Source organism: Ictidomys tridecemlineatus, chromosome 1 (assembly GCF_052094955.1).
Source record: "Ictidomys tridecemlineatus isolate mIctTri1 chromosome 1, mIctTri1.hap1, whole genome shotgun sequence".
In the NCBI taxonomy this organism is placed as follows: Eukaryota; Metazoa; Chordata; class Mammalia; order Rodentia; family Sciuridae; genus Ictidomys; species Ictidomys tridecemlineatus.
Window position 1 is genome coordinate 39,789,413 of NC_135477.1, and position 72,089 is coordinate 39,861,501.

The 72,089-nt window shown below is 36.0% G+C and overlaps 1 long non-coding RNA gene across 2 annotated transcripts; it reads right to left on the reverse strand.

Annotated features, from left to right (window-relative positions):
* Positions 1-13,012: 13,012 nt before the first annotated feature.
* LOC144375182 (uncharacterized) lies at positions 13,013-58,835 on the reverse strand. Of its 2 annotated transcripts, none has more exons than XR_013434668.1 (3): positions 58,774-58,835; positions 56,644-56,768; positions 13,013-14,671 (listed from the first exon to the last, which is right to left on the reverse strand). It is a non-coding gene; the product is annotated as an uncharacterized LOC144375182 (long non-coding RNA). The 2 variants fall into 2 exon arrangements; XR_013434669.1 differs by lacking the exon at positions 13,013-14,671 and adding an exon at positions 19,016-21,306.
* Between the last annotated feature and the right edge of the window lie 13,254 nt (positions 58,836-72,089).

The following is a 72,089-nucleotide window of genomic DNA, read 5'->3' on the forward strand; positions in this document are numbered from 1 at the left end:
GGAGGTAGGAGGTGAAGATACAGAGTTATTATTATCTTATGAAGTGTGAAGAAGAATCTAAAGAAGAAGTTTAGTAGCAGGAGAAGAAGTAATTTTGGGTAGACAAGTAAGATGGAAGAGAATAGAGTACATAAAACAAACACACATATATATTATGACAAATTTAAAAAAAAATTAAAATAGTAAAAATGGGAGGAAAATAAAGAATTTTACAACACAACTATAATATACTATTCAGACATCCAAGTCCTCAGTTCCTAATTCAAGAAAAGTTTCACATAGGTTGGGGATGTGAGGGCAGGAGAATAGAGAGGGAGAAGAAGGAAAAAATATCTCAAAGGAAGAAACAAGGATTGTTTTGGTTGGAGATGGGTATCTTTCCTTCTTCCCTTCTCATTCAATAGGTGTGGCTGTCTATTGTTATCTGGTATCTCCCCACTCTGGATGGTGAATGTTACCAGAGTGAGAGGATGGCCTTGGGTGAAGAGAGCCTGGAGGTGGAGAGTGGCACCCATTGGTCATGGAAGAGAGACTGGAAGAATCTCCTTTGGGGCCTGCTCCAGTGACATGGGTGCCTGGTCTTATCTCCTTATCTCGCCTATAGACCTCACAGTTCCTGTCTGTATGTTAGACCCTAAAGTGTCTCTCACTCACCTTCTCCCTTTCTACTTCCTAATAAAGGTCTTTTATCTTCAGAGGTCTTGTGTATTGCCCTTTGGTGGCTGCACACCTGTCAAAGAGAGCTGTTTTCTTTATTGGAAAGTCATTGTTCCAGGTTAGCGGCTGCTGGGTAGAGAAGAGAGTTAGAAATTATGGATACTTGATCGGCCTGAGTTCAAAACTGGCAGTTGCCTCAACTAAAGATGGTGAAGAAGGTGACCCAAGATGAAGGCGGCTGATTTTAGGAATGGGGTGTCGGGCCGGGTAATGGGAGCTGGCGTTGGGCAGTGTGTTTAGAGGTGAGCTCTATGGCATGCAGTTTTGTGGCTGTTGCTTCAGAGCCTGTGTGATGTGCCCTGGAACAGGCAAGCTACCATGCATAGGGGAATATCTCAATTGCTACAGAGTCCCAGGATGGATGCAACAGGGGGATCCCCACATTGGTAGATGGGAGTCCACATGGGAGAGGCAGCTGGAGATGCTGCACATGGGTAGCAGCTGGATGTTCTATGTGGGAATGGTGTCCGGGATTTCAGCTCAGGTGGGTGGTTGAAAGTTCTGCGAGGGTGCTGATGCCGGTGGTCCTGCTCGGGTACCTGATAGTCCTGTGGGGTAAGTAGTTGGGAATTCTACTCTGACAAGGTTTATGACATTTTCGAGGATAGTATTCCAATAAACTCATGATGTACCACTATTTTACACTTCTCTTTAATGCCACCCTGAAGACCAAGGCTTACTATATGAACCTTTGGGGCCTTTCAACATCTAAACTAGTAAGATTTTTTTCCTACTATGCAGGGCTGATTCAATGTTAGAAAATCAGTAAATGTTATGTATTTTATTAATGGGATAATAAAGAAAAATTCAACTCACATAAATAGGTGCAGAAAAAGCATTTACAAAATCCAAAATCGATTTGTGATAAAAACTATCAGTAAACTAGGAACAGAGGGGAACTTCCTCCACTTGTTTAACAATTCTGATGAAAAATTAATAAGTAATACCATATTTAATGTTGTGAAACTGATTCTTGTCTGCCAACATCAGGTGGAAGACTTTAGGATGTTCTCCTTCACCATCGCTTTTTAAACATGATACTGAAAGTATGACAGTATTATGTGCATATTACCTTCATCTTTTAAAATGATATTTATTATTAAATCACATGAATGTATCATAGTCTTTCAAATAATAAATATTCTTTGTGTTCCACACATTCTTCATTGTTTTATGACAAATGATATCACAGCAAACAATATGGAAATATAATTTATTTCTTTGAGAAGGTAACATGGTTTCAAGGAAATATAGGGAAAATATATAAATATTGAATAACAAAATAATTAAATATGCTGGAACATATATTGAATTCTCTTTGTGGAAGATGTCCATATATCCACCAAAGAATCTTTTTCCATTTCTAGTGTGGAGTGATAGTTGGTCATCCACTTTCCAGCAAGGGGTTGCATTTTCTAATCTGTCTGGCTGCTTGATAATACTTGATGCCAGCGTAACGGCTACTTGCTGCCCATAAAATGTGAATGGACATGAAGTGGAACATTTCTAGAAGTATGTAAAAATCCCTGGAAAGTTTTCCGACCTTGATTTTAACTTTCTTGGTAATCTTGGAATCCAAGTGCTGAAGTCAGAATCACAAAGTTCAAAGACACTGAATTCTTGGATCACCTACTAAATATCCACAATTACTTTCTATTTATAAGAAATACCCTTTATTGTGTTAACACTGGGATTTGAGGGTTATATCTAACAATCATCATTACTTAATAGAAAAAATAGAAGACAGCAGGGAATCTAGTAGGGAAGGAAGATTATTATGATTTATATAGAGTGATCAAGGAAGTATTCCTGAGACTGATGTATAAGGAAGAAGGAATGAATTGTGAATCTCTTGAGAAAGAATTTTGTATACTCAGAAAACAGACAGATAAAGGTACTAAGACAGAGACAACTAGTATATTTTTGTAAAAAAATAAAAATGTCATTCAAAGGCCTAATGTGACTAGAAAGAGTAAAAAAGTTGAAATGGTCTTGAGAACTGAGCTTTATTTTTCTTTTATAAAAATGCTATAATGGACAAATCTTTGAAATACTTTTAAACTTGTCTGTTTTTAGAAAAAAAGTACATCAATAGAAGTGAGATTCTTGGTTTGGGGGTTACATGCATTTAAAATTCAGATCCATATCTGCAAAGTGGCTCTCCAGAAGGATGCAATGCTTTCACACGCTCACCATCACTGTTTCGCCATCCGTGTCATCACAGAGTCATGTACATTCTCTCACCTTTGCCAAAATTAGGAACCATAATGATAACAATAGTTGACATTTTCTGAGAACTGGTCATATGTCAGATAAGTCAATAGTACATTATGAATATTATTGAAGATCCTTGATAATAATGCTATCAGCATTATTTTCACAGGATATATAATATATAGTATATTTATATATTATTTTCACAGTCTATATAATATACAGTATATATAAGAAACTGAGTCATGAAAAACATATGATTCCAGAGTCTGGACCAGGGACTACTAAGCTGTAATCAACTGAATAATTAAAATGCTTTCCTATTTGAATTTGTTCCTTTGATTACTGGTGAGATTATACTAATAAAATTTTCATAATTAATTGGGTGATTATTCTTTATTATAAACAGTATTTTAAGGTAATTTCTCACTAATTTGTTAGACTATTTGAAACTGATGTCTAAGTTCTATTCTAATTTGGCAAAATTACATAGTATGAATATGTTATCCTAGTTATTTATTTGCCTTTTATTTTTATTTATTTTTTTAAGAGAGTGAGAGAGGGGGGAGAGAGAGAGAGAGAGAGAGAGAGAGAGAGAGAGAGAGAGAGAGAGAGAGAGAGAATTTTTAATATTTATTTTTCAGTTCTCGGCAGACACAACATCTTTGTTGGTATGTGGTGCTGAGGATCGAACCCGGGCTGCACGCATGCCAGGTGAGCGCGCTACCGCTTGAGCCACATCCCCAGCCCCTTTATTTGCCTTTTATGTTGGTTACAATATTCTTTCTTGGAGAAAGATATTGTTTTATATCTTAAAGTATACATTTTCAATCAAAACTCATTTCATAATTAATATTAACTAGATATAGAACTTTCAAATAGAAACAAAAGGTAATGTTTTTAAAATTCTGGCAATTAGAATTAAAGATTTAAATAAAGTTTAAAAAAGGTATAAATAAAATTAGAGAAAATAATGCAGAGCATTATTATCTAATACTAATAAAATTTAAGAGATGAAAAAATAACTTCTTAGCATCAAGATATTTTTGTTGAAATAAAAACACATAAAATCCATAAAATTACTACATACAGCTTGGTGAATTATAACTTATGTTGACATATATTTATGTCTCAGATCAAGAATATTTGCACCAACCCAGAAGTTTCCCAAATGCCCTACCCTGGTCATTATCACCCTATTCCATTAGATTAATTTTCTTTGTTGTGTGCATGTGTATTTTAATAAGTTATAATTTGCATATAGCAAAATAGATACAAAGGCATAGCTTCTATATATACACCTATGAAACCACTATCCATATCAAGATACAGTATATTTCCTTCACCCACAAGTTGTCTCTTGTCTCTTGTCTTCCAGTCAATATCTCTTTAAAAAGAACATTATTTTGATTTTTATCAACCTATATTATTTTGCCAGTTCCTCAATTTCATGTGAGTAGACTCATACAACATTTGCTATTTTAATCTGGCATCTTCACCTCTGATGTATTTGAATGGACCTCTGCTTACTTCTCTTTTTTAATTGTAGTATTCCAATGTGTGAATAGATATTTGATTTGTTTCCAGTTTTGACCTATTATGAATACTGATGCTATGAAAATTCTTGTAAACAGTAAAAGATTAATAAAAAAAGCCAAAGTAACATTAGCTATATCAAAGGTAAAATTATCCAATTAAGGCATTAGCAATAATGGAGACTCTATTCAAAATAGAACTAAATTATCTATAAAAACTAGGGATAGACACAAGAAGTGGTATGTTAAATCTCTGTAGAGAGAGCTGTAACATCTTGGTGGGATAAATAAAGAAAAGTAATTTATTGAAATGAATCATGTATCCAGATACTTCAGCTAAATGTTATAAAAAATTTTACTATTTCTGGTGTACCATATGAAATTAGCACAATTACATCAAATTGGAACATAATTTTTAATTCAATAATTCTAAAGTTAGTTTGGAGAAAAATGCAAAGAAGAATGTTTTTAAAATAATAGTATAATGGAGTGCTGGTATTTACTCAATCTTAGATATATAGAGGAATGGGAGAAAGCTGAGAGATGAAAAAATGATATATGACATATGATTAAATAATTCTTTCTAAAAATTGGTTAAGAAATATTTATGTTACCTTCAAAAGTTAACAATGTAGGGCCAGACTTTTAGCTGATAATTGATCTCTCTACCTGATAATTAAATGCAATTAATAAAGAATCCCAAAGATGGTGAAGACAAAGAAATTTTACAATGAAATTATGTATTTTTACTCCCCTATTCTGACATGCTAACGGATACATTGGATAAACTTATTAGAATAAGAATAATCCTGATAAATGTAGCACTTTGGAAGTGCCAGGTTTATTTATTAGGATAGATTAGGTTGTACAGCAGAAACAAAAATCAATATCTTGATTCAGTAATTGGATTCAATAACAGTTTGCTTCTCATTCACTCAAAGTCTGCTGCAGATCTGTGAGGCAATACAGAATTTCTGTCCTCCATATGGTACACATGTTCCAGGATGCTTTGGTCTTATAGGGTTTCCCTCTAAACATAAACTTCTGTGACCAGTGTAGCAGAGAAAGAGAAGATGGATAACGGTAGAAGAGATAGTACATGATTTGACTCATAGTTCCCCGGCCAGAAGTAGGCATGTGACCATGCTTAACGCTTAGTGTATTTGGCCAGACGAAGATAATAATGAGTGTTAATGAAAATTCCAGCACACTGGCTGACCTATGTGAAGGGAGGATGGACTAAGTACCAACTTCTTGATTTTGTTATTCCAAAACTTTTCTCCACAATTGGTGAAGCACAGCAGTTAAAATGGGAGGATCTTTGGTTTGTATCTATGCCTCAACAAAGAGTCTCTTGGGACTTTGTAGAATTATTTTGCTGAATGAGAAAAACAGATGCCTTCATGGTGCATGAGAATCTTCTCATGATCTTTTGATGCTCCTGTAGACAAAAGTTCAGCTCACATTCTGTGAGCACTTCATACTTTCACAGAGTGACCACCTTGATGTCCATTTGGAGAAGCTTAGAAAAGATCAGCCACAAAAGATGGATTGACATATATTTCCATTGAACCCGAGACACAAAGTTTTACAGTGTTTAACATGCATTTTTAAAATGTATCATAAATATACAATCCAAAAGTCTGCACGGGGGAATGTGCCCAACTCAAAAGCAGTATACCTTCTATGGAGTCTTCTATGCTTCCAAATATTACATATTTACATATGTTACCTGTTGTGTTAGGCAACTTTTTGCCACTGTGATAACATATCTGAGAAAATCCACTTAAAGGAGTAAAATTTTATTTTGGCTCACCATATCAGAGGTCTTGGTCCATGGTCTGCTGACTCCTTGCAGTAGACTGTGGTGAGGCAGACCTCACCACCTAGTGGAAGGGCAAGGCAGAGCAAACCTGCTTACCTCATGGCAGCTGGAAATCAGAGAAAGAGGAAGAGGCCAAGATTCACCCTTCAAGGACACACAACCAGTGACACCCCTCCTCCTCCAACTAGCCCCACCTCCTTAAGTCTCTATCACCTCCCAATAGTGCCATTGGCTAGGGACCAAACCTTCAACACAAGAGCCTTTGGAGACATTCCAGTACAAACTATAGAACAATTCTCTTTTTCTGTATCTCAATAAAGATAGATACATATACATCTTATTCATTTGCTGAAATTTTTGACTGACATGAATTCTGAAGAAAACTGACAAATAAAATCTAAAAATAATATCTAAATTTTTAAGGCCTTAATGAAATAAAAATGTTTTCAGTTATTTAAAATATGTATTAATAAATTGCGGCTGAAAGTTAAGCCAGTGTAGAGATGAGAAGAGGGTGCAGAAGAGAGAGCTATTTTAATTCCAGTCATGCTTTGCTACAATTCTAATGAACTCTCGGCATTTCTAGCTCTTCTTCTATAGAATTGGCAGAGAAGGTGGAAAAACAGACTTTAGACATTTCTATGAAGTTATTTTATTTAATGAATAACTAATAAATAATAAAATAATTTTTGAAAACATCAACTTTAGACTTTGGTATTTTGAATTGGGTTTGAATCTAAGCTCTGGCTATGTCTAATCATGGAGTCTTGAGAAAATTGTTTGACCTCTCTAATCCAAGTTTGATTAAGGGTAAAAATGGGGATAATATCTCCTTCATAAGATTCTTATGAAGATAAATGAATAATGTATGTAATGCTACCATAGAGATCTCATAATACACCAGGGTTTCAATATTTGCTCTCTTCCCTAGAATAAGATATTTTTTTAATGAGGATTTTTTGTAAATTGATGTTGTACTCATGTTTGCTCTTTGATCTTCTATGCTTAGTTGACAAAGTCATCATTAAAATTCTGATGAAGCTCGCTTTGTGTCTGTGTTTATACACATACATACAACACACACACAAGCATATATGCATATGTACTTTTTTTGTTTTTTCTTTTCCTCTTAATTTTGCAAATTCAGCTTTGTACAATTTATTTAACTGATCATATTGATTTTTAGTGGCCCAAAATAGGGAATAGCAAACTATTTCTTATAAGACAAACGTAGTCCACATCCTATTCTTATGCAGCTAATAAAAGAGAAAATTTCTGAAAATTATTATTTTTAAACTATATATATATTTTTTTTAAAAAAAAGGAACACGGAATAAAGACCACTGTGGCCTTCATAGCTTAAAATGTTTAAATGTTTGCTATTTTGTTCTTTACAAAAAAAGTTTGATGATTGGCTTAAAAAATAATCAACTTATATTTTGCTCATAAATCTATAATATGGACTTGACTTGATGAGGAAAGCTCATTGATTTTCTACCCAATTATCAGTTACAGGCTTGATTGAAGTTGTTGAGTCTGTTTCCAGAAGGAATATGTCACATGACTGGCTGGCAAGTTGGAGCTGTCTTCTAACTGGGCTCTCAGTTGGTCCAGAGGACCTAGAACTTCAGTTTATTTTCATATTGTCTGGGCTTCCTTATGTCATGAAATCTGGGTTTATGAGGACAAGTGGATTAAGAATGATTTAGGCAAGAGCTGTGTTGCATTCATAATCTCATTGCAGTGGTCATATAGGTTCAGATTCTCTGAGAGCTCTTAGCTTAGCAACACAGAGCCATCCAGTACCAGATGCCCAGGTGCAGATGCATAGAGGCTGTAGTTAACCTAGGAATTCAGAGCTTCCTATAAAGTTCCTTATACATCATCCACTCATGCTTTTTTGTTTGTTTGTTTGTTTGTTTGTTTCAAACTCTGACTTAACTCTTCACACCAATATTTCAAAAAATATTTCTGGACTTTGATTTCCCCACCTCCTCTCAAAACTATATGAGGCCAATTCCTATTCTCTTATCTCATAGCACCTATAGTCTGCTTCTGTGACTGACTTCTGGTTGATTGAATGACTAATATCAGAAGTGGGTTGTGGCCCACAGAAACTTAGAGATACAGATCTGGACTGGTTCTCATATTGGACTAGATTTGGAGACATGCATGACTTTAAGACTAGTAGCAAATGCACTGATAGCCTATAAAATGTTGTTACTTGAACTGTCACTGGTGGTCACCTGGAATTAAGTGTCAATAAAGCTTTTTAATGCCAAATGGCACTTGATGGAAATGGAATATTGGAACTGTGAGATTGTTAGGTGAGATTGTTAGATTCTGTGTTACTGAAAAAAAAAATGTGCAGAAAGAAAATTTTAAACTCAAGATTTTAAATACTTGCCTTAAATTGTGGGAATAAGCCTGCAATCTCTGATAGCTATAGGATTGAAGTTTCTGAAAAACAGGCCAAGTAGGAAGCTTGTGAGTGGCCAGATTACAATATGAATTAATTTATAACCTTAGAAAGTCTCTATTGTTAACGTTAAGGTTTTGATTGGGAAATAGTGGGGCCTTGATAATTGAGAAAGTGACAACTGGTCAAATTCTTATCACTGAATCTCCTTTTCAAATAGAAGCAGTCCCTTTTCCCTTGAATTTAGAAGAAGCTAAATAGTATTTTTTAAGATGTCTTGAAATACAATACTGCTCCTTCATGTGACCCACTCACAACAACTCTTAGGGGTCTTGCTCTTGTACACAAAGTCGGCTTAATTTCTAGCAGGTTCTATGGATTAGGTCCAAATATGTCCCATGAATACATACCAGAATCCCCCCAATTTTTTCAAAATTTTCCTGATTTGTATCTGTAGAAATCTATGGGATATATTTGGAAAATAATTCTAAGGATATTGAAAAAGGGTGGAAGAAACAGAACTATTTTGGCTAAATTTTTTTACATGGGTACCTTAAAGAGAGATCCCTGATTACTTGTATAAGCTGGAGTAGGATTATGCATGTCCTTTGTTGATTGATTGAAATATGAACCTAAATGTAGCCCACAATTATAGAAGTTGAGATGACAACATTTACTTGGTATTATGCAGAGAAATATCCAGGGGTTAAGGGAAATTGAAATGCTAGGGTGAAATACCATGTACGACCTGCTCATCCACTCCCTAATGGTATCACAAGAAGGTGCAGAGGAACTTTTTCTATAAAGCTTTTGAAAGCACATTCATGAGATAAGTAGTCATTCCTGAAGTAGTCTAGGGTGTCACTATTTAGACAGCGGGAAATGTTGCTGTTGAACTTAGTTCCCTGAATCCCCGAGGAGGAAGATTATTCATAGTGGTGGGGTCAAATGATTTCATCTAAGCACCACAGTCTTCACCTGTAAAAATATTAAAACAACAAATAGCAAAATGGTGGACCTAAAATAGTCATATATATAATTACCTGTAAATAGACTAACATGCAAATAAAATTTGTCAAATTAAATAAAAAACAAGTTCTTCAACTACATGATTTTGAAAGGAGGCTGTTTAATGAACAAGGATAGAAAAATTTGAAAGCAAATATAAGAAAAATATGCATCATAAGGGATAAGTATTAATTGTAAAATTATAATGGCTAGATTAATATTAAACTAGATTTCAAGAAGAAATATGATTTTAAACTTAAAAATGTCATGTAATGATAAAATATCTAAGCTTCAAATGACTGAAGTAAAAATAGCAAGAGAGAAGTAGACAAGTCTACAATTACCATTGATGATGTGAACTTTCCTCTTTCAATAACTAATATATATATTAAATAAAAATCATTAGGAATATATAAGAATTGTTCATAAGACACTATGAACAATGTTAAACTAATTGATATTTACAGACATTGAACAATTTCAGAATAACATCCCTTCCAAGTGCACATAAAAACCTTCAAAAAGAAAAATCTTATAATGGTTTTTAGAGTATAAAGTCTTAGTTTTTTCTCTAATCAGAATAGAATAAAATTAGAATTTTCAGTAATAAATCTAGGAAATATTATATTTTTGATGATTAACATTACTCTTCTAAATGACATGCAGGTTAAAAAGGAAATAAGAAGGAATTTTAAAACATTGTTACCTAAAAGTGAAAATACAACATAAGAATGTTTGGTGGATGCAGCCAAAACAAGGTTTGGAAGATAATTTACAGATGTATATGCTTATATTAGAAAAGAAGGAAGTTTTAAGAATCAATGATCTAAGATTCCACCAGAAACATCTAGAAAAAAGGATCAAATTAAATAACTAAATAATAGATAAAAATGAAGTAAGCAATAAAGAAGAAGAAATCAAGAAATAGAAAACATACAATAAAGCAAATTAAGAAAGGCCACAGTCTTTGGAAAAAATGATGCAATTGATATGACATTAATAAGACTAATCAGAAAAGATATATGTATGTGAATATATGCAAACACACCACCCATCCTCCCAATCCCCAGTGAAAGGGAGAACAGAGAAAGATAAGAACACTATTCAAAATAATTAGGGAATGTAGCAAAATGATAGAGTGAATGCTTAGCGTGCAGAAGGCACAGAATTCCTTCCTCAGCATGTACACATACTCACACACACCAAAAAAAAAAGAAAGAAAGAAAAAAGAAAAAATAGGCAGTCATTACAAGTCATATAGATATTAAAAGGATAATAAATGAACATTGCAATCAACCGTGGGCTAGGACATTTACAGTTTAGGTAAAATAACCAAGTTCTGAAAGCTAAAGCAAGAGTCCAACTTATCAGGCAAAGTTCAAATCTGGGAAGTTCAATTCAGTACTTGCACATCAATCCATCAATCAATGATTGTCCCCATTGCAAATATTACAATAGTAATAATAGAAAAGAAACACACTGCTCCTTCAGACCATATTTATGTAAAGCAAAAATTATGGTCTAGCAGCAGAAAAAGGAGAAAGAGTATGAAGGAAAAAGATACTTTCAGCATAGACTCCTAGCATCATTCTTACTCACATGAAGGTATGTTTCAGTACTGGACTGAAACACTGAAGTTTATGCAGTGAAACTTGGCTTAAGGAGAATTCTCTAAACTTTTTAGCAGTCTTTTATACCTCCCTGCCCATGTGGCCAAAGAAGGCTATATCACTCATCATGCCAAAGGAACATCAATAACAAATAATCTTCAGGTGCTGCCAGGGAAATTTGAAATATCAAACACTACACAATGAAGCATTTTTTTCAAACTGTCTTTATTTTGGTCAAGTCTTTCCCAAACTCCCATGCATCCCTGTACATTATTATACTACCCTAATTCAGCTGTAAGTAACTCTATTATTTATACCCATATTAACAAAAAGAAGGAAAACAGCATAGTATCTTATCAATGGAGGCAGACAAAGCATTTGGAGAAGGACTTTTATTCAAAATATATAAAAAATTTCTATGAATCAATAATACAAAACATGCAAAAACTTTCAGGGGACTTGAACATTAACTTCTACAAGAGATGAATATATGCCAGAAAAACACATAAAAAAACTTCAATATTATTAATTATCAGAGAAAAGCAATATAAAACCACCTCAAGTTATACTTCAAGCCACAGTAATCACTAAAATTTTAAAAGCTGATGACCCCCAATAATGAGTGAGATGTAGAGCATGTTGAAATGCATGTATTAATAGTAGTTCACTAAAGTGATTCAATCACTTAGGAAATTTTAAAAAACTATATTGCAGTTTCTTACAAGAGTAAACATACATCTATCCTATGATCCAGTAGTTCTAGGGATTTATTACAGAGAAATGAAAAAAATGTATCCACAAATAAACTTGCATAAAAATGTTTAAAGCAGCCATATTCATAATGAGCAATAACTCGGGGATTGGAAGGGGAATCAATGGGTCCATTAACAGGAGATAAACAATATACATAATTTCACAAAACAATTTATAGTATATTGTTATAGTGGAATATTTCTCAGCACCGTGAGAGATTGCATCGTTGATATATGCTACAACAGTGATGCATCTACAAAACATTAAAATAAAGAAACTGAATACAAGAAAAACATACTATATAATTCCATTATAAATTTAACAAAAAAGCAAAGTAATTTACATGATACAAATCAGAGTAGTGGTTGCCAAGTGTTGCATTAGGGGCCTTCCTCAGATGATAGATCATTCTATATCTTAATTGAGAAGATGGTTACACATTTGTCAAGAGTCATTTAATTGGGCATTTAAGATTTGTGTTTTTACTGTTTACAAATTTTATTTCTATTTTAAAGAGCAAACATTTTAAAGATAATAAATGCAACACTTTGAAAGAAAGAATAAATGCACAAATGGTATATAGTCTATAGTTTTACTTATCTAGAATTGGAACAAGCAAAACTTATGGAGTTAAAAATCAGGATAGTAGTTGTCTCTCAGAGTTGAAGAAATGCAAAAAAAGAACCTATGAGAACTTTCTGGTGTTCTATATCTTGATTGTGACGATAGCTATGCAAGTAGAACCATCTATCAATATGCATCAAGAAATATCTCTGACTTTTGTTTATGTCAATTTTACCACAATAAAAGAAAAAAGTCTTTATGTTAAGTGTATATTAGATAAGATAAAGTCTTAAAAGTAATGTTCTATTTATTAATTTCAAGAAGTAGAAGAACAGCAAATTACATTCATATAATATAGAAGGGAGAAAGGAAAACAGATAGGACCAGAAATTAATGATGTAGAAAATAACCTATTGTAGAGATGATGAATAAAATCAATATTTCTTGAATGGAAAGAACTCTGAAATACAAACTCATGATAAAATTGATCAAGATATAGCAAGAAGAGAAAAATTGTCAGGAATAAAGACACACATCAGTATTGATCAGATATTTTAAAAAGATTAAAACAGCATTAGTAAAATACATTTAAAATCCAGATACAGAAAAATATCTGAGGGAACATAGTTTATAAAAAATGACCCAAGAATAAAAAGATGCTATAATAATTTATAATTAAGGCATAAAATAGAATCTGTAATATGTAAACATCCCTAGAAACCAGTCTCTAATTAGAATTACTTGTGAAATCCTTCCAATATAGAAGGAAAAACATAATACCTAAATAACACTTACCAATGAACAAAAAAAAAAAGAGAATCCACTTGTTAACTTATTTTATTTACTTGATAATCATGATATAAAATATGACAAGGATATTATAATAAAGGAAAATGACAGTTCAGTCTTTCTCAAGTACCAACATCCAAAATCCTAATAAAAATAAAAGAAGTATTTTGTCTTTCTTCTTTTTTTAAGGATGAAATATATTCCATTGTATAAATGCCTTAAGTTTTTAATTCATGTATCCATTGAAGGTGGGTTAAAAACTATTTTCATACTTTGGCTCTCATGAATATAAGGCAATGCACATAGGAGTGCAGAGATTTCTCTGAGATTCTAAGTTCAATTTCTTTGCATGTAATGTCAGCCCTCCATAACCTTGAGGTCTGCATCTGGGGATTCAACCCAGATTGAAAATATTCAAAAAATGAGAGGAAGTTCCTAAAACCAAAACTTGAATCTGCCCGATATTATGCATGATTCTAGTGAAAGAAATCATTAATGAGCAGGCATACTTGACGCTTCACAGATTTTAGTCTGTCACTCCCGCACTTGTTGGAGCATTGCTCACCTCACATCTCATTTGTGTACTTGTAGATGGGCCTATCATGTTTGCATCTGTACTGATGGCATACACCATTTTTTTTCTTTTTTGCTAAAAAATAAAGTATAACAACAATTTACATAGCATTTACATTATATTAGGGATTGTAAGTAACCTAGAGATGATTTAAAGTATACAAGAAGATGTTCATATATTATATGTAAATATTATGCCATTTTTTATAGGGCCCTTCACCATCTGCAGATTTTGATATCTGAGGGGTATCCTGGAACCACTCGTGCATGGATACTGAGGCACAACTGTACGCAAGTATTTGAATTGCTGGATCATATGGTAATTTAATTTTTAATTTTAAGACACCTCCAAAGTATTATTTATAACTGCTGTAATAATTAGCATTCCCACTTACAGTGTATATGGATTCCCTTTTCACCACATCCTTGCCAACACTTCTGTTTTATTGTTGCTATTAACAATAACCATCCTAACAGGTATGAAGTGACATCTCATTATGATTTTGATTTGCATTACCCTGATGATTACTGATGTTGAGCACCTTTTCATATTCCTGCTGGTCGTTTGTGTGTCTTCTTCAGCATGGAAAAATGTAACAGAACCAGACAAAACAGCATCTTCCATTTTATCCTCCTCCGTCTGGAAAAACGCAGATCCTTCAGTCTAGGAAACAAAATTCAATTTTCTTCTCAAATAATTTGTTTGCTTGTTTTCTCCTGCTGAGTTCAATACAAAACACTTTGTACATGCTCAATTTCCCAAATGATAGTAATAACTATTATTATAGTTTTTTTTTTTTGGTAGAATATGACAGAGTCTTATAGGAAGCTTCAATGTAGGAAGACAGAACACCAGAAAATCCCTAAGGAAGGTATTCCTTTTTGTGGGTACAGGGGCATGGCCTTGACAGGTAATGTCCCAGAACTAGCATGACTGGAACTTGGCCTTTAGAAAGAGCTAAATCTCCCCAGTTAGAGGAGTTGCATAGGAATTCCAGGTGCTTGCAAGGGTTGGAGGTAAATGAAAGCTCAGTGCCCACAGGGTGTGGTGGTTGCCAGAAATACAGTAGGGTAGAGCTGGAGGGTTAAAAAAGTAACAGGACGTAGAGGTTTGCTTGGGTTTGGTTTGCAGAGGACATAAATTCCTTTTTGAATTACTTAGACTTTATTTATTTAGGTTTTGGCAATCAGAGAAGGGGTGTGGTCATAGAATACATTTGAGAACCAAGCAGACATAAGAAAATGTTTCTAATTGATTTTCTGGTAGTACCGATTAAAGGAGCTCTATATTGAAAACACTATCTCTACCTCCTGAAAAAAGAGCCAATCCAGTATTTTGTAGGTTTCTTTTATTTATTTACTTATTTTAGGTAGATAGCAAGTAGGATTTATTGGTGGACATAATTAAGGACAAAGCAGCACCGTGGAAGCCCTCCCAAGTGCAAAGCCTGCCATGCGTCCATGGGACTTGGATTGAGGTTGTATTTGACATTTCAACGGTTCAGCCACTCTCTCTTCAAACTCAACAGAAATAAACTTGGGAAGGTCCTACTTCTTTTAGATGTAGATCTGGTAGCAGCTATAGAACTCAAATTTATCCCTGCCTAGGGACCCCATCCCATGCTCCTAGTTCTGCAGCTTGGTGCAGAAGGACATAATAACTTTGTCAATGTGAATCCCGGTTACCATGCCTTGCAGTTTTCCAAAGGCATCCTAAATAACTGTCTGGAGCCTAGATTGGGAGCAGTAGGAGGCCAGAGATGTTCTCTGGAAAGGGCTGTCCCAGGTGCCTTAGGCACGTGCAAGAAACAGGCTGCTTACTCTGATTGCAGCCATGCATACCACCACACCACAAGGGATCCGGCCCAGTTGACTTAATGGAGTGCAGATATTTTGGAGTTTCAAATCACAGTGACTAACCACATCACTGAATAAATGGTTTTGAAGACACAGAACATTAAGATATTTGGAAATAACACAAAGGAGTATTTTTAAATGACTTTAGTAGTTTACGATAAATCCTTGTTAACCAAATTAAGTTTTTAGGTTAGTATTTCTCCTTCTAGGCCATTTTCACAGTTATTCTGGTATAATGTAGAATTTACACCACTTATACTCTGAGTACATAAAATGAACTCCAGGTTATAATTTTGAAATGAATGGATACCACTTATTAAATCAGAGTTTTCAAAGATTTTGAAAGCAAATGTACTCATCTTTTTGTTTTGACGTTTCTTTAACCAAAATGTATAGCTGTATTCAAGAGAAAAGGAGTTGCTCCATAATATTTCAGCATACAACTTGTAAGCACTAATTATGTACTACACATGTGCTAGTTGATGAAGATATAATAATAAATAAATTATGAATATTAACCTCCTGTTCCTAGTATATTATTTAAAATCTGACCCTATCACACTGATAGTTTCTTGCCCCAATAGTCTCCAGGTTCAAATTTTAGTATTCCTCTCTTATTCCAGTAAATCATATACTCCATCTATTCTAAATAAATACAGCTTTCTGGTACCTTCTTTTTCCTGTGCAATTGAAGAAAATTAGCTGAACCTATGTTCACGATCATTGCCTTCTAATCAAGTGCCTCTGTCAAGATTAATCTCAAATCTCACCCATGTTGGTGCCTGCCGCAGTGGAATTTGGCTTTCCTCTGCATGGAGTGAGCAGACTGTGACATTAAGCTAAGAAAAGAAGACAGTAAAAAAAACCACACTACAGGGGCTGAGGTTGTGGCTCAGTGGTAGAGAGCTTGCTTCGCACAGGCAGGACCTTGGTTGGATCCTCAGCACCACATAAAAATAAAGGCATTGTGTTGTGTCCATCTACACCTAAAAAATAAATATTAAAAAAAAAGAAAAGAAACCACACTACACAGAAAGTAGTTTTAGAAAGCGGGGGGTGGGACGGCTGCTGGACCTTAGGGGTCAAGCTTCCACACTGAGAAGACAGAGTGAGAGGCTGCATATAGTTTATTTATATGGGGGAAACATTAAAAGTTTTCTACAGAATGGTCTTTTGCCAAATAAGGTAGGAGTTGGGCTGTCCAGACCCAATGGGTTATGCCCAATTCCAGAGCTGCAAGGGCAGTCTCCCTATCCAAGGGAAGACTGAGGCCATGTGCATTGTTTAATCCATTAAGTGGGAGGAGCCACAAAATAACTTGCACTGCCAAACCAAAATCTCCTTGGCTCAAGTCTGAGTGAAGATGCTAAATAGTTCAGGAGTGGCTTCCCACACTCAAGTCTTTATTTCCCTCAAAATTCTGAGGAAATATTCTCTTTACTTCTCTAGGCTTGAGGCTAGAATTCTGTAGATGGGATCTTTATTAATTGCAAGCCATTTATGAACCAATCTCTATCTGTAATCCTTATCAATTCTTTCTCTTTCCTTTGAAATACCCATCCTTCTCCCTTTGGTTAGTTACTTGTTCATCTCTCTTCTGAGTCCTACTTTCTTCCTACCCGGGAAATGTATACCCACATTATCCCTTATTTTTCTTTTTTGCTCATTCTTTCACATGACATTGGATTGTAACATAAACCAAAGCATGCATATTTAGACTCCAAACCCTCTTTAGCTCAAGGAGGACTCCTATCTCTCTCCTCTATCTACTTATAAATTTCTTGAAGGAGACAAATATACACATTCTCATTTTTTCCTTACACTTGAACACTTTTTACTCAGATACATGTTTGCATTTTATTAGTTTTTTACTTAGTTAAGGTCATCAGTGACCACTGTGCCCCAATTCCCACAGTTAATGTTTCAGTTCTCATCTTATTCAACCGCTCATAGAATTCTGTATATTCAGTTTGAACCTGCTATTTGAACTTGTTTCCCTTGAGTATTCATCCTCTTGGTCTTTTTTAAATGACTCTGGACTTTCCTCAGAAACTTTAACCAACTAGGTATCACCTACACAAGTTTTAAGAATGAAATTTCTCCTTGGTTAGTTTTTAGGTTCTAGTTCTTGTCACTCAGTCTCCTTTCCCCTAGATTCAAGGGTGCAAGTAGTAATTTGTATGCTGTAACTTCCAAAACTTACCACTAACTTGAACTTTTGCCCCGAACCGTTAACTCATATATTCAAATACTTCTCTGAAATTTCCACTTAGAGATCTAGCAAGAATCTCAAAATTATCATGGTCAAAACTGAAACAATCCTCTCTCCCCATCCTCATCCATCTCCACCTCTCCCTTTCTTAGTGAATGTCCTTATTGAATCCACCTTCCCCTTACTCTCAATACCCCAGATCTGGACTACCTTGTAATCAGTGAGCAAATAATTCCAATCATACTTGAAGTGACACTCCAATGACCTGAAAGAGTCTGTAAAATGCTTGGGGCTGAGACAAGGAGATGAAATGCAGTAAAATATAGATTTTAAGTAAGTAAATATTATTATTTTTAGCTTCGTTTTTAAAATCAGCCTTGGAGATGCTTATATTTATTCCGTTTTTTGGTTTTTCTTTTCTCTTTTACAATGAAGTGGTCCAATTCTGACACTGTAATCTTATCTTCTATAATGCTCAGAGGCCCTGAAGATCACTTTGTAGTGTTGTTCCTTGATTGCACTGACTGATGTTTTAGATCCCCTCATCCTGTAGAAATAAATGGTATTTAATCCTCCCATAGAATTCTGCATCGTAAGCATCATTAGCTGAAAGGTAGGCATAGAGGAGTGGTTTCCAGGCAACCACAGCCTATGCTTATTTTACAAAGTGGTAGCTCAATGACAGTTTGAACCATCTGACAATTGAGTAGCTTATAGAGTTCTAAGCTCTGTACTTCTAAAAATTTTCTCAAAAGGACTATGTTCTTTGATCAAAATGATTATACAGGTGAATCCTGTTTAATAGTGTTTTCATGAACATAAAAATTGCTCTTATATTTAAGTTTTAAAATAGAAATCAATTATAATGGTTTATCGAATATGCACACCATGGTATTGTTATTCCTACTTTAATTAATGTTTGAAAGACATGATGCTTGAACAATATTTTATATATGATTTCTGGTGAGAGGAACTAGAATTACATTTAACATTATGTAAACTTATAACTCCCTCTTCTGTGCTTCTCTTCACAGTAAAATGATTCAAAAGTTTATTAATGTTAATGGCTTTAATAGAAATAGCAACAGTTAACGTATTGAAGGCTTACTGTCTACAAGGTACTTTACTAAAGGGTTCACACATGTTACTTCATTTAATTTTCACAGAACACATATGAAGTAGGTACTAGTGAAAACTTCATTATCTAGATGAGAAAACTGAGACTCAGCAAGAAGAAATAATATGTATACAAAGCTATAAATGGGACCATGATTTCAATTCAGTTATAGCATACTAATTTCACAGTTTATAGTTCTTACTTTGAGCCTATCTTGTCTGCAAATAATTGTCCATTCAAGGTGGCACTTGCTTATCTTCCTTTCTTTCTTTCTCTTCTATTGGCTCATAATATATAGCTCCATTAAATCTGCTGCCTTTAACATGGACCATGAGTTCCCTGTTGTTAGATGCAATATCTTCCTAATTTTTAATAAGCAGTATCCTTGCTTAACTTCCATGATATAGTAATCTCTTTTGTTGTCCTCTCTCCTTTGCTCATGTCTCCTTTTCTCCCCAAATTCTGAAAGTTGGAATTTTCCAGGAGATTTTTTTCTTCTCTTCAATGGACACTCTCTTTTTTTTTATTGGTTGTTCAAAACATTACAAAGCTCTTGACATATCATACTTCATACATTAGATTCAAGTGGGTTATGAACTCCCATTTTTACCCCAAATACAGATTGCAGAATCACATCAGTTACACATACACATTTTTACATAATGCCCTATTAGTAACTGTTGTATTCTGCTACCATTCCTATCCCCTACTATCCCCCCTCCCCTCCCCTCCCATCTTCTCTCTCTACCCCATCTACTGTAATTCATTTCTCTCCTTGTTTATTTTCCCATTCCCCTCACCACCTCTTATATGTAATTTTGTATAACAATGAGGGTCTCCCTCCATTACCATGCAATTTCCTTTTTCTCTCCCTTTCCCTCCCACCTCATGTCTCTTTTTAATGTTAATCTTTTCTTCCTGCTCTTCCTCCCTGCTCTGTTCTTAGTTTCTCTCATTATATCAAAGAAGACATTTGGTATTTGTTTTTTAGGGATTGGCTAGCTTCACTAAGCATAATCTGCTCTAGTGCCATACATTTCCCTGCAAATTCCATTATTTTGTCATTTTTTAGTGCATGTGTAATACTCCATGGTGTATAAATGCCACATTTTTTTTTTATCCATTCATCTATTGAAGGGCATCTAGGTTGGTTCCACAGTCTAGCTATTGTGAATTGTGCTGCTATGAACATCGATGTGGCAGTAGTACGCTCTTTTAAGGTCTTCAGGGAATAGTCCGAGAAGGGCAATAGCAGGGTCAAATGGTGGTTCCATTCCCAGCTTTCCCAGGAATCTCCATACTGCTTTCCAAATTGGCCGCACCAATTTGCAGTCCCACCAGCAGTGTACAAGTGTACCCTTTTCTCCACATCCTTCCCAGCACTTGTTGTTGTTTGACTTCATACTGGCTGCCAATCTTACTGGAGTGAGATGGTATCTTAGGGTGATTTTGATTTGCATTTCCCTGACTGCTAGAGATCGTGAGCATTTTTTCATGTACTTGTTGATTGATTGTATGTCCTCCTCTGAGAAGTGTCTGTTCAGGTCCTTGGCCCATTTGTTGATTGGGTTATTTGTTAACTTATTGTCTAGTTTTTTGAGTTCTTTGTATACTCTGGATATTAGGGCTCTATCTGAAGTGTGAGGAGTAAAAATTTGTTCCCAGGATGTAGGCTCCCTATTTACCTCTCTTATTGTTTCTCTTGCTGAGAAAAAACTTTTTAGTTTGAGTAGGTCCCATTTGTTGATTCTTGTCATTAACTCTTGTGCTATGGGTGTCCTATTAAGGAATTTGGAGCCCAACCCCACAATATGTAGATTGGAGCCAACTTTTTCTTCTATCAGACACAGAGTCTCTGATTTGATATCAAGCTCCTTGATCCATTTTGAGTTAACTTTTGTGCATGGCGAGAGGAGGGGATTCAGTTTCATTTTGTTGCATATGGATTTCCAGTTTTCCCAACACCATTTGTTGAAGATGCTATCCTTTTTTTTTTGTAGAACCTTTTGGGTCTTCTAGATATAGAATAATGTCATCCACAAATAGTGATAATTTAAGTTCTTCTTTTCCTATTTTTATGCCTTTAATTTCTTTCGACAGACCCTTAGCCATGCTAACGAAGAGAAGAAAAGAGAGAACTCAAATTACTAACATATGGGATGAAAAAGGCAATATCACAACAGATGCTACAGAAATTAAGAAGACAATTAGAAAGTATTTTGAAAACCTATATTCCAATAAAATAGAAGATTGTGAAGACATCGATAAATTTCTTAAGTCATATGATTTGCCCAGACTGAGTCAGGAGGATACACACAATTTGAACAGACCAATATCAATAGATGAAATAGAAGAAGCAATCAAAAGACTACCACCCAAGAAAAGCCCAGGACCAGATAGGTATACAGTGGAGTTTTACAAAACCTTTAAAGAAAAATTAATACCAATACTTTTCAAGTTATTTCAGGAAATAGAAAAAGAGGGAGTTCTTCCAAATTCATTCTATGAGGCCAACATCACCCTGATTCCGAAACCAGACAAAGACACCTCAAAGAAAGAAAACTACAGACCAATATCTCTGATGAACCTAGATGCAAAAATCCTCAATAAAATTCTGGTGAATCGGATACAAAGGCACATCAAAAAAGTTGTGCACCATGATCAAGTAGGATTCATTCCTGGGATGCAAGGATGGTTCAATATACGGAAATCAATAAATGTTATTCACCACATCAATAGACTTAAAGATAAGAACCATATGATCATCTCGATAGATGCAGGAAAAGCATTCAACAAAGTAAAGCATCCCTTTATGTTCAAAATATTAGAAAAACTAGGGATAACAGGAACTTACCTCGACATTGTAAAAGCTATCTATGCTAATCCTCAGGCTAGCATCATTCTGAATGGAGAAAAATTGAAGGCATTCCCTCTAAAATCTGGAACAAGACAGGGATGCCCTCTATCACCACTTCTATTCAATATAGTTCTCGAAACACTGGCCAGAGCAATTAGATTGACACTCTCTTTTGGAGATTTGATCAATTCGTAGATAGTTTACAACATCTGTATTCTGATAAATTTCAAATCTATGCTGCTAGCCTTTATCTCATCAGTTGAAGTCCAGACACATATCACCAAATGCTTCTGTGGGCTTTCAACTTAGAAATTCTATTAGATATCTCACGCTCCATATGCCTAAGCAGAACTTTCAATTCTGCTCTCAATCCCACTCCCAGATTCGCTTCACCTGCAGCCTCTTCACCTTAGTGGAGTGATAACTTTTTATTTTAAGTTGCTCAAGTTAAAACCTAGACATCTTTCTTGACTATACTTGATTTACGCCCACAAAGTGACAAGAAATCTTACTAGATTAACATTCAGAATATATTCAGCATCTGACAATTCATTTGCCCCTCCTCTGCTATCCTTCTGACCCAAGCAACATTATCTGTGGTCTGAATTTCCTCAGTCAGTATTCAGATTGGCTTCATGATTCCAACATTTCTACTTCATGATCTAATCTGAACACAGCAGCTGGAGTGATTCTTGTAAAAAGTTAGTGAAATGAAGACATTCTTGGCTCAATTTCTTCTGACATTTCCTTCTCTTCCTGAGAATACCTAACAAAGTCTTTGCAATAATCCTGTGCAACCTGTGGCCCTCATCCTCTGCTGACCTTACCCTCCCACATATCTGCTTTGACTCTGCTCCAGCTACATGCACATACTTCCTTGCTGTTCACTGAATATGTGAAGTATGCTAATGCCTTTGTTTCTTTGCACTGGATCTTGACTCTTGGAACTTTCCTCCACAATACCAAATGACTCACTGCATATATATATATATATATATATATATATATATATATATATATATATTGCTTTATACGTTTTCTCAACTTTCATCTTCTTAATGTGGTCTACCCTGCCCGTCCTAATTAAACATGCAAGTTGCACTCCTATCCCTATCTCTTCAGGTTCCTTAATGCTGCCCTATTCCTACTTCCCGTAGCACTTTTAACTTCTAATATACTGTGTGATTTATTAATTTTATTGTTTATTTTCTAATACCCTTGGCAAGAAAGTAATCTTCACAAGGGAAGGTTTATGTCTGTTCTAGTCATTAATGTGTTCCAGACACCTGGAAAAAACGGTACTGCTATATGTACTTGGGTGTGTGTGTGTATACATGCATATATATATATATATGTGTGTGTGTGTGTGTGTGTGTGTGTGTGTGTCATAAATGCATAGACATATATGTATATATATGTATGTGTGTATATATGTGTGTGTGTGTGTGTGTGTATATATATATATATAAAATCTTCCTCATTCTTTTCCAGTAAGTCAAATTATTTATGTGTAAGTAGTGTATATAAAATACACATTTCAAATGAATGACTGAATGAGTTCATAGTTTAGGAGAAAGAAATCAGACTAGGGGGCAGAGGCAGTGGAGAGAAAAATACAAATATATCAACACTATTAGCTCTAAGAATATATTTTAGCAGTTTTAAAAGAGCCACTTGTGTATGTGCCTTTATCCTTTGCAGGTCATTAGATGTAGTTAAAGGGCCACCAGAGCTAGTATGAATGGGATCCTGCCCCATGGTGCTACTGTGGAGTTTAGTCTAGGGATAGGTTGGCTTCTGATTCTCTCTTATAGCTCTTCACCCTCTTTGTTGGGGGTGATTGGGTAAAGCTCAGCCTCTAGGACTCCAGTGTGTGATTGTACAAGTGATATTTTGTTAATGAGTTGCCTAAGAAGAAAACACATATGCATGTACACCCATACACACACACACACACACACACACACACACACACACACACAATGCACACATTCCTACCCATAGTCATAGATGAAATAAAGTTTCATAAAATCTCTCTAGCGATCAAAGAGTCATTTCCAGGAAGAAAAAAAAAAGCATGACTTTGAAGTCACATGACTTGAGGATAAACTAGCACAAGCTTACTTGCTCTTACAAGAGAATTTGGACAAAAACTTTCTTGAACTTCAGCTTTTTAAATCATATTTAACAGATCAATAACAATGATACTAAGATTACTGGAAATTTAGGAAGATTAAAGAAGATATTGAATAATATCTACTTATTTATACCATAAATGTGTATAAAATAATATTTATGGTATTTTAGTTTGAGGAATTCTTCCTAGGTTTGAGATATAAAGGCTGTGGAAAGGTTGGCAAATAAACTCCTCACTTGCATCCCCAATTTTAATCCCTGGAGTTAAGAGTTGTCCTTACAATGATACCCAACAAGATGCAGTCATACTCAGAAAACTAATCAATATTTAAAATTCAGGATTTCAACAATTCAATTTCTGTAACAAGTTATAAAATTATGAATTTTAAGGAGTATTCTATGCCTTTTCCTTATGTTCTTCTATGGGTCAAATCATTTATTGTCCTATTACATCAGGAAAAAAGAGAAATAAATAACATCCAGTGAAGTTAGGTAAAACGGAAAGCTCCTTATGCAAATTATCAAGGTTATTACGTTCCGATGGTAAATTAATAAAGGTGGATCACAAATCTCCTATATCAGAGAGACATGTGTTCTAATCCTGACTGTCTGGTGATTTCTTTTATACCGGATCACTTCTCGGATTAGGGATTAGGGATTGCTGTTCTTTCCTAAAATGGGTCTTAAAATCCATTTCACAAAACCTACTGTGAATATTCATTGAAGTGACACATGTGAAAGTCCCCAACACCCAAAATGGGAGCAGTGTCTTCTTCCTTTCCCTTCTTTTCTCCTCTTCCCCCGTTCTTTTTACATGACCTGGTCCTTACCTTTTTAATGAACCTGTGCCTATGATTATGTTCCTTGTTTCCAACTTGCTCTTGGAGTATTTGGGTTTTTGCTTCTGATTCTCTTATAGGTCTGGCACCCTCTATGTGATGTCGATTGGACATACTCAGCCTCCAGGACCCAGCATGACAGGCTCTCCTGTTGTTGATCAACCTCGCTGGGACACTGACTCCCCAAATACACACCCAGCTTTACTGCTTTTCTTTAACCCAGACTTTAATAGTTTTATTGTCCAGTATTTTAACTAAATGTCTAGAAGAAAAGTGCACCCCTGTCAGGCAAACAAGAAAAAGGTGAGTTCTTAATTTTCCACTCTACTCTGCTTTCTAGATTCCGTGGAGGCAACAAACATTGACTTCACTGGGAACTAACTCTACCCTTTAAGTAGATGAATTTTTGAGCTGACCTGGGATAGATTATTGATGTATACTCAATCAGTATAGAAGATGAATATGGAAAGTGTTGATAAAAACAAAAATTTATATGTGAACACTGAGGCCCAATAAACAGGATATTTATAGACTTAGGACCCCACAGGTTCAGAGAAAAGTCTGGAAGTTAGCGAACAAAACCAGAACTGAGGTGTCAGTTGTTTCACATATAAAAAGTGATGGAGATATCATCTGAAAATTTTGTTATGTCACTTAGTTTCCTTTCACTACCCGCCTCAGTTGGGCTATAAGCCTGGTGTGGAAGACCAGGTATCATTTAGATAGCAATGATATAGCAACCTTTGGGGAGAGCAAGAAGCATTTCACCCATTTATTATCCCTTCATTCAATAAAGGAGCAAAATCTAAGACTCAAGCTGTCAAGAAATTCCTCTGTTTAGATTGTTCCTATTTCCCCCGCTGCTACAAGAATATAGGCACAGAGTGGGCATGTTGCAAATATTTGCTTAGTAAAAGAATGGTTTCCCTAAAGGGTTTATATTTTGGGGTTTTGCCTTAAATGCAGTAAGGACTCTCTGTTCAGGATTCTATTCTCCCTAGTGCCCTATGGGTTTCAACCTTTATTCTGACATCAAAGACCTTCCAATAAGGATGTGCCACACTCAGCATCTAGCATGCCTTAGTGGAAGGTCATAAATGCGACGACAAACATATCATCCTCATTCAGAAGAGACAGATGCTTTGGTTTAGTACTGCTCTGTGGCATTCTGGGGACAATGAAAGGCTAGGATCTCATGGACACTGTTCAACTGAAGGAAAAGGGCCTTGCAAAACCTCTGTGTCATTGGCAGTGTTGAACATTGCAAATCAGAATGAAGGGTTGCAAAGCACAGCTCAGAAATTTACAGGGTCTGCCTGGAAATGAGACAGGCTTTCAGAGGATTTATCATGGCACTCACTAGGCTGGCTTCAAGGCAGAAGGGACCATAAATACAGGGGATGAGAGTGAACCTGAAGTTTGAGCATTTTAATTTAGAAGAAATAAATATGTGGGACTCGTAGGGGTCGTTGTCTCCTGGCGATTTCTGTGATTGTCATTTGTCATCTTCCTAGCAGCTGGTGGAAGTCTAGGGTGTACAGGCACAGGGCTGAGCCTGCAGAGGAACACAGGACCAGGCTTCCTCATAAACTTCAGATTTACGAGACCTGGGGAGAAAGATCTTCAAGATCCACTTGCCTAGCTCCTGATTTCATTCAGGTAAAATTAAATCAGCTGGGATATTTGGTTTTCCGTTTCTCATGTGACTGAAAACTCTCCTTCATTCTTTATTATGCTGCATTTTTATTGTGCTGTGTAGCAGGTTCAGTTTGGTATTTAATCATAGATTCTTTTTTATTTTAAAGATAGTTTTTGAAGGACACCGAAGAAATTGCTTATAGGGGATGGAGGTAGAAAGCACACACTTTTAAAATCAGCCTGAGGTCTCTTTCATAGTTTTCTTTAAAACAACAACAACAACAAAAAAAAACAAAGCAAAACTCCAAAAAACAACAGTCGACATAAAGTTAACTTTTTTGTTTTCCAAATGGTATTTGAAAGACCAGGTTCTATGATAAATCTGTCATGGTCTATGGATTCAGAGTTTAGATAGTCTAGCCACTTTGGAACAACATTAAAAAATCCAGTAACTACAAGATCAAAGAGCCATGCACAGAGTTCTATGGTATATCAAAGACGGAAACCACCAACCACTAAGCCCCTATAGTCTGGGAGCAGGTGGGAAAGGAGCACAGAGGCTACAGTATAGCGTTTTCATAATGTAAAACTATGTTAAAATATTACAAATTGGTGGTTATGATAGATGAACCTAAATCTCTTATTTCTTGAGTCCACCCATGACACATTCTCAGATTCGTCCCTCATTGGAGGGAAGGATATGGTGGTAGAATTTGAGGATGGGATGTGATACCATCCTGGTGAGGATTTTTGCATTTTAGGTTCTTGCAGGTACACACACAAATACATGCATGCATGTGCACTCTCTCTCTCTCTCTCTCACACACACACACACACACACACACACACACACGCACACACACACACAGTAGCCCCCTCTTACCCATGATTTCACTTTCCATGATTTTATTTATCAGCAGTCAACTATTATCCCAAAATATTAAGTGGAAAATTCCAGATATGAACAATTCATAATTTTAAAATTGTGCAGTATTCTGAGGAGCATGATCAAATATCATACCATCTCACGTTGTCCCATCCAGAATGTAAATCAGTCCTTTGTCCTGTGTACCTACGCTGTGGATGCTACCCACATTTTAGTAGGCATTTCGGTTATCAGATCAATGGTTGGGATATTGTACCTCAACCCCTTCACCTTTTGTCTACTATGAGTAATACCACCATGAATGTTCTTAAGTTTCCGAAAGCTTATTTATGAATGTTCATATTGGTATTCATAAATTTACCTGAAAACATGCTTTCATTTCTCTTAGGCGTATATCTAAGAGTAGAATGATTGGCTCATATGGTAATTTTATGTTTAATATTTGGGTAAACAAAGTTATTATACATATACATACACATATGCACAGGCACCCCAAAGATTGAACCCAGGGGTGCTTAACCACTGAGCCACATCCTCATTCCTTTATTTTTATTATTTTTTTTTAAATTTTAGATACAAGAGTTTCCTAAGTTGCTTAGGGCCTAAGTTGCTGGGGTTGGCTTTGAAGTTGCAATCTTTCTGCCTCAGCCTCCTAAGCCACTAGAATTACAGGTGTGTGCCACTGTGCTTGGCTAAATTGTTTTATTTTTAATACTAAAGGTGTAATTATTTCTAAAATTTATTGAAATATAAACATAATGCAACCAAGTAAAGTTACAGGCTCATTGTATTGGTTCTTACAAATGAGTTAGACTCACGCTGTTCAAAAGAAATACAAAACACAGAGCTACCACAGAAAGTTCATGACTTGTTATGTGTTAGGAAACAAAGAGAACAGGTAGAGCAGAAGTGGGTAGGAAGGTTAAAAAACATGTCTTGAGATTATTGTTACTAGAAACTAGTGGGATAAGGGAAAGAAGGAAAAAATGTTTGATACAGAAAGAGATCTTCATATCCCAAAGTGTGAACTGGGTGGAAAGGGAGAGCAGATTCACAGGAAACCAAATAAGAGCACATTTGGGAGGAGGTGACAGCAAGTATCTGAATATATTCAGACCTTTGCAGCATGCTTCAAGAGAAGCATTCACTTACTTTCCTTTATTCCTGTATTTCTATCTTTGGGCTAATGTGTGGCTCTCAGTCTATTTTAAAATGTCCCAGTAATAGTAAGTTGTGGGATGAAATTTTAATGGTCATCTGTATGACTTCAAAAGCAGAATGTCTGCTCTTCCTGTGTGACCGAGAGCAGAAATTTCTCAAAAAAAAAAAAGAAAAAGAAAAAATTTACTTCCTCACCTGAAAGCCAAGGCCCCTGGCTTCCTAACCTGACTGTGAATTGATATCTGGGATCTCACCAGCAGTAGGATGAGTTGGTGTTCCAAGGGGATGAGAGTAGGAGACAAGCAGGGGCAGGTCAAAGGTCTGGACTTTTGAAACCTCCCTGAGGTTGTGGGTGCAGCTGATGGAACCTTTAGCAGGTGGACTCTACTATGCTTTTAATGTCAAAGTACTTTGCTTGTATGAATCAAAGGAAGACATTCTGTGATAAGTGACCGAACTAGAGTGGAAGATAGTAGTGACGTCAGGAAAACTTTAAAGACATACTTTACCTTTAGGCTTGTGCTATCCGATACAAACAAAATATGTGGCACGTTATGCATTTTTCATAATAAATTTTGTATTTTCATTATGCATTTTCTAGTAACCACACCAAAGAAGTAAAAGATAAACATAGGTGAAATTAATTTATTAATTTTAATTGTATGCTTAATTTAATTTAATATATCCTAGTTATTATTATTTCAATATGTAGTCTGTCTAAAAAGTGAGAAATTTACCTTCTTTTTCTCAGACTGTCTTTGAAATTGGGTTGTGTTTTACCTTTAGAGTTCATCTCACTTTGAATGACATACATTTCAAGTGCTCCCCTGTGGGAAGTGGCACCTCTATTGGATAGGCAGATCTAGACTTCACAATTTGCTCTTGAAATCTGAATCCTGGGGTTCAGACTTATGAAGGAGCCAATTTAGTTTGTGCTGTGCAAAAGGTCTCTGGGGATGACTTACATTCTCTTGTCGCTCTACATATGTGCTATATGCTGAATTGAAGTTCAAAAAGCTTCTACACCCACACAGACACACACATGTACACACAGACACACATCGTCTCATTTAATCAGTACAACACAGGTAGGTAGGTCTCACAGTATGTGTAAACCTGACGAGAATATCAAAGCATATTTGCTCCCTGGGGCTGCTGTAACAAAGTGCCACAAACTGGGTGGCTTCAACAACAGAAATATTTTGTCTCCTGGTTCTGAAGGTTGAGGGTATGAGATTAAGGTGTCGCAGGTGTGCGTTACTTCTGAGGGCATCTCTCCTCTCCTGTCTTCTGGTAGTTCCTTAGTTTGTGGCAGCGCATTCCTGTATTTGCATGGTGTTCATGCTATCTGTGTGCTTGTGTCAAAATTTACCCTATATGTAATTATACTGGTCATAATGGACTAGGAGCCTACCCTCCTCCTGTATGATCTCAGTTTAACTAATTGCATACAATTTACAACAATTTTATTTCCAAATAAGGCACATTCCTAAGTACTGGGGACCAGATCTGAATATATGAATTTTGGAGGGACACTTTCAGTGCATTATCCAGAACTTCAAAAAGCAATTGTCAATCACATTGCTTCAGATGATAGGTTTTGCACATGGTGTGTTTGTGTGTATGTATTTGTATATCCATATGTTTGTATCTGAGTTTATATACATGCAATTTTTTTTTTGCTCATTGCTACAGCCTTTAACCATTCCTCAGCAAACATTAGGAACTCTGTAAGTATTTTCTGGAAAAAAAAGTATATTAAAAAAAGTAGATTTCTGCAAGTTGGAACCATGTTGGTGGTGTTATTGTCACATTAGAAAGGTGCATACCTTTCATGGCTTGTCCTAGCTTTGGCTGGAATTCCTCATTTTCAGGGCTTTATAACACTTATTATAAATTCCATCTGGATGAAAACTGGGCTAAGCTTCTTGGCCTTGAGCTTTTAATTGATGCTATGCTTATTGGAATGTGAAAAATATGAGTTGTAGTCTTTATGATGCTCTTTTATGCCTGTATAATTTCCAAATGGTTTGGTGCCTCAACAGGCTATCTCTGACTCATTATTGGTTTTTACAGAAATGAAATCTAGATGCCCTAGGGATAGACCTACAAAGTGAGAGTCAGAGGTTGTGCAGTGGCATTGTCTTGAGCTGCCAACTGCCTTGCATGCAAATGTGTTCTTGCAGGTACTCATAAGAAAGGCCCTCATCCTGCCATGGATTGAGCTAAAGACAATCACATGTAACCCCAAAGTGCTGCCTCCTCATAAAGGGACTCCAGGCCATCTCAAACCCTGTACCACCTGTTCATACACACAATTTCCAATCTCTATTCAGCTGGCTGGATTTTATTTTGGATTCTATAGTGAGGAACACACATTTTCAGCATTAGAGGTGTTTTGTGATTTAGAGATGTAATATACCTAACTTCACTATTTATTAAACTAATATTTATCAAAGATCCATGGTTTGCTCTGTGTTGGAGAGACACAAAAATAAGTGAGTCTTTGAGGTTTCACTTGAAGGCTTCACAATCTAAGACTTCACAATTGAGTTCAACATAATGATCTACATTGTGGTGAGTACAGGTCGACAGTGGAGTCAGAAAAGCACATTTAAAAAAAGGAGGTTTTTCTTTGTGGACATTAAGATGACATAGATAGAGAACTCAGTCTAGCACTACATGATTTCATACAGAGTGAGCTGATTTGGGCAAATATTGGAAAAATAGTGAAGCCTAATGGTAATCAGAGAGCACCACACAAAAGTAATATGACTTTTCTTGGCTCTGATAGTATGTCTCCAGAGAGGGCTCTTTAATACCTTGTAATGACTTCACAGCAAGATCCTTCCTGGACCAAAGAACTGTAACTGTGGCAATTGTAGAAGTCCCTCTTTCTTTCCTCTTTCTTCATCAGGACAGGGATAATCCATCTGTGCATGTCATACACTGAACTTTGAAGTGATAATACATCATTTTCCCCCTGTATGTATCATCATAACACTGATACTAAGTTTACCATCAGCATCTTACAAGCTAGAAGACTGAGACCTGGGGAAATTGCTTAACTTGCCCAAGTTTACATGGCATTTTGTGGTTATATTGGCTATCATTCTTGCTTTTGAGGGTGATAGAAATCAGAAGTGTAATTCATCCAAAATTAGAATAGACAATACGCTGGTCAATTATCTGAGAAGTACAGGGGTAAATGTGTCGCCAGAGAGGATTAGAAGTAGGGATGAAGATATCACTGAGACTTTTCCTGGGGTGAATCTGTCACTCTCTATGTACTGGCTTTATTTTCTCAAGCAATTTCTCCATGAGGTAAGATACCCTCCCTTGGAAATTTTAAAACACTTTTCAATAAATTTACTACTAGAGGACACAGGGATCTTCACAACCATCTTCAGATAGTAAATTCCACAGGAAGACTCTAATGCGTTCACTGAGAGCCAGATAACCACTTACAGCAGCTGGAATCAGTAAGGTTCACCACCTAGACAATAATATGCTTTGCAGCATTTCTGAGAAAATGGTATTGTTCTAGACAGTCAAAATAACAAAAGGTAGAGTTGAAACTGAAATTCATCTTTAAGACTCCAAACCCAATAGCACTTGATTCTTCTTAGGCATTGAAAATTCCATGGAAAAAAATTTTAAGTTGTATATGTAAAGGATTTTGTTTTGGTCATTTGCATTTTCACAGATATCTCCAATTCATAGTGATGACAAAACTGGTTTATACTGCTCCCCCATGGCCCTCCCTAGAGCCCCGTGTTTATCTGGTCTTTACCCTGTTTTCTCAGTCAGTGATCATTGGCTCAGAGATACATTATAATATTTGTGGGCCCTAAACATTTTGGCTTCTTCCATAAAAATATCAAAAAAATTATATTTTACTCTAAAAGTATAAAAATGAATATATTAGAATTATATATTTAAGCACTCACTTTGATCACAAGTTCTTTCCATTCTTCTGACTAAAAGAATATTAAAACACTTTCCTGGTCCCCTAAAATATTTTAGGCTCTAGGAAATATGCTTACTGTCTGAGCTTAATAGAAAAGTTGCCCCTGAAGCAATCTGAATTGGGCAAGCCAGAAACTTGGAATTTGTCCGTAATATTTTTTTTCTTCCCTACCCACATCTGAATCATTATCTCCCATCAAATTTACTACTTAACATTCCAGATTCCCTTCATTTTTTTTTTCTCCCTCACTTCACTTTCACCTCCATGGTCTAAAGAGCCACACCATCTTGCCTGGTCTCCCATTATTTTTAGATTTCTCACCTATATTATCACTAGTGCAACCAGAGTGAGCTTTTAAAAAAAAAAAAAAAATCTCTGGTTTATAACCTTCTGAGAGCTTCCTCATCTTCTTGGGATAATGAAAAGCTGAGCTCGTAGAAGCAGAGAGCAAAATAGTGCTTACTAAGCAAAGGCTGATAAACCAGAGGGTGGAGAGATGGGCCAATAGGTACAAAGGGCATTCTGGTGTTCTATTACACAGGGAGCAATTAGGGCTAATAATATTGTGTTGCATAACTCAAGTAGCTAAAATACAGGATTTGGAATGTTTTGAAATATTTGAGAGGATGAACAACTTTGGTATCTACAGTTGATAAATAAACAGTGTTTAAGTCTACCAAAACACACACTATATGTCCTCTGTAAAGACCTAGAATTATTGCCTAAACAGTTATGAAAAATGCTCTTAACCTCTAAGCTCCTGGAAGAGCTAGCCCTGTCTCTCTCATTAAATCAATCACACAGGACTCTGACTCACTCTTTCTACTGTGGCCACCCCGGCTTCTCTCAGTTCATTGAATTGCAGCTTTAGACTGCATCTCATGACCTTGTGATATATACTTTCCTCTGGAATGTCCTTCCTCCCCCACCTCTGCATTGTCAAATTAGTTACTAGCCATTCTTTTCTTATTTCTTCAAGAGCTACTTTGTTGGGGAATCCTTCCCTGAACTACCTTATATAGCTTGGATCAAGTAATATATTTTTTAAGTATACTATATTTCTTCTTTGTACTGTTTTAAAATTTACTTAAATATCTAATTGTGCAACTTATAATTTAAAGTCCATTTCACCCACCAGAGGGTAAATGCCATGTCTAATTTGTTTATCATTGCTTTCCCACTGTGCCTGCTACACGGTAAGTCCTCAATAACTGTCATTTGAATGAATGAGTAAGTGAAGAATGTATGTGGGCATGCCATCCAATGTTTCACATTTTTAAAGTTCACAACAAAGTTTTTTGAGGTCTCTAGTAGATTTTGAAGATGAAAGCCATTCACAATCTCCACTCTCATGGAGTTTTTTTTTTCTTTTCTTTTTTTTTTTTGTACATGATGAGACACATGGAAGTTAAGTCAATAATAAATTAGTTACATTCTCTCTAGTTGTTTAATGTTCTAAAGGAGTGGGCAAGATACCAAGTTAGCCTCTGCAAGCTACCTAATCCATAACAGAGAAATAGTTTAGATTCTAGAACAAATTCTCCTCCTCTTCCTCCTCCTCCTTCTTCCTTTTTTTTTTAAATTTTGAGACAGAGTCTCACTAAGTTGCTTAGGGCCTTGATAAGTTGCTGAGGCTGGCTTTGAACTTGTGATCCTCCTGCCTCAGCCTCACAAGTTGCTGGGAGTACAGGTGCACACTCAACTAGAAAAACACACTTCCTATTGTTCAGGACAAACCTTTTTCCTCTGCCTTGAATTCACTATGAGACGTAGAGAGTGTTGAAGAACAAGTATCCTAATGGCTCCCTCCACTGCCCACATTGAATCATTGAGTTCATGTCTGTAACCTGGACACTTAGTTGCACTGAACAAAACTACAACTGGATGGGTGAGTCTTCTGATCCTTTACAGTGGAATTACTCTGTTTTGTTGATTTGGGCACTGTCCTGATGATGATTCAGTTGTGATTAGGTTATCTGGTTATTTAAGTAGGATAAAATTCTGAAAAAGGTAAGTTGAATTCCTCAAGATAAACACAAATATTAATGAGTACATTAAATGATTGAACTATTATAAAAAGGCTATGGTATGTTCTTTATTATGAAAATCATGGATCTGTCATCTTCCAAAATTTATAGATCAGAAAGCAGCTAAGCATTCTAAATAGTTGGCTATGATCTCAAGAGCATGGGCCAGAGAGAAACTTTGATGAATATTCTAGTGGACAGAGAAATTGTTTCAAAACTTCTATCTCATGTGGAGAGATCCCATTCTCTATTTCATTTACTGATTTCTGGCATAAAAATTAGAAATAATAACCTCATTTTATAGTTGATGTAATGGAGACTTGGTGAAAGGATGTAATTTATCTAACATGACAAAATTTCTTAGTGATACTATTCAGTCTAGAGATTGACTCGAGGTTAGTGACATGCCTGTTTTATCATACTCCTTTAGCTCTTCAAGTGTCAATCGATTCACAATCAACTCTTATTTGCACATATATTAAGCACATTGTGATCTGTGCAGAGTGAGTCATTTGTCACAATTTATGTGATACATACTGCATACCTCCTTTTCTTCACTGTCAATTCCTCTGCGTTCAGAAGTCTACAGAGTAAAAACAGACTGAGAAAAGCAGAAGTAGAAAAGCAAGTGAAAAATGTCCCTACCTAAACACAGAGGCAGATCAGCCATGTGTAATAAGAGGGAGAACCAAAAATCATCAGACAGCATCCTTAAACTATCACAGAGAAATAAGGTACTGCAATGAGAAGATTTGCTCTTTGGAGTCAGAAAACATTAGAAATGTAACTATACTGATTTTGTCAGGTGACCTTGGACAGTTCAATTTACTGTTTAGGGTCCTGGGTATTTCTCCTGTAAATCTGAGATAATAAAACCTACTAGCATTGTGTAAGAGTATCTTCTCCTTTTTCTAAAATATTACTGGAAGGGGAATGGGAATCTGCAGCATTGCTTATTCACTTATCTCTCATTTATTCCACTTTGCAGAGGGGAATCATTTCTAAAATGATAATCTAGATTGGGAGATAATTATTGGGCAAGGAAGGGATCAATGTTCATTAAAATGTCCTAGTGCATGTGTCAGCATATCGGCCTCTACACAAACTGTCTGAGTCATGTAGCTTGCTGAAAGATGTTACCATCCCAAGATGTAGAGGCAGGATTCAGGGAGGACCAAGGTTCAGAAACTAAGCCCTGAGTTGCAATCAAATTCACCAAAGTGTCCTTGCTGCTTGGCCATTATCCCACTTTTAACAACATGGGGCATTACTCTGATTTCATTGTCTGCAAAACAGGTAGTAACAGTACCTATCTTGAAGGTTATTGATGAATAGTTAAATCAAGTGAAGGACTGAATGGAATTCTTGACATAGAGTGCTGAAAAACTTTGTATAGACTAAATGAATATTCTTATAAATAATTCTTTATTCTTATAAAGAATCTTATTGTGATCTCCATTTTTTTTACTTTTTAAAAAACGTTTTTGATACAGAGGATTGAACCCAGGAGCATTTAACCACTGTGCCACATCCCCAGCACTTTTATTTATATATTATGACAGGGTCTTGCTAAATTGCTTAGTGATTTGCTGAGGCTGTCTTTGAACTTGCAATCCTCCTGCCTCAACCTCTCAAGCTACTAGGATTACAGGTGTGCACATCATGCCCAGCTGTGATTGCCATTTTAAAGATGAAGACATTGAAAGCCAGAGAGGTCATGCCACAGGTAGAAGATACCAGAACCAGCATTTGAACCAAGGCCAGCTCACTATAAATTGCATTAGCAAATGTCAGACATTTCTCTCCTTTTCTCTTTTTTCCTCTTCTTTCCTCTCCTCTCTCCTTTCCTTTTTATTTTGCAGTGCTAGAGAGCTAACCCAGAGCCTCCTTGTAATGCTCTAATATTATGCATTTCTCAATGGATAAAGTATAGAAAAAAATATATGTACATAAATTTTTTCTTGCCTGCCTGTTGCAGAATTGAAAAGAGAGGGAGGAAATGGACAGTTTAACTCTGAGCAACACAGTATGACATCTGCTGACTCATTTCTACTTTTCAGTGACATATCAATTATCAGAGGGTCTGAAGAGGTGAGTCGATCTTAGGGTGAGAACTGAGTCTTCAAGATCTCTGATCTAGGTAGTCACTGGCTATTTATTTCCAAAACTTTACTTACAAAAATAAAACAGAGAGTTAGCTCTTATCTGAAAAGGAAGAAATATAAAGTGAATTTGGGAGCTTAGGAATTATGAAAAAAGCCACTAAGTCTCTGTGGAGAGATATCAAAAATTGCCTGCAGTTCTCAGATGCAGGACTCATTTGATGTCATCATTCATGGTGCAGAAGCCAGTGAAGGGGAAACCGTGTAGTGAGGAAGAGGAAAGAGAGAAACACACACACACACACACACACACACACACACACACACACACACAGAGAGAGAGTCAGAGAAAGACAGAAGTAGAGAAACAGGGAGAGAGAAAGCCAGAGACAGAGAGAAATATAGCAAAAGAGGGATTTTTATAAAATAATCAGTAACATGTCCTTACGAAAACATGCTTCCATTTGACCAAAATGTGTTAGATGAAGCGTACTCACCAAAGAGAATCCAATTCCCAGGCTTTAGTTTTGTCTCCTGGGAAGCTGTTTACTGCTAACAATTCGCCATAAACTGCAGCCTTCAGATCTGCATTCTCTGCCCTCTCCCTCACCTCAGAGACACACCCACTTTGCCTATCTTTTTGCTGAGACTGTGGTTATTTAGCCCAGCCCAAGCAAAACTGTATTTGATATTTTTTTTCCAAAAGCCAATTCCATACAGCTTAGTTAATCCTACTCTACAATTTAAAAGTATAATATGTGTCTTGTTGGGAGAGAATTTTAAATTTCAGCAACAATACTTGATTCACAAAGTGCTTGAACACGTGCTTCTTTGCGTAAATGAGCCAGGCCTTTTGACTTGGAAATAAGCCCATTTCCCTTACTCCGTGTCAAAACAGACAAATTCCATGGTGATTGTGGGAGGAGAGGCAAGTGCAACCTGCACCGTGGAGCTATCTTGAGTACCTAGAAGAGTCGCACTCACGCAGATTTTCATACAAAGAAAGGCACTATGAGGAAATTGGTGCACATAATGTTAAATAGGTTCTGCTCATCCTGCCAAATGGGAAGGTAATTCAAAGTGATTTCCAAAGTTCCACCCTATAGATTTTACAGCAGTCTTCTGGTATAAGTCATTATACTTTTTTTCCTTCTTTTTTCTCATGAGGTGTATTGATGCAAGGACATATATTACCTAAGAAACACACAATAATGATGTTGAAATAAATAGTTAAATCAATAATGAATGAGTATAGCTTTGTATTGGTCCTATGCATGAGACAAACACACAATACATACACTTAAAATGGATCTGTGATGTCAAGTTTGGCAAGATTCAAGTTAGCAGTAATAGAACGTATTTACGGTTAATGTCTCCGAGATGTCCTCAAAAAGAAGATACCAAGATTAAAAAAAAAAAAAAAAAAAAACAAACTGTGTCCAGTGGTCAGAGCCTCATACTCTTAGTCCTTAAATTCATTTTCTTTAGCAACTCAGAGATGGACATGGTTAATGACTTGAGTCACACTGACCAGTCTTATGCAGTACTTACATATAAATTGGTCACTGATTCATCACTTTACTGAAAAATAGCACCATAAAAAAAAGCATATTTCCATATAAGTACATTTTCCTTGTAGAAAAATCAATGTAAGAAGCCAACTCCTTTATAAACTGCTTTCTGAACATACTGAAAAATCAAGAAGAAAGGTATATTTTCCTTAAAATATCTATTACTAAATGATAGTAGCAACAATCTCTACAACAATTATTTAATAATAATACTAAATATAACACAAATAATAAATGCAAAGCCCCCTTGTTTACCTCATGTAATGTCTTCTACTGAAAGTATTATGAAATGTGTGTGTCAGTCAAGTTATTATTTTCAAAGTGCACTCCTGGAAATGCTGATCTTTGTTTTTTTGAACATCTTTTATCCTGGGCTCTGATTCTACATTTCCCGTAATATGTTAATATTATGAGTGAGAAAAAATATGGATATATCTCCTTATTTGGATCCCAAAATATGCCCTTCGTTTGGCTATGAAGCAATTGCTAAAATCACCATTGGCCTGTTATTTTCTAGATTTACTCACAGAAGTCATCTTTTCTTCCTGAACCCCTAGTTACTGACTTCATCTGACCAGAAGTTTTTCCATTAAAAATATTTAAAAGCTCTAGCTGCTCACAGGAAATTAGGAAACTCAAGGACAAAAATACTTGTGATTTATAATTTTTAATAACACTTTGGCCTTTAAAATGAAAATTTGATGAAATGAATGTTTTTGCTAAGTATATAGGGAAAAGCATTAGCTTTGTTTTGCATATGTAGATTTATTTTTCACTATAACCCAGTGAAAAGGAGATCAGTAAGTCCTATATACTTATAATAGTATTGGTAATAATTTCTAAGTCCTAAATAAGTAAATTATTGTCAATAAGATAGCAGAAGAGAAATTTTCAACCATCACTCTGAGAAAAAGCATTATTTTTTAAAACTGCCCATAAACGGGACTGCTGGGAGCCCAGGAGTTCAATGGGGAAGTTCTAGTACCCCACCGGGATAAAACAATACCCAAATTGATGCACTAAAGAAGATCAGAAGAATGGATTCAGTGGTAGGGTTCTTGCTTCACACGAGTGGGGCACTGGGTTCGATCCTCAGCACCACATAAATAAATAAATAAAATAAAGGTATTATGTCCATCTACAACTATTTATTAAAGGAGGTGTATTGAAGAATTTGAGCTTCAAGTATAAAACTATTACCCTGCATACTCTAGCTGGTAATTATTTACATTCATCTCGCCTACTCAAGCTAGTAATTATTTACATTCCTCTCACATATAAATGAAAGGAATTTAAATTACATGTACTCCCTCCCAAGTTCCACAAAAATCCCATCTGCAATATCATCTAAAACAGACTTTCCTGTGGACAAGGGCTTGGATGATAGCTTCTAAAAGTATTGCCTATTGATTACAGTTTCTTTCAACCTGGAAACCTCTGAGGTAAAAGACATTACTCTAAACATATAACAATGGAAATGGCATAGGATGATCCCTGTGGACATTCCTATTCAATAAAGAGAAGGTGAGACACAAAAAAGTCACTGGACCATAACAAATTTGAAGTTTAGTCAGGTTAATGACAGAAGTTTCTTGATGAGGACTTAGCTTACTCTTGCCCAGGAACATTTCTCCATGGGTTTACACTGTCCTCTGAGTGAGTCTTTTTTCATTTCTGTGAAAGGTCCTCAGAGTCATATACCATTGCTTTCTCTCTATTCTGTTTATTAGGAGTGAATTGTGAAGGTCTGTCCACATGGAAATGGAAGAAAATGAGGATCACTTCTTAAAGTGATTTGTGGGAATATTTTTAAATACCCACATTTTCTGTTCGTTTTCTGCCAATTAGGAGAACTAGAGGAAAATGAAAATTGGGGAGGAGAGGAAGGGCTACTTCCTCTTTGCTTTGTATTCTTCTAGCATTATCCTAATAGTAGAGTTGGTTTTAATCACCAACTTTTGGTACTCCCTGAACCAGCTTTAACAGTAATAGAAGGAAATGGTCAGAATTTCCTTCACTGAGACCATAGACCCAGGTCTGCCAGGATTCTCAACTATGCTCAGTACAATACCAACTGTGAGAAGAGATTCTGAAAAATCCTAACTCCTTCTCTTTGTTTCCCTGTCCTAGATCATAGGTTGTTTCCTGTAATTATTATCACTCAGTGTCTGTTTTTTCTTCTTCTAGTCTTTCAACACCTCCTGTAACCAACATCAGATATTACCTACCCTTTGCTGAAACACCTCATGTGGTTTCTTTTTGGACACTGGCAAACTTATCATTGTTTCCTTTCCTTATCACCTGTTTCTGATTTTCAGTGGAAAACAAAAGGTTGTTCCTGATTATGATGACCTTATACTTTGAATCAAGATTTGCTGCACCTTTCTATATAGTAAGACACCAGTGCTTAAGAAATAAAAATGTTCCATTTATTTTAAAAAATGTATCAAACTCTTGACTTCATAGCATACTAGATACATTTGCGAGTAAACGAATGACATGAAAAAAATGAGGGATCTTAATTTTACCGGATTCTCAAAGATATATGTGTGTCTCAAAGAAGAGCAAGAGCCCCTAAGTCAAATTCCCCAAATTAGCTCATCATGGGAAACATTTGGGGGGATTCTTTGAAGATGCTGATTTTTTCTGAGTCTATTTCCAGCCAGAATGAGTCTGGGAAGGTTAATTTGTGAAAAGTTCACCAGGAACATTTTATAGAACCACTGGACAAGCACCTGACTTTCCTCCTCTGAAAGAGGAAAATAGACTGCCCCTGTCTACTTTGAGGGGCGGTCGCATAGATGTGCTGAGCAAGCCTATTTAGGTTAAAAAGAACAGGTACTCTCCCAGATAATTCATGAAATTACCTTTCATTAGTGGTTATTAGATGATGAGGAGGAGAAGATTTCATTGAATTCCAAGAACAGAAACAGCTTTGTAGAAGAACATAGCAGTTGGGAAGGCACCTCATCTTCATGTTCATTTCAGGGACCTTACTGCCTTCCTCTGAATACCTGTTGTGATTTCTTTTACCTGATTCTGCTTGCTTGCTTTCTCCCTGGTATATCAACTTTACATCCAACTCTAGTTTGTTAAAGAACAAATTGTTAAATTCTCAGTTAAAATTTGGATAGGGAGTCTAATTTACTCAAATAATAGTTATTGGACCAGAGATGGTGCTATAGTATATGGTCAGGTAAAGCTTACCTAAATTTATAATATATGATCAAATAAACATGTGCTTTAGGGAGGTAGAGTCATATGGAAGTGAATACCAAGTTGAGGATATAGCTACTGAGATGATTTAGAATCAGAAAAGGCAAGATATATAAAATGTTCTGAGTAAATCATATAAAATAAGGCTCAGGAAAGTATAATGAAACATTAAAATCATAAAATTATAATGACTTTTAAAGTCAACTTGAAGTATAAGTGTTGTTATAGATGTGTTTGGACTTTAATGAGAGCTAAGATGAGCTATAAGAATCCCCATTTATTCTATCCATGAAACATTATGCTGATTATGACAAAAATATAAATAATTTTTTTGTGTGTGGTTATATTGAAGAAGTGACACTCTGATCCTTCACATTTCTGAACTTCTGTTGTAGGATAACATATTACCTAGGACTTTAGGATGTTCTGAGATGTTGGTAGTCCTACCTGTGTAGTGACATTGGTCAAACCATTTGACACTTATGTCCACCTCTTCCCCAGGTGAATAATGGACAGCTCAAGAATAAATCGGTGGGAGTCTATAAAATTGACAATTCTCTAAGAAAAGTATCTTCAAACTGTGACAAGAGAGATGAAAAATAACTTATATTCTCTAGGGCCAGCCATATGCTTGCTTTTTCCTTAACTATCAACAGACTTGGGTAAGTTTTACAAATCAGGGTAAAATTTCAATCATTAAGGAGGTTTAAGACATATCATAGTTTGGTTAATGAAATTTTCAGGTTAAATAAAATTTAACAAGAAAATCATTTTTCCCTTTGTTAAAATGTTTTTAGAGAAGGAATAAAGGCCCCAATTCCCAGGTATTTAGCTACCCTAACAAACATCCCATCTTCTCTAAAATAAAACTCATAGATTTAACTATTCTGTTGTTCCTTTTGTGGTTCATACTATCCAAGAGCAGCAGGGGTTGAGAAGACTCTTGGCTTAGAATAGAGAAGTGAGTGGTCTAACCCTCTTTGTTCTTTTATTCCCACCAGTTCATGTACCCTTTCCATAAAAGCTGTGTGGGAACCCCCATCCCAGAGCCCTTCAACTCTGTTTGGATTTTACTTTGAAGCTTTTACAAGACTATTTGTTGTTGTTGTTGTTCAGGCTAGGAATGTTTATCCTTTTCTATAAAATATACCCTTGCACTGTCAGGAACTGATACTTTTTCAAATTTCTGAATTACTGGCAATATTTAATTTCCTTATCTTCCCTTATTTCTTTATTTTTATAATTCCCTATATAACTAGATGGGTTGAATCCCTTCTCATCTAGGATGATGGGGTTAGGAGTCCAAAGTACGTGCTAAAAAATAAAATGCTTCAAATATTGCAACCTAGAATGGGGTTGTTATGAGAATTAGAGAACTGCAGTGAGGAAGAAACAAGTGATGAGAATCTTGTTGAGTCTATGGTGACTTGAACTTGAACTGAAGGGAGTATAAGCAGAGAGCCTACCAAAGAAGAAACTGGACGACAGCAAGGTTTCCAGGGAGAATGCGAAACAAAGAAAGGTGAAGGGTTTCGCCTCCAGGAAGAGGAGAGACCAGCCCTCTTCTGACCCTCTAGGATGAAAGGGGGGATGGATGGAAGAAAATGAATGTGGAGGGGAGGAAAAGTGATTTTCAACATGATGTACCTGGTTTACCTAAAAAGAAGTTGGGCCAGGCACGGTAAGAGGACATGTAGGAGAGACATGTTTTTTGTACCCACATTGCCTGAAACTGCTCATTTTTCAAAGGCTAGGTGAGAGTAGATTAGGAAAATATTAAAAACATAATTTGTCTTAGGCTGCATTCTTATATAGGATGAAATATGTTTCAGACACTATTAAAACAATTTATAAATAATATCTCATGTAATCCTAAAAGCTTTAGATGGCAGCTACTATTAATAAGCCCACTATATAAATGGTGAAAAAGCTGATGTATAAAGAGGATAAGTTACTGGCTCAAAATTACCTGGCTGGTACATGTGGAGCCAGAATTCACACCAAATTAGAAGGGTTCCACAAGTCTCCTGATGTGGTGTAGCAAAAAAATAAAAATAGTGCCCCAGTATATTATTATAGAGCAAGGTTCAACATTTCAGCTGTTATCTGAGTTGTATCCTCTAAATCTTCTCTCCCAGTCTGTACACAGACTAGCTCCTTTTAAATTTTAGTCACATGGAATGTAAAAAACACGATACATATTAGAAATGCCTAGAATTGTTATTCAAAGAAATATTGGCTGTTCTTGCTGGATAATGTCTTAATCTCCTACTACATTTTTACAAATAAATTCATTTTTATTTCTCTAAAGCTATAAATCAGCTTTTTCAACACACTTACACCCCTACCCTCTTTCAATTTATCCCTAAGTATTATGATCTTAGAAAGTCCTCCACTGGGAAAGCTTGATGAATTGATGAAGATCTCAGGAAGCTGGAAGCCTCCAAAAAAAAAAAATAATAATAATTGGTTTTCTTTGTTTACAAGAAGCAGAATAACTTGACAGCTTTTTTCCCCCTTGCTGAAATGAAATCCTAGGACTTGGAGAAGGCTCTGGTTATGGTTATTTCTTGGATGGGTTTATTCCTGATCCTGTCTGTTTCATGGCCAGGCTGAGTCTGAAATCCTGGCCAGCTTTTGCTGGCCCTCCGACTCTACAACAAGTTGCCGGCAGCAGTATCAGCTGCAATCTTTGTTTGGGAACCTATGAAAGGGAGAACAGAACTGACTGGCATTTAGGAAACTAATTTCCTCCAGTCTAATCATGCTTGTTAATTAAAACTGCTCAAACTGTCACTGTGGGAAGTTCCAGAAAGATCCAGGTTGCCTGGGAGTGAAGTGCTGCTGTATGATTGATGGAGGCGCTTGGGCATTATTTAATAGGGACAATCTATTTAAGGGGTCATTACACACACACACACACACACACACAAACACACACACAAAATTATATATGTATATATACATATATTTGTTTTTATGCAATTAGCAAGAGCCAAATTACTTTGAACTCTTTACCAGTCTGCCAAAGTAGGCCATGTAAATACTCTGAGACATATACAAGTGATGAGAGATGACGCACATATTTTGGAATTGCCATCATACTTCTGTTGAAACCATTCAGTTGCTGTCACCTGCTACAGTGTGAAATATGGCATGGAATTCAATACTCCTGGCCTCAAAATGCAGCTCAGACACCTCTTGTTATGTGACTTAAAATGATGTACTTAGACTTTTTGAAAATTTTTACTTGAAATGCTAAAAATTGGTAACACAATATTACAGGTTACAGAATTTCTAAGACTAACTGAGATAATATACATTATAAACATGGTATGTAGCAGATATTTAATAATCACTCCTTTCTAAAATTATCCTGCCCTATCTTCTGGAGTAGTGTATTTTGGAGAAAGCAAAAGGCATTCAATTCAATTTAATGAGATCCTCAGCAACTTACTGAGACCCTGTCTCAAAACAGAAAAATAAAATGAGCTGGACTGATGATGTGGCTCAGTAGTTAAGAGCCCCTGGGTTCAATCTCTGGTGCCAGAAAACAAAAGACTTATAAATAAGAAAATATTTCTAATTTATTTCACAAATAGTAGTCATAATGTAAGCAGACACATAGTTTGATATATTGATGTGATAGAACATCTTGAAACTACTTTAAATATTACATTTTAACTAATATTTAATGGCATTCATGCTTCTGTGAGAGTTGTGGAAAAGTTATGATATCAAGTTGTATGTAAAATATGATCATGTTTTTATTTCTAAAAGAACATCAGAAAAGACTATAATGATAATTAGAAAAAAATTAACACGTTCTAATTCTTGCTTGTAAATGTGCAGAACATTGTTTTCATTTCATATCTTATATATTTTAAATAAAAGTGTATAATTCGAAAAAGAGAGAAATGAAATTAAAAAAAAATTATTAAAAATTAGAGTTGTACCCAAATGCCAATAAAATAATCCTATGAATTTCATAGAAACAGACATTGAGAAAGAGTTGGTCCAAAGTTATTTAAGCAATGACAATGCTCTTTAAACACGGTAACCACTTTGAAAGAATCTAAGTCATTTAAACAAGGTGGTTCTGATAGTTTTGATATAAAATCCGTCTTGTTATTCTATAAAGGCCTTTCACAAAACCCCCAGCAGTGTACAAGAGAGACTAATGCAAGTTCAGGGAAAAGGGTCATGTTTAAATTTAAATAAATTTAAAATAAATAGAATAAAAAACTAGTTGGCAGGCACTCTAGCTACATTTTAGTTACTCTGTAGACATGTGTGGCCAGTGACTACTGTATCAACAGCACAGACACAGACACATAACATAAAAATCAAGGGATTCCCAGACCAAAGAGACGACTTTGGGTTGGTTAGAGAGAGAAACTGTCAGACTTTGGATTATGAGTTTTCCCCAATGAAAATGTGCAAACATAAAAAAGTCATTGAGTATCACATGGATAGTGCCATTTTTTTTTTTTAGGCAGTGATATGAATTTGGAAATAAAAACTAGCCCTTTATGAAGAGACATTTTGCCTTTTCCCCTTGTTTTCTCAACTATTACATAGTCCATATTTTGATGCCTGATTCACTATCAGAATCACACCCTGAGTCTATTTAGGTTTGAAATGCTCAGCCTCAGTTTTATTTCTCAGATTTTTTTTCCTGAGGATTAATGTTTTTCTGAAGATTTTACTTATAAATATTCCATGGAATAAATATCTATGTGCAATAGATATTTATGGAGCCTGAGAAAGATGACAGAGAGCAGAGGAAACATAAGCCCACCATCCTCCCCAACCACGTGTCAAAAAAATTTCACCTAAGTAACTTAAAAGACATGGTGGTTAATGAGGATAAAAAATGAGCTCAATTAAAGCTCTTAAAATATGGTCACCATTCCACCGCAGCTACTTGGTGTGGGCACAGGCACCGCACAACCCACGCGCGTCATTCAGAGCTGGAAAATGTCTCCAGTCTCTTTCTAAAAGGGAACATCTATTAAAATTGGCCACTCAGGTAGATGGGAACAGAGAAGGTCTTAATGGCACATTAAGTCTCAAATTACTTGAGGTTATTTATCAGAGTTCAGTTGTATGACTTTTAGCAGCACAGATTTCAGATTTCACACTCTCTTGGTTGAAGTGCCATTTAGTTTTCAAATTATCTTACAGAAGATGGAAAAAAAATCAAAGAAAATTCGCATATGGTAATTTACCAGCTAAGCCTTTTTGTTGCAGATTTCTGATTTGCTCTCCCTTCAATTCCCTCTGACAAACAAGGTTTCTTAGACTAGAACCAGAACTGATAACAACATTATCATCATCACTATTGATCATTTTTTGTTATTTTTATCACTACTATTGTTATTTAACATAAAAATTATCACTTCAAAGAGGTCACTCTAAATTATAGTCAATCCAAGAAGAATGTGGAAATGCCAGAAATCTAAAGTGCACAAGTTTGAAGCTCTTCTTTTACAGATTGGGTCATAGTAGTCAGGAGCTTAAACATAAGGATACACCTAGGAATTTGAGGCACCTGGAGGCACAGCACACTTTATGATGGGCACATAGGCCTGTATTTTTAATCCTAGTTTAGGAGTAAAATGTGAGCATGCTCTATAAATCCTGATTTCCTTCTTTTATACGAAGATGAATGCTGTGGTTAAAAACACAGGCCTTGGAGTAAGTTTCAAATTAGTTTCTGTCTTAAAATATTGTTCAGTTAGACTCTCTAATGTTCACTTTTTGTACTCGTGAAATATAGATAATGATTATGGTGTTTAAAGGGTTGAACAAGGCAAAACATGCAAAAACACACTCTACTTGATACAGTTTTATATTTAATATCTAATAAAGGGTTGTTCTTGGTTTTATTAAACTGAGCATGGGTCAAAAATCACAAACATCCTGCAATGCTGATCCACATTTCCATTGTGAGTACTTAGTGAGTGTATGTCTCATAGGTAGGATTTAACGTGAAATCAGAAAAATGGAGATATAATCTTTAACATTTAAAGATGTGGTCTTTAAAATATATGAGCAATATCATAAAGGCAAAGAGGAAGCATAACAGAGTTTTGCCCATTATTTTTTTAAGATTGCTAGTATGATAATGTGTGATCTTTGGCGACTGTGGCAGCACAATGCACTGGAGAGACAGTTGGTCTCTGTACTTTGAGAAAGGTCACAGAGTGCCTATCCTGTTCTGTTGTTTACAAGTTGCATGACCATGGACAAGTCATTTGGCCTCTCTGAGCTACTGCTTTTTCACTAAAAAAAGTATGTGCTTCATAAGAACTGAGTTGCTCTTATATATCATATTTATTTATGAGAGTTTCTGTTCCTTTCTGAAAACTCCTGAATAATAAACCCATCATAAATGTCAATTTGACACACTACCTGAATTTATTAAGATGATCATGTGATACTTTTAAAAAGAAAAACATTCTTTATTAGAGCATTAGAGTTATACATAATAGTGGGTTCATTTTGACAAAACCATACATCTTGGAATTTGATTTACTCCATTTCAGTTCCTGTTTTCCCTCCCTACTGCCCTCCTTCTACTCTTCTTCCTTTACTCTATTTATCTTCCTTTTTGCTCACTTATTTATTGATTTTTGATTGGCAATTTCTATATATATACATAAAAGCAGAATTCCCTGTGGTATACTTATACATGCACATGATGTGATTTTGTTAAATTCATTCTGCCTTTCCTCCTCTTTCTCATCTCTCCTCCCTCCTCTCCATCTCCTTCTTCTCCATTGATCTTCCTTATATATTTATGATATTTGATCTTCCACCTCTCTGTTTTTGCTCATTTGGTTGTAGTCTCCATATATAAGACAGAGTACTGGGCCTTTGATTTTTTGAGTTTTGCTTGTTTTATTTAGCATGATGTCATTCATTTCCACCCATTTATCAGAAAATGCCATAATTTCATTCTTTTTATGGATGAATAAAACTCCATTTTATATATATATATATATAGAGAGAGAGATAGCACATTTACGTTGCAGGGGTCTTTTACCTTCTTGGTTAAACTAATTACCCTGTTTTTTCCCCTCTATTTTAGGTTATTATGAATAGAATGAGTTTCCTGATTTCTTTTTCAGCAGAATTACTGCTGGAGTATAAATTCATGAATGTTGATATTGTTTCCTGCTACTTTGCTGAATTCATTTATCAGCTCTATAAATCTTCTAAGCAGAGTTTTGGGTCTGGATATAGGATTTTTTTTTTTTTGTCATTACAAACAGAGATCATTTGACTTCCTTTTTTCTATTTGTATCCCTTTAATTTCCTTTCTTCTAGTCACAGCCTGATTACTCTGACTAGAGTTTCAAGAACTAAATTGAATAGAAGGGAGAATGGACATCCTTATCAAGTTCTTGATTTTAGAGAAAATGCTTTCAGTTTTTCTTAATTTAGTATGATGTTACCTTTGGCTTTGTCATAAATACCCTTTACAATATTGAGGTAATTTCCTTTTACCCCTCATTTCTCCAGTGTTTTTAATACTACTCAGTGCTGGATTTTTATCAAAGGCCTTTTCTGTATGGATTGAGATGATCATATAATTCCTGTCTTTAATTATGTTTATGTGATGGATTATATTTATTGATTTACATATATAGAAACAACTAGCATCCCTGGGATGAAACCAACTTGATCATGGAGTACAATCTATCTTGTTAATGGGTTTTTGAATAGAGATTGATAATATTTTATTAAGAATTTTTGCATCTATGCTCATCAGGGTTATTCGTCTGTAGTTTTCTTTCCTTGATGTGTCTTTATCTGGTTTTAGAATCAAGATATTACTGGCTTCAGAGAATGATCTTGAGAGTGTTTCATTCTTTGTATTTCATGGAATAATTGAAGAGATTTGTCACTATTTTTCCTTTAAAGGTCTAGTAGAAACTCAGCTAAGAATGCATCTAATCCTGGTGACAAAGCAGACTTTATCCCAAAAGTAGTCAGGATTGACAAATAGGTAACTTTATACTGGTAAAGGGAACAATCCAACAACAAAATATAATGATTACTAATGCTCTAAAGTTAGTGTACCTACTTATATTAAAACAGACACTTTTCAATATAAAGACTCAAATAGACTCTGGGGTAGTAATGATTTCAACTCACCTCTCTCACCAATAGATAGGACATCTTGACAAACACTAGGACTCTTTAGACCTAAAAAAATACTATTAACAAAATGGACATAATTGCCATCTATAGAACATTTTATCCATCAACAACTGAATTCATTTACTTCTCAGCTGCACATGGAGCTGACCACATTTTAGGACACGAAGGAAGTCTTAGCAAATAAAAAAAAATAATAGAGATAATTCTTTGCATATCAGATCAGAATTGAATGAAATTAGAAATCAATAACAGGATTAAAAAACAATTAATTTTAACACATGGAGACTGCATAGCATGCTTTTGAACAAGGAGTGTATCATAGAAGAAATCAGGGAGAAATAAAAACAAGTCTTAGAAACAAATGAACACAGTGATAACAACATATCAAATCTCTGGGTCACAGTGAAGGTAGTTCTAAGAGTCACAATTATAGCATTGAGTGCTTATGTAAAAAGTTTATTGGTTTTTTAAAACAAAGGCAGAGATACTAATATTACTGAGGACAGGGTTCTGTAAACCTAACAAGCTAGCACATCTTCTAAATTCTCTAGAGACTAACAGAAGCCAAAGATGGGGCAAGAGGGAGGATGAAGCTGAGCTGTTGTAGTCAGGGTTCTCCAGAGAAATGCAATCAGTAGGAAATATAGTTGTTTCTTGTTATCTATAAGGGATTGGTTCCAGGAACCCTATGAATATGAAAATTCAAGGATGCTCAAATTCCTTATATAGAATGGCACAGTCTTGCATATCATCTAGGCAAATCTTGTTATTTAAGTCATCCCTAGAGTACTCATAATATCTAATACAATATAAATGTTTTTGTAAATAGTTTTTATAATCTATTAAACAATAATGGCCAGAAAAATAAAAGTATGTACATGTTTATCACAGATGTAACCGTCATAGATGTAACATCTTTTGGATTCATGGTTTCTTGTGTTTATAACTATGGAACCCACAGATACAGAAACAATGGATATGGAGGGATGATTTTATATATATATATATATATATATATATATATATATAGAGAGAGAGAGAGAGAGAGAGAGAGAGAGAAAGATAAAGGATAGATAATTAATATTTATATTTATCATATGAATATGAATATGAAACTGAGAAATTTAATACTTTGTCATCTTATTTGGAGACACAGGTTTAATCTGACTTCTTGAAAGGCCTGAGAATGGGGGTGGGGAGGCAATGGTTTAAGTCCTAGTCCAAGGGCAGGAGAAGATAAAATGAGATGTGCAGCTTAAAAAAAAAAAAGTGGGGTGTTCTTTCTTTCTCTGCCTTTTGTTCTATCCAGACCCTCAGTGGAATGGATGGTACCCACCCACACAGGGCAGAGCAATCTGTTTATCCAGTTTATTGAAACAAATGCCAGTTTCATTGGAAAACACCCTCAAGGATCTACCCAGAAACAATGTTTAATCTGGGCATCCCATGGCCAGTCAAGTGACACAACAAATTAACTATCACAGCTGCAGTTGCTGCTTCTGAAGGTGAGTCAGGGTTGAAAAATATCAGCTTCAGTCATGGGAGGACAGGCTTTTCAGAACCATAGAATTTCAAGAAGCTGCTATGATCCCTTTGTGTAACAGTTATTTCCATCTTAGAGCTGAGGATTGGATGTGAAGCAGGCCTACGTTTTATTTAGATTTTCTGATTGGTGAGTGTTTTTGATGGGGCTATTCTATTCTAATAAATAGAATCCAGTGGCCTGAAATGCCTCCATGCCAAGCGACCCTTAAGAATGGCAGTTGATCACATCTTGAAGATTCAATTGTGAGCAGCAAACCCATAAACAAGACTAACAAGATTTAGTGTTCTTGAAAGACCCCTGTCCAATGAAAGACCCCCTCATCCCTGTCCACGGAGAATCACACGAAACACTGGCTGCAAAAGCAAGAGGTTTTATTGGGACACAGGCGCCTGCGGGTGCCCAGCAGAACCTCAGCCGGAGCTTTGGTGAACTGGCACACCGGGCTTGGGGATAGAGAGATTTTTATAGGGTTTGGGACAGGCTTCGCGCGGGAAGCAACAGGTTTCTTATTGGTTTGTTTAAATCTAGCATATAGGCCACCTAGGGGGTACAGGTCTGCATTCCAAAAACCACAGGTCTGCATTCTATTCTTTCTGTTCCTGCTTATCTGTTCCTGTTTATTCATTCATGCCTCAGGATGCGGGGGTGCTCTGTCCTTTCTCTACTGGTTATGTGGAAAGCACATCCGGCGCCTGAGCCTGTTTATGACAAGCCCGGTATCTTGATTTCATATCTTGGCCTTAGGTAACTGAGCTAACTGGGCTAGGGTCTTTCATTCTGTTTTATTACAGTTTCAGGGTATGGAAACAGGACAAAGGTTGAAATGCCAATTTAAGCATTCCTTAACATAGGTGGTCTTAAACTCAATTTTCCCACATACAAAATAGAGATGGTAATTCATATCTCCTTGGAAACCCCCTAACTATACCTGATATTGATAGATAAACAAGGAAATTTCAAATTAATATTGGCTGTAACATTCAGACAAAGTTGGAAGCCTGAACTTGAACATTGAAAAATGTTTAGAATTTGGCTGAGAAGAAGGTGTATAGAAGACAGTTGAAGTGGAACCACACAACAGTATACAGATAGGCATAATCATGCTGTATTGAGAAAAGTGAAAAAATAATTTGGCTGATTTTAATGCTATTTTTGCCTTTTTCATTTTGGAAAAATAGTAATATTTGCTTCTAGAATTATGTTAAAATAGATTCCTTAACAGTTTCTTCTAATGAAAATAGTTTTAAAAAATATTGGGTTTAAAGAAGGTAGTGTTGGAAGAGAAGAAAACAAAAAAAAAAAAATGGAACTCAAAAACCATGTCAGAGTTGAAACTCAGAGAAGTAAGAAACTTATCCATTTAAATGATGTGCTAAATCCTCATTATAACAGGGACTTATAAGCTGCCTTTGCTAAACACAGTGACTCTTAGCATGCAGATGCTTGATGGGTAGCTGAAAGCAGGGTAAAGCTTGACACCTCTGCCTTCATTCTTCATTTAGCGTTCATTAAAAACTTGTAATACAAGATTTATTATCCCTAGATTTACCCTACCTATCTTATCCCCCTTTAAGACTGAGGCAAGATTTGTAGAATCCTATTTTAGACCCCTAGAGTGTTGCCCAGAAGTGTTTGGTACTTGTCCCTCACCTTCGAAGAGGCAGGCACATCACCCCACAAGGAAACTGCACCCTAAACAGAAGCAATCATCTCCTGGAAACTGAATTGCCCCCTTTAAGTATCACAGTCTGATAGATAAACATCCTGAGCTGCAAGTGGAAATTGTCCCCTCCAGCAATAGGCTTCTTTGGATCTACCTTGCAGAAGCAGAACTGAGAGAGGATTCAACCAGACCACAGTTTGTTTAATTATGCATATCTCTCACACACTGCCTTGATTCTTCCTCTTTTGAACTAAAAGTTCCTGTCAGTACCCTGAAGACAGGACCGAGATGCTGGATCTCACTTTGCCTTCCCAATATGGCCATACTGATTACATTTTCCTATTCTGCTTTTCAATGTTACCTTTTTTGATTGTTTTGGGGGAAGCAAGTAGCCAAACCTGATTTGTTGGGAAGCAGGAGTTAAGTCTCTGCCATGGGCTCCAGTAACATAGTGGATACAGAGTTTAAAGGGGAAAAAAAAAAAGAAAAAACAAGCAGAATATATTATCTTGCACACATGAGATTCTGGTGAAGGTACCTTTGTAAAATTATCAAGGTAAATCCAAAAAACCAGCTACCCTAAGGTAGATTAGAAAAAATAAAGATAGATAAAAAGGAATCAAAAGAAAGGACAAGGAGACTGCAACTTTAATCTAAAAGCTAAACATTCTTATACTGTTAATCCTAAAATCCTATTACCCCCCTGCCCCAAGCCTGACACTCCTAAGTCATGTCATTTTTCTCCAGGTCTCTCACACTCAAGTTAATGAAAAATTTACAAATCTTCACTCATGATCTTAGGTTACTAAACATTCACCCACTTCTAAATTACCCTCTGCACTATTAATTAGCCCACTAGTGGGTGAATTTTTAGAATAAATTGAGCAAAAGGTGATACAAAGCCTATAATACAGAGTCCTTTCCCACTGTTCTCTGTTGATCAGATCATGGAGAATATGCCAATCTAGTGATTCTGATCATTTCTAGACCTCCAAAAATCTTCTTGTGATCACCAGACTGATGTCATCTCATACCTTCCCATGCCCAACTGTCATAGTCTTCTTTTAAAAGAAGAAACCGAGACTCCCAAATGCACAACTCACTTTTGCAATAGCCACACTCTCCCTTGAATACGTATTCATTGCTTTCCTGAAGAGATCTCTGTGATCTGACCTATCTTGAAATTCCTTTCTGTGATGTTTGTCAAGGACCCTATTATCTCAAGTTGAAGTTCCCCTCTCTGGGACCTCCTCAGACCCCCTCCAGTGATACTCCTATACTCAAAGACTTCAGGGATAGATATAATTAGATGTAATTATTATTGCTATGTTTAAATAAATTAAAGGAGGACTTAGATCTAGGTCTTTGGTAATGCAAAAAAAAAAAAATAACTTTGCTTGGGAATAGGTAGGTCATAAGCCAATACTTAACATGGTTTCACAACTCACATTTATACTTTCAGAGTGCAAATTAAAACTGTAAGCTGAAAATTTAGGTCAAAGTAGTTCTGAATTGCCACTGTCAACAGGAGTCTGGAAGAAACAAATATAGCACTCCAGAGTAACCCATCTTTATTGGACACACATGGGAATTCCCAAATTTGGAGTTTCAAAGAATATGAGCTAATGATTAAAAGTTAAATTTTTAAAAATGTAGAATCATACTAAAATACTTCAAGAGAAGGTGTTTTTATACACCTATGTATTTATAATTTTACTATATCTAAAATAGAATAAAATCTATAGGTAAAAAGCAATATTATAGAAAAAAGTAGATTTTTAAAATAATAAGAACAATCCCCAGAAATAAACACTTAATCACTCAAAAGAATAATATGAAATAGCAGATTAGGTGTAATTGGTAAAAATTATAAAACTGAAAAATGTTGTAAAGAAAATAGACGGCAACAAAGAGAAACAGAATGTTGATTGAAATCTTATTGTACCAAAATTTAAGAAACATTTGATATTTCCAATAATGTTAAATATTTTTCAAATCATAAAATGTTAAATTAATACATATGAAATTATATATTCTTTGAAATTACTTATTAAAAAAATAGTGAATAGAGCTCAGCATGGTGGTGCTCCCTGTCAGCTCAGGAGGTTCAGACCAGAAGATCACAAGTTCAAGGCCAGCTGCAGCAATTAACTGAAGCTCTAAGCAACTTAGTGAGACCTCCTCTAAAACAAAACAAAACAAAAAATATAGTCTCTGAGGATGGGTGTGGAAATGAAAATTAGCTGCCAATAGGCAGGAGGGATTTGGGCAGGGTGATAGAGGTGTTCTACAACTGGATTGTGATGATAATTGCACAATTCTGTAAATGTACTAAAAATTATTGAATCATAGACCTAAAGTGGGAGAATTTTTGATGTATGAATTGTGCCTCAATGAAACTTAAAAACTTAGAAACTGAAAAATACTATAAATCTAAAGTTAACTAAAAAGTAGAAACAGAACAAAGAGTGCTATTTCCAAAGCTAGCCAGCCAAAAAGTTCATAAAAAATATTTTATAGTGGCAAAATATACTTTCAAGATTATATTGTAACCATAGTGCCATAGTGATAAAATATATATTGCAAAATCTGTTAGAAATGTAAAAAGTAAACTGACAAATCGATGATTGAAGTGAGTTTTTTGAAACACACTTCTCTCAGAATTGATATAGATATAATGATACAAATATAGAGCACTTGAATAACATGGTTTTCCAGATTTATTTATTACATAAAATAGTACTTTACTTACAGAAAAGATAAAAGAATAAACTTCCTTTTCTAAACACAAAAGAAATTCACTATAAACATTGCATTTTAGATCATAAAGAAAGTCCCATAAATTCCCCAAATTTTATATATGTATTTGTGTAGGTATGTGTATGCATGTTTGTGTGGCTGCATTTATTGCATAGTAACACAATTAAGAATTGTGCTATTCAAATCTACTCATGTGGATGTTAAACAACCAATTGCAGACTATCCATTCTCAGTGAATGTAAGAATTATTTTCACAAATATAGGTAATAGATGGTGGACTGGGTTGCATATTTGGTATGATTTTCTTAAAATTTTACTAAAATAATAATAAAGCAACTTTCAATTTTGTTATTAATAAATGAAGCCACAGGAGGAAAAAAAAGGTAGAAAAGACACAGAAGGAAAGAGGAAGTTGAAAAGCATGTGAAGAAGGACTGACAATTTTTAAAGGTTAAATCAGGACTATTTCCCTGTAATAGGTATAGAGTTATAAGATAATACCTCCTTCACTATGGTAATTATAAGTATCCAGAGGTCTGCAAAATCATAGTTGTTTTATTCCCATAAGAAATATAAGGTCACAGGGAAAACTGATTAAATGAAGCCCAAAACTTGTCAGCCTTTCCTAGACAAGTAGGGATTCTGCTTTCATGTTTGGCAGAGTAGCATGAGGAGAACGAAGCCACCGAGGACATGGATGTGTGGCTGTGATGGAAATTTTAATTAAAATTTAAAGGCCAAGTGTGGCTTGGAGTTACAGGTATTTAGGAGAGTCCCAGACACAGGAGTTTGCAATCACCCACTGATTCTTTCCCAGGGCCTTTGGTCAGGCCCCTTGCCTGAGGTGAATACATGCAGGACCTGCTATTGTTAGAGGACAGAGAAGGAGAACTAAGATACACTCACTTTCACTCAGGATGTTATGCATATGAGGAGGTAGATAGTCTGTGATAGGCAATTTTTGAGATGGTTCCAGTGATCTCCACGTCCTGGTATTCATGCCTTAGTGTGATCCTTCCCTTTGAATTTGGCTGAAATAGATTGAAATGAAATAAGAATATGGCAAAAGCACAGCAATGCCACTTCTGAGCTTTTGTATGTAAACTGTGGCTTCCTTTGGCTCTCTCACTTGCTTCTGAGACAACTCCGTAGAGACTCATGTTAATGAATTTAAGAGATATTTAGTGGTTTGCTAATAGAGTAATAATGGAAGTTTTCTCTCAGTCAAATCCTCAGATGTCTCCAGACTCAATGTTTGATTACAACCTTGTAAGAGACTTTGAACCCAGCAGCCCAGCTAAACTGACTTAGAGAAACTCTGAGAAAATAAATGTTTGATGTTCTAATCCATTGCATTTTGGGAAGTAGTTTGTCGTGTAGCAATAGCCATGTAATACACAGTCCTGTGCTAGAGGGAAGGCAGGCCGTCAGGGGGAAAGATCCTAAATTGAAGAATTAAAGCCATAGAAAAAGTTGGATAATAAAGAGAAATTCTAAAGAATTCTGGGTCTTACACAAAAAGAGAAAGAAACTAGCTAGAGAAATCAAGAAATGTTACATAGAGTGTGAACTGAGATTACAAAATGACTGCTGCACTTTGCTTCAGAGACCCCAAAACAGAGCAAGGGAGTCACAGGAAAGAGGGCCCATTCATGTTTGCAAATGAATATTTTAAAACTAGGCCAATCCAACAGCATCACAATATCCTGGATCCTCACTTACTCTGACTGCACCTGCAACCATGAACAGCAATAAGCAATAGACTTTGGACTTATAAACTGACAATTTTACCTCCACCAATCATAATTTATACAAAAGAACTACTTTCACAGTTGTGAGATTTCTTGGGTTTTGTTTGGTTTTTTCCTTGGGGTTTGTTTGATTGTTTTGGTTTTGTTTTGTCTAGGTCCTGGGGATGGAACATAGAGTCTTTCCCAAGCTAAGTTATCATCTCTGCCTTTCTCCTCTCTTGGAATAGAGCCCAGTTGACACTGTACCCTGTATCTCCCAGTATCAAAGTTCCTTAAAAGACCCCAAAGAAATGGCCTTTATTTGATGGCTGATTATTGGTTTCATTTCCCATTTGTTGACAAAACAAAAATGAAGGCTCTAAGACAACAGAGTATCACATTTGAAGCCCTTGAAGGAAAACAAAAATGTCAAACTGGAATTACATATCCTACTAGTCAATACATAAAAAGGGAGAAGTGAATGTGAGAGAAAAGATTTTTAAAAATCATAGAACCATTTCAGGAGACCCAGTAAATGAATTTCTGATCCTAAATATAAGTTACAAAGAGAATTAGTACAAAGGGGAGGGAAAGGATTCATTAATAAAGTAATGTAAGAAAATTTCCCAGAAATTAAAAAAAAAAAAAGTATTTCAATAGTAAATGGTCTCATCAATCAACTTGCATATCTCAAGTGAAAAAAACACAAAAATGCCTCATCTCCTCCTACCTAAATAGTTTGTAAATGTGAGGACCAGAGAGAGAAAGGGAGGGAAGGAGGGAGGAAGGGGGGGGGAGAGAGAGAGAGAGAGAGAGAGAGAGAGAGAGAGAGAGAGAGAGAGAGAGAGAGAGAAAGAGAGACTGTTAGTTTGGTTCATAGTAAGAATTAAGAATCAAGGGTCATTAGTCATTACACATTCTATTCACACCCTTGGAAACTAGAAAACAATAGAGCATTTCCTTCACAATTATTTGTAATCTAATTCTATTCCCAAAGTATTAATTATGAGAGTAATTAAGAAATCATCAGAACCATTCATATATTTGCTTCCTTGGGAATTCAGTAAAAGATATGCTCTGCCAAATTGATGGCATAAAACAAGAAGGAGGATCCCCTCCAAGAAACAGAGGATCCAGCCCAGCAGAAACAACTAGAACCCCCAGGATGATGGTGATATCCTAACAGGACAGCCATTCAGCAGGCTAGGAATTCCACTTGTGCCATTTGGGGCATCTAAGAAACCTTATGAGGAGATCTGCAGGCAGATGAAGGTGGTGGGACACCTAATTCCTCTTGACTTCTCACCTTGAGAACCACACGACTGCTGCAGTTGGTTGTGAAGCCATGATAAACTCAGAGAACAAGCTACTGTGGAGCAGTGTATTATTAGGCAACTATAATATTGAGAAATACACATTTGGTCTTTGTCCTTCTGTTTCCTGGCAAACAACTTCTAAAATCTTTGGAATCTGCAAAATGGCAAGGGTTTTCTTGTATGCTAATGAGCTAACTGATAACTGTTAACCTTGGGTAGCTTCAGGATGGGGGTTGGTGACCAGAAAGACAAAGACAGGATTAGAAGGTTGGGACTTTTAGACCAAAAGTGAACGATTTAATCAATCTTGCCTATCTAATGGAAACTCTATAAAACTCAAAAGGGACAGAGTTTGGAGAGTTTCTAGATGGCTGTCCACCTGAGTGTTCCTGAAACATGGTTTAATCCAAGAGGATATGGAAACCAGACATTCCTCCCTGCTCCCAACCCTACTCTGTACTCTGCATTGCTTTGTCCATATCCTTTGAATATCCTTAAAACAAACAAACAAACAAAAACAGACAGTAAACATGTTTCCCTGAGTTCTGCAAGCCACTCTAGTGATTTAAATAACACAAGGAGGAGACTGTTGTCAGAAGGGCAGATAACCTGTGGCCTGTGATTGGCATCTGAAATGGGAGAACAGCCTTCACCCTGTGGAATCTTATGCTCTCTGCAGGTAGAATTTAGAGTTGAATTGAATTGGAGAACCCCAGTGTGAGTGCAGAATTGCTTGCTTGTTTGCTTGCTTGTTTGATGGTGCATGTGGGAAAAGCCCCACACATGTGATATCAAAAGAATGTTGGAAAAGTCTAGTGATAGAAACTTATTTTTTCTACTTAGCTGCAAAGCAACTATTGGTGAATAGAGTCTACATGGACATAATAAAGTGGGTAGGACTACTGATCTAACTGAAATTAGAGTACATTTGGAAAATTCTTGACTTTCGCATGAAAATATTTTGACCACATTACTTATAATTTAATTTAAAAATTAGGCCTAAATGGATTCAAAACTTACCACTTACTTGCACAGAATTTAAAAGAATCTTCAGAAAGAAAGTGCATTAGAACAAAAAGAGGAAGTTTTGAGTGTCTACACTGTACCAGCATGGGGTAGTCAATTGTGGTACTCCAACTCACCTTATTTAAATGATAAAAAGACCTGGTTGACTGGTGCGGAAAGAAATAAGGTTTAGTTTATATATGTATTTTAACTTTGAGGCTGCTCTGCAAAATCTCAGCAGGGAATTATTATTTAACTTTAGAAAACTACTTTCTATATTCATTTTCAAAACCCAAGTGCATTTTGAAAGAAAATCAATTTAAAAATGTGTATTCTTAGTTAAATGAAATGAATTCTGTAAACAGTGGTTTAGCAACCCCAGAATGACAAAGCCTTGGGCTGATTAGTGTTAGTCTTTGTGGAAGGCAGCTGGGCCACAGTAATCACCTGTTTCTTAGGGGCCCATGTGACCTATTAGTGAGACTGGCATGCAGATCCACCACACATGATATATTAATTAGCCAAAGGGAGGCAGCAGGTCGATGTGGCTGCCTGACTCCTTCCATAAAGTATCTAAATGCTCTGCCAGCATATTAATATCTTAGCGATAAGTTATAAATAGATGTGAATGTGTGTGCCACTTCCTATTGATCGATGGGAAACAGAGAGCTGTGTGTTTGGGTGGGTACGCAGGGTGAGGAGAGGGGGATTCTGAAACCTTCCAATATTAGCATGAAAGACTGTACCAACAATTAGCTAAGGGAACAGAGTTCAGGAACCTGATGCCAGGGCATCCATCTTCACTAACTTTGTAACCTTGGCAAAGCACTTAAACTTCTCTAGGCCCAATTTCCTCATTTCTAAAAAACCTACCCCATAAGATTGCTGAAAAGACTAAATGAGATAATGCATATAAAACCACGCTAAAAGCTGTTCAATAAGCATATTTTTCTCCTTGTTGGATTGATCTATTTATTTTTAAATAGTTTTCTACATAAAATATTGTAGCATTAGCCATCATTTAGCTGATTATTTCTAAAGCTGGCACAGGGAAATAGGGAGAAATTCATATTTTTTTCTGTATTGTTTATAAATTTTCCTTGGAATGAAAATAGAGAGAATGCTATTAAGCCTGAGAACAATGAATATAAATTTATGCCAAGAGAGTTAAGGTAGTAGGTAAAGAATTGACATTTCTAAACTTGTAATATAAGCTGATGCACAAATATAATTAATAGCAAGAATTCCAACATTGTTAAATCATTTATAACATATGGTTAAACATACAAATGATTTTGGATCTTGAAATGGAGACCTAAGTTCTACCTATCTAGCTCCTTTTGTAGGGCCACTGGACTAAACATCTCAGCCATTCACATGAGCAATCATCACAAAAGACCAAAATTTTCAACTTTGTTAAGCTAGGATGGATGGGACTTTGATAGATGTTTTCCTTTCGGGAATGGGAGAAAATAGCTAAGAGTTGTGGAAAGGAGTGTAAAGAAAATAGAATTTGAAATAAACAGATCTAAGTTTTTATCTCTGCTCATATTTATGTAATATTGAAAAAATATTAGGTAAGTCTAAACCTTAGTTTCTCATTTGTAAAGTGGAGCTGATAATGACAGTCCTTTGGGGTCAACATGTGGAATATATTAATGCATGTAAAGCACTTGACACAATGCCTGGCACACATTTGGTGTATACAGAATGGAGAAATACAACTGTATGGATCTTAAGTTCTAGAATGCATTATATGATTTTTCATTTTTATGAAACTTAGTAAACTTGAGTTTCATATTAGATGTTATCATTCTTTGGAACAACAGTTTCATGCTGAAATTTCATTACATATGTAAATCTGAGTTATGTTTTTCTACCTCCCAACACGATTAGTGCTTTGCCAAGTCACTAATTACTGAATTAGCAAAAACAGCTGGTTTAAATCAAATCATCGATGGAAGTTAAGGTGAGGAATAGCAATGTCAGAGCAGCATTGATTTAAACAACAGACAAGCTTGCCATGTTTAACCTTCAAGCTCAAATTACACTGTTAAAAAATCCACCATTGATGCTAATTGGGATGAGGAGAAAATCAAATAATCCATTTGCTGAGTGAAAAAAAATGTAGATCAGCATTATTGGGCAACGACCCTCTTCAAATGAATTGTGTAACACAATTTAGAGTCTATGAAGCCAAAAGCTCAAGGTCTTTAAGAGGCCAATGGTTACTCTAAAACAATCAGTTCAGGCAGATAACCAAGAACCATGGAGCCTCTCCTGATTGTCAGGCTCTGTCCTATGCTAGGGTGATGGTGGTGCCTGTCATTGTGTGAGTTTTAGAGAAGAAAGATATTTTTTTTTCCTAGTTCATAGAGATATAGGAGAAAGGTTCACAGGCAATTAATTCTTAAATTTCCAGTGATCAAACTTTATTTTTAATGCTCTAACTTGAGGACTTCTGTTCCTTCTCTCATTTAACCTTGGATTGAAGAAGACATCCCTCTTCAAATGCCCATGAAACTAGAAATAAAAATGACAATCACATCACATTTAGCAAGATATTGGAAAAGCCTACCAAAAGGATAATAACAGATTAAGAAGCTGTTCTTAATGATAGTGTCCTGAGAATAGGCTGATCTAACTGAGATTTATAGTTGCCAGATAAATTCAAGGCTCAATGCCATCCGACAGATCATGAGGGCTAGATTAATTAGTCAGAGATACACTCCAGAATTTCTGCTATCATGTAGATTCCTGAAGGGCTGTAGAGTAATGCTCAAATCTGGAGTACACAGTGTGTGGTAGTTAATTTTAACATCAACTTCACTAAACCATAAGATTTCCAGACATTTGGTCAAGCATTACTCAGCATTTGCTTGTGAAGGTATTTCTCAGGATGATTAACAGTTTAATTGGGGAGACTGTGTAAAGCAGACAGCCCTCCATAATGTGGGTGTGCCCAATCTAGTGAGTTGAGGGTCTGAATAAAACAAATGTTTGACTGTGAGGTTAAAGAAAACTCCTTGTCTTTGACTGCTTGAGCTAGGACATTGGTCTTTTCCCTCTTCAGCCTCCAATTGAATGAGTGACCCTTCTTGGATCTTGAACTTGCTGCCTTTCAGACCAGAACTCATATCCTCAGTTCTCCTGCTTCTTAAACTTTAGTAATTCAACTAAAACTACATCATCAACTCTCCTGGGTGTCTAGCTTGCTGATTGCAGATCTTTTAACTTGTTAGCTGCCATATTCACTTGGGCAAATTTCTTACAAAAATATTTTTCTTTTGACATCCCTAACAACAGAGTGATTCCCAGGATTATCTAAATAAGAGCCAATGCAAAAATAATGCTAAGATCATTTTTTACAATGCTATCTTTCCTTCACCCCATGATGGATCACACATACAGTATCATATAGTCTCCACAACAATGGTGTGAAATAATTGTTATTGCCACCCGAAAGTGGGAAACTGAAAATCCAAAGGATTAATTTTCAGAGACACGTACCTATTAGAGTCAAGGTTGAAACCCCTGTTTCAGTGTTATCATATTTTGCTGAATAAAGTATTAGCCCACAACAGACTTCTGTCCTCTCTTACTTTTTCCACCCATCATTTCTTGCTTAAAAAAAAACAACAAAAAACTGAAGCCATTCTTGACACTTTTTAACTTAAAAAGATTATTCCTCCTCTACTCTTCTACTTATGTACTCCCGACTTGTGAGTGATGCCACTGTAGTGGACACTGTGACTTTCCTCTCATACCCTTCTTGGAGACTGAAGGATTTCATTTACCTTCACGGAAGGCAGCTGAGACAGGGCCTCATCACCAACCCTTCTCAGGAATTCACTTGACTCAGGAGAGCTAGCTGCCCAGTTATTCCTTCTTCTTAGGGCAACTTTCATGGAGAAACTGGTTCAGATGGAGATAAGAGGGTCTGAGTCCTTTCTCCCACCACAGAACAACTCCAAACGAACAGAACAACTCCTGAACACGAATTAAAGTGTGTGGAAACCTCAACTGAGACTTTTCTGCAGCCTGGTTTCTCTTTTCTTCTGATTAGCTTCCTTTCTTTCTATAGATATCAATGCCAACAGCACATTCTACTAAACTCCCCGGACTTGAATCTGTATCTCAGAGTCTCTTTTCCAGGGACCCAGTCTGAAAGACCCATGATGATCTGAACTGAATATCCAGGATAAATTATCATTTTTAGCAGTTCTTCAGTTCAATGTCCCACATAGGACATGTCAATACAATATAGGAATTGAGAAGCTTGAAGACACAGAAAACAGGTAAAGAACACATGGAAGGATTTGCTGATAGACCTCTGCAGCGAATTTGCTCACAAGGTAATTATTATTTCTATATGCTCCAAATTTTTCTGTACATTAGAATATTGAATGACACAAGGTAATTATTATTTCTATATACTTCGAATTTTGCTGAATGCTAGAATATTTAATTTTCAAAATAGCTCTGTATAGTAATTGTAAATCTTCTTATTTTATAAAGAGACAGAGAATTAGGAACAAATACTTTACCTAGGGTAAATGTCAGTCATGCTGTACATATGTACAATTGTCCCCCCCTGAATCTGTCTTATGAATAGGTAATAGAAGAGGAGTATTTAGTTCTTGGTTAGTCTTACACTATGGGTTTTGGCTCCTATGTTTGAGCCTTTTTATTCTTGATCAATACGTAAGCCAGGCACTGATGAAGGGAATGAAGATGGTAGATAAATCACCTATTATCCAGCCTACAGATAATTGAGACAAAAAATAAGTCCATTTTGTTTATCTTCTAGTACAACTTACCATAATCTCTTTAGGGTGAGAAAACACATTTTTATTTTGTTTTTCTGTGTTTATAAATCTTTATAAGAACAACTTAATAAGGCAAAGGATAGACTGAAAATTCAATTCTGCACACTAAAGAAAAACAAAAATTCAAAGAAGAAAAAAAGAAAGTGACAGATTTGGAACATGTGTATATAGGCAGATGTGTATGAATACATGGGCATGAACACACCCTTATCAGAGTGGCATGGTTTTGGTAAAGATGTGAAGCTCAGAAGCTACTAAAGGCAGTCAGTATGCTGGTAGCAAAAGACGAAAAGAATAGAGTCTGCTCCTAAACACAATGCTGGGGGATGGCTAATGACTACAGAAAGGTGTCTTGGTTGTTCTTTTGGAAATATATGCAGATTTCTGTGAAGTGACTTAGTCTAATTTGGAAATTTAGAAAAGCATCACTGAAAAGGAATCATTTAAATTGGACCTTGAGAGATGAGGAGTTTTCCAGATGAAGAATATTCTAGAGAAGAAGATTAATAGCAATGGATGCCTAGAGAAGAATTTGGGTCAGGTTGTGAACGGTAAAATTATAAAATCAAAGGCTCCATATGAAAGTCCCCAACTTATGATTGTTTGACTTAACATTTTTCCACTATAGGATGGTATGAAAGAGATAAACATTCAGTAGAAACTAAACTTCCAATGGTGACTTTTGACCTTCTCCTGCCTAGGGACACGCACTACAATCTTCTCTCTAATGCTGGGCAGTGGCAGTGAGTCAGAGCTCCCAGTTAGCCAGGTGATCACCAGAGGAAATAACCAATACCCTACAGAACACTCTGTTGCTAAGCTAGGGTGTATGGTAAGCTAAGTGTATTAAATATATTTTAGACTTATGATGTATTCTTCAATAGGTTTATTGAGATTGAACTCCATTGTAAGTTGAGGGGCATCAGGAATCCTTTACCCACCATTCCTATGACCAGGCATGATCAGATCTTGTTTCAGAGAGATGATTCTATCTGTAGAATGGAGGAGAGGTTATATATTATCAGGGATGATGGAGAAAGGGGAACATGGAGTCTCCAAAGAGTTCCAATTAACTGCCCTTTGCTTTATGTTTTCCTGTCATGACCCAAATCTATCCTGTGACAGTGGCAGTAATTTTCAAGAGCTACAACAAATAATATATAAAAAAGTAGGCCCTTACCTACTTTTATTCTCTAAGATCTTAACATCAAAACTTGATGGTTTTATTAGCAATTGTAGTTAAGAATGCTAAAATTTGAACATGATGGTACATTTATTCTTAATCCTTTAACCCTGATAATGGGGAATTTTAGGGTTGGAACACTCTCAGTGCTTCAGAATTTTTAAATTCATCGCTGACACGTGTATGTATGCTGAATGAGCTACATTAGAGCTCCTTTTTTTTTGTTTTGTTTTGTTTTCTTTTTCCTGTAAGGAGCTCTATTCATTCATTCATAGAAGAACTCCAACTGTTAGAGGTTTATCCCTCACATTGAACCCAAATCTGTCAAAACATGATTTCTAGTTCTAAACCTTAGAGACAAATAGTCCAGAAGAGTTAATCAAACTTTGGCATGATAGTATCTGGGCTGCCATTGACTCTCTTCTTCTACGTGTTCTTCCTGTTCAGCCTGTCTACATTCCACCCAGCCTTGACCACTATCAATGCACATCTCCGACTTGAGTCTCTTTGATCTCAAAACTTGAATATCTAATTATCCTCTGAATACTTCCACTTGAGTGTCTTCTATATAAATATCAAACATCCCAAATTACCACTCTTTCCTTTTCCTCAAAGTGCCCTTTGATCTCTTTGCCCTAACTTAGTGTGTGATCAACCAGTTTATACACAACCTTCATCTCCTCGGTCTCTCCTCTGCCTATCTGGCTTATAGTACTGAAAGGATGTTCTTTGCCATTTCAGGTGCATAATATCCACCTAAGTTGGAGATACTTTCTAAAATGCCAATGCCCATGGAGAGGTGGAAGAGTCTTCATTTCTAAGATTCAAACATGCCAATTCATTATTCTTTTTCAAACCTGGATCCTAATAAACATAGACTGGTGTTAAGTAAGTAGCAACATTTCCTTTTGGGAAATATGCTTATCAGAAAGAAGACCCCCAGGCTGGACTGAATTGAGGTTTCAGCAACTTTACTAGTATGTAGATGACCTCAGATTAGATAATATTCTGTGATCTAGAACACAAGTTGAGTCGCCCAGGAAAGAAGTGGTTTTCCCCTGAGAAGAAGCACAGTGACACCACTTTTGGAGCAACTTGACACATGTCCTTAAAGCTGCAGACTACCATGTTAAATCTGTGGGTTTCTGTGACCATTGTCCAGGTGAGCAAGGAAACTCTGAGCTCCTACTAGAGCATCCCTCTAGGATTCCCATGGAGACTGGTGAAATCCTAGTCACTGGACTATGCAGAAAGCAAAATAGGAGGGAGGAAACTGAAGATTGTGTAACAAGGATTGAGTGAGGATCAAACCATTGCAAAGTGCTCCATGATAAGGATGTACAAGTTTATTCAATGTTGTTCCATCAGTAAATTTTTTTAAATTGTCAAAATTTCCTTATTATAAGTAACGTCCTGAACAACATTTTGCATTTCTCCATATGGATCTATGTGAGTGTTTTCCTAAGACTCACACTATATTTAAATGAAATAACCTGTGATTTTTACTTTTAATAAAAAGAATAATCGAGACCCTAAAAAATTATATAGAGAGTACTTATTTTTCCCTACTACAATTTTATAAAAATTATGACCCTTTTAATATTTTCTATTCAATAAGTAATTATAGCTCTTTTATTTATTCTTCTTTATGAATTACTTGTTGATATCTTCTATCTATTCCCTGTAAGACTGGTGTAATTTAGGTATTCAATATACCATTTGCTTGTCCCTATATACATTGATTGGTTATATGAAAATATTTTCTTTGATAGATTTTTTCAAGAGGAGTTTTAATATTATCAGTCTACTTTTTCCTATTTATTATGTTATTTTTAGTAATACTTTATCCATAATTTCTTGTTCTCAGTATTTTTAACTAATTTTATTGCTTCTTTTCTATCCTGTTGAAATAATCTGTGGCTTTCTTTTCATAAAGTGTTCAAGGATCAGAAATTGAATTCAAATATCAACATATTATAACATCATAGCTGCCTCTGATATTTTTTTTTAGATGTTGATAATGAAAAACCATCTCTGAAGAAGTTAGGTAACAGAGAAGGAAAATATGAATTAAAAACCTTACCCCAAATAAAAATAAGAACAGAAACAAAATTTCAGCAACTTTTCCCTTTCACAATTTCCCCATATTCAAAACCATACAAGTGACTCTTTTTAAGAATTTTTCTTTCCATTGCTCTTTGTCTCCCTGCTCCACCCTGCACTTGATATTCACTGGAATATAGAAGTTTTGATTGGAAAGCTCTTTGCAACTGGACTCAGGTGAGGAACTGCTGACTGACTTCAAATAAAGACAGGGCCAATGAACCTGTCAGCACAGCTGCATAGTCAAATGCCCTTGTGTTAAAGAGAGTGGAGAATGGATTTTCCGTAATGTATTAAAGCATGAAAATCAACTGCTCAGGGGAGTAAATGGTAGATTGCTGTCTTTCACAAAATAGATGAATCTTTGGAAGCTCATAACCATATTGCATCTTATGGTGGGGCAGAGTGAGAGAGAGAGAGAGAGAGAGAGAGAGAGAGAGAGAGAGAGAGAGAGAGAGAGAGAATGTATATGTGTGTGTGTGTGTGTGTGTGTGTTATAGAGCAAGAGAAAACTCTGCTTACACAAATATGAAGAACGAAGCTGTCTCTGCATTGTCAGAGAGGAAAGATAAGCTTGTTTCTAAAAATGCCTGTCACGCTTGTTGTTCTGTGAGGCAGGAATTTCCAGTACATTCTCCTTGTCTTTGGCTCATTTGTCTCTGTGGAAGTTCTATTGAATCACTTAACCAGGAGGGGAAGAAATAAAGATGACTTAATAGTAACCTCAAGTTCTTGACAGCTTGTCAAACAGAGAACAGGGGCCAGCTGCTGTCCATCATCATATTAGGTACACCTGATTTCTTTCCCTTACAAGAAAGAAGGAAAAATGTGTAAATGTAAAAGATTTCCCTCATCTATGCAGAGGCAATTCTATTTTATAACTGCTTCTGGCCCCCAAGATCTTGATTTTATTTGTATTGGCATGTTCAATAATGTCTTTCTAGATCACAATCCCATGGGATACTTTAAGAAAAAAGATGACATGAATGAAAGGCATGTTAGATGCCAGATTCTTCTTTATGAAATTTATCAAGTACATAATACCACACATTAGTATGCAAAAGAGACTGTGCAATCCTGCTATGAAGAAAATCCAGTTAATTTTTTAACTCAATAATTCCCAAGTTTATTTGATTTTGAATCTCATTTTTACACTTAATACTTATGTAAATATTGTGACAAACAAGCTCTACTAGACATCCTCTGCATATGTGCTCAGGGAAGAGAAGAAATCTGGCTTGAGACACCCATATATTCCTGGATATCTTGGAGTATTTTGCAAATATAAGAAGTATATTTTTCTTTAATATATTTATTAGACTTTCTAATTAGTATTTGAGATTATACTTTTTATATAATGCCCCTTCTTAAACACTACAGTGTATATTTTCTAAAAAAATCTATGACTGTTTCATAGTCACAGTTCTCTTAAAAGTTTAGACAATTTGTATTGGTGGTTGTTATTGTTTTCTCTTTACTTAAATGTTGACAATTGCTCTAATAATGTACTTTGTAGGCAAAGGTGCAGAGGATGGGAGACAGAATAGCTTTTTGAACTTCAGGTTCAAGCTACTACAGGATCATACATTACATTTAGTTTTTACATTTCATTTTCTTCAGATTTTCCCAACTAGGGCAGTTCTTTAATTTACCTGAACTTTCAAAAAAATTGTCAGTTTTCACAACAACAAGTGCTGGTGAGGATGTGGAGAAAAGGGTACACTTGTACATTGCTGGTGGGACTGCAAATTGGTGCCGCCAATTTGGAAAGCAGTATGGAGATTCTTGGGAAAGCTGGGAATGGAACCACCATTTGACCCTGCTATTGCCCTTCTCGGACTATTCCCTGAAGACCTTAAAAGAGCGTACTACAGGGATACTGCCACATCGATGTTCATAGCAGCACAATTCACAATAGCTAGACTGTGGAACCAACCCAGAATGCCCTTCAGTAGATGAATGGATAAAAAAAAATGTGGCATTTATACACCATGGAATATTAAGCAGCACTAAAAAATGACAAAATCGTGGAATTTGCAGGGAAATGGATGGCACTAAAGCAGATTATGCTTAGTGAAGCTAGCCAATCCCTAAAAAACAAATACCAAATGTCTTCTTTGATATAATGAGAGCAACTATGAACAGAGCAGGGAGGAAGAGCAGGAAGAAAAGATTAACATTAAACAGAGACATGAGATGAGAGGGAAAGGGAGAGAAAAGGGAAATTGCATGGAAATGGAGGGAGACCCTCATTGCTATACAAAATTACATATAAGAGGTTGTGAGGGGAATGGGAAAATAAACAAGGAGAGTAATGAATTACAGTAGATGGGGTAGAGAGAGAAGATGTGAGGGAAGGGGAGGGTGGATAGTAGGGGATAGGAAAGGTAGCAGAATACAACAATTACTAATAGGGCATTATGTAAAAATGTAGATGTGTAACCGACGTGATTCTGCAATCTGCATTTGGGGTAAAAATGGGAGTTCATAACCCACTTCAATCTAATGTATGAAATATGATATGTCAAGAGCTTTGTAATGTTGTGAACAACCAATAAAAAAAAAGAAAAAAAAAAGAAAATCCCCAAAAGGTTCAAATCAAAAAAAAAAATTGTCAGTTTTCAAAAATAAAATTATTTATTTTAAAAATATTTAATTGACAAGAATTGTATATATTTAAGTGTACACTTTGTGTCATCTCGGGGTTAATATCCCAAGTTTTCCAGGGACTTGTTATCTGAAAATAGCCAGGGAAGCCCCAATAGTAAGTGATTCTGGAGAATTCTTTCTCTGTTTACTGGCTTGATTCAGGGAGAGATCTGACTGACACAGCCTGATTCAGAGTCCTATCATCTAGGCACGTGTCCTAAAGTTGAGAGCTCATGTTCCACGGCCTTCTTCTCAGATAGTGAAAGATCACTGTAAGAAGGGCCAGCCCCTTGGTGCACAAGCTCAGCAAGCCTTTTCTGTCCTAGCTTGCCTGACTTCCTGCACCTTGCCCCTCCCCATTGCCCACCATGCAACTGCATTAACACTAAGCTTTTCTCACTGAATCTTCTAAAATCTCAGATAAAGTCTTTTAATGTCATACACAGGCTTTAGTGTGGTGAGCCATTCCTGTGGACTGTGGTCGCCATTACATGATGGCGCTGGCTCCGTTGTGGTCTGTGAAGGACAACTCCATATCAAAGAGAGTTGGCGTGTTCCCAGCTCCTTATCAAAGAAAGTTGGCGTGTCATTTTCTAGCACCCTGTGAGAAGGGTACACGTGGCAGCTTTGCATTGGGGTTCGAGGTGCTTTATTAAGGCTGGGAGGGGCATCCAATTATTATTCCGGGTAGTAAAAGAATCATTAGAAGAATATCAAGGGCCTGAATAAACTGCTGAAAGAAGATTCCTGAGTCGCGTCTTCCTTGCGGGCAAGGGGGTCGTGACAAGTGGTGCCGAGACCCGGGAGAAAAGAAACAAAGAAACACCCAGGAACCAGAACTTTCAGCAGTCAGGGAGGCGCGCCGGTAAGTCCCAGGTAAGGTGGGACCCGCTGTTAAAAAGCGGAGGCTCCTCTATACATAAAGAGGGAGCATTAAAAGGTACCTGCTCCTCTGTAAAAAGAGAGGGCGTTACATCTCATAGCAATTGCACTCTGTATTTTCGTTTTTGTTTTCTGTGTATGTTCATTTTGTTTTGTGTACTTTCACTTTCGATTTCTGTGTTTTCTTGTGTTGCGTTATGGGTGCTGTGACTTCAAGTCCACTCCTTCTAGCCCTCGATGGCCTTTTACGTTCCAAGGGACTGGAGGTGAAACGCAGTACCTTAGAGAAATTTTTACAGAGGGTAGATACAGCTGCACCGTGGTTTGCATTTTCAGGCAGCCTCACTACACCCAGCTGGGATAAATTAGGCAAAGACCTTGACTTTGCTCGTGAGCAGGGCATGCTAGAGGGCGGGGTGATACCCCTCTGGAAGATGGTCCGTAGTTGTCTTACGGACGGCCGATGCCAAGAAGCGCTTGTTAAAGGGCAGGAGGTTTTAGAACAATTGCATGAGGAAAAATCAGAAACAACAGAGAGTGAAGTGTCTCAGGAAGAGGGGAGTGTGCGGGGCGTGGAGAACGGGAGGAGACTGTATCCAGATCTCAGTGTGCTGCGCACGCCCCCATGTGAAAGTGGGTCAGAGGTAGAAGATAA